The 59342-nt window shown below is 39.5% G+C and overlaps 1 protein-coding gene across 8 annotated transcripts; it reads left to right on the top strand.

Annotated features, from left to right (window-relative positions):
- Nucleotides 1-2333: 2333 nt before the first annotated feature.
- On the top strand, nt 2334-48997 carry SLC35D2 (solute carrier family 35 (UDP-GlcNAc/UDP-glucose transporter), member D2). 8 transcript variants are annotated; one of them, XR_774425.1, is made up of 15 exons: nt 2334-2364; nt 3971-4057; nt 6880-6947; nt 9017-9088; nt 11020-11088; nt 12126-12228; nt 13624-13716; nt 32838-32913; nt 40503-40610; nt 41356-41423; nt 42622-42657; nt 44807-44841; nt 45891-45972; nt 46922-47015; nt 48820-48997. XR_774425.1 is itself a non-coding variant. In XM_010568676.1 (14 exons), the coding sequence occupies exons 1-14, from the start codon at nt 2344-2346 to the stop codon at nt 46949-46951; spliced, it is 948 nt and encodes a 315-aa protein (XP_010566978.1). In that variant the 5' UTR covers nt 2334-2343; the 3' UTR covers nt 46952-47119. The 8 variants fall into 8 exon arrangements, 5 of the variants coding, with proteins under 5 accessions (XP_010566978.1, XP_010566979.1, XP_010566980.1 ...); XR_774424.1 differs by lacking the exon at nt 48820-48997 and adding an exon at nt 47608-48815; XM_010568676.1 differs by lacking the exon at nt 48820-48997 and having other exon boundaries at nt 46922-47119.
- Nucleotides 48998-59342: the final 10345 nt, after the last annotated feature.

Below are 59342 nucleotides of genomic sequence, written 5' to 3'. Positions count from 1 at the left end.
GCCTCGCCTCGCCTCGCCTCCGGCCCAGCCCTCCCGAGGGCCGGCGGCGGTGCGGCTCTCCTCCCGGCGAGGGCAGGCTGTACCCCGCTCCCGAAGCGCCGGCCGGGGAAGCGTTTTCATCACCGTTAGCCTGACCCAGGGGCGTTGGGGCAGCTCGGGTCCCGGGGCACGGGCGCCCTAGCAGCGGAGGTGTTGGGGAACGCGCCGGGGCCCGGGTCGGTTTCTGCCATTTCAGACCCCGTTTATGCCCGGTACGTGCCCCTTCTGCAACACCGCCCGAGCGCTGAGCCGGTGGCAGGCGTGTTTTTGAAGCGTGCCAGTCTTTTCCTCGAAGGCCTTCCGTTATTCCCAGCGCCGAGGCTGGCGTTTTGCAGGTCGTGCCAGCTCGGACCACCCTTCAGGGGAACAAGCAGCGTTTCCCCTCACTGTTCCTGCCGAACGATCTCGTTGCCTTCCTGCAAGCACCTTTGTTTTCTGCAGTGGCCAGAAACGAAAGGTGAACTTTAGAAAATCTCTTAACCATAAAAACACTGAAGAACTACGTCTGTGATTTGATGCGGCATCCCATATGGAATCGTTGTCCTGTAGCTGTGGTCCTCTCACCGTTAATAGTCTTTACTTAAAAGGTTTGCTCTGGTTTTGCTGTGTTTAAGTCATTATGAACTAAAAACAGGAAAGGAAAAAAGCCAACAAAACAAAAGGAAAAAAGTTAAAAACCAAAACTTGCCATTATTTTCTAACGTTGAGTGCTATTTGAACACATAACAGCTGTATATAACGACTCCCAGAAATGGTGCATGAGGCACGTTGAGATTTTGCTTTATAGTGGTTTTCATAATACAATCTGCAGCTCCCTATAAGTCCCTGGCATATGTCTAGCACATCTGTGAAAGATAGTCGAGGACAGCATGTCCTTCAGTGAGCCCAAGTTTTGTATCAAGAGTTTACAGCATTGCTGGGAATGTTTAGGGCTATCTGCAAATCAAAAATGGCTGGAGAAATCTGTGTAGTACAGATGAGTGAAGTCTCCATATTTATATGGTGTAGCTAAAGTACAAACCACAGTTTAGGTGTCACATGATTATAAATGGAAGTCCCATTTCTTTGGGTTTTTTTCCCTTTTTCCCCCTAATACCCCTGTGTCCAGGATTCTCTTTTGCTGCTGGCTGCTCCTAACTCTTTATCTGTGTTATGATTCCAGTGTCCTTATGGCCTTCCTTCTGCAATTCAGGGCACTTCTTTCTTTTGCTAATACTGTGTTCCTGTCCCAGTGGTGCTTATTTGAGATGTATGTTTCTCAGCATACCATGCAGTAGTATAGCGTATATTCCTGGTGGCTTCTGCGATAAAGAGCCGCAACCTCAAGGAGCCTTGATAATGGAAAATTACAAAGCTTGTTGGGAACGTGGACCCTCCTTAGGCGTTCGTTAGTGCAGATGTGCACAGAGAATGAAATCGGGTTTATTTAGATTCCTTGAATGCAGGTTTGTGTGTGACCATCCCTGACGGTGCAGTCCAGCAAAATGCTGCATGACTCCTGGGAAGCAGCAGGAGCTGTCACATTTAGGGAGTTCCTTGACACCTGAGGCTTCTGGGCAAAGAGGCTCCAGACACTGCTGGTTATGGCATAAAGCAGCCATCCATCGTAAATAACTTCTTCACTTGTGTTTCAGTATGCATACAGAGAATTAGCAGTTACTGCCACACCTTTATTGGTTTTACCTTTATGTAGAATTAGGGAAAAAAATGGAGCCACTTAGGGTCTTCAGGTGTCCTGCTAAAGTTTCTGCTTTCTTAACATTCAAGTACCCATGCTTTCAGCTAAAGCTAACTGAAGGGGTGTTGTAGGAATTTAGCTGTTTTAGCAGACAATAGATGTTTCTACAACATTTACCTAGGTACTTTCTTTTCACAAAAACATATTTTTAGTGTGTTTGGGCTGTGGAGATAAGCTTCCAAGTTAGGGCAAGTGCAAGAGGTTTAACTTACTATACCATCTCAGGATGCGTGCTGTCTATGTGAGGCCACTCAAAAAATTACGCATTGTTAGAGTTCTCCAAGTGTGTTACCTTCACTTACAAATATCCCCAAAACAATGAGCAATTTAGAATTGATCAGCTATGCCTATGCTAAATTAGTTGGATGCAGCTTGCATTTTGGTACAGAAGTAAAATACTAGGACTCCAGTAAGTGTAGCAGTTCCTGAGCTCTTCTGAAAGACAGGCCAGTCATCCACATATCCAGTTGTTGACTTTGGTGCTAAAATTAAACTTTTTTTTTTCTTTTTTTTTTTCCCTTCTTAGTATTAAATCTCTGTTTATGCTTTTCAGCTTCCCATCACCAATGTTTCTTGGAATTGGACAGGTATGTTCACAAGTAAATCATACTAAATGTGCTCATTATTTTGTACGTTAAACTAATGTTTGCACAGAGATATATTTTAGGGGGGGAAATCGCTGTTATACTGCACTGCTTGTCTTCTGGATTAGATACACTGTAAGGAAGAGTGATTTGTTTTAGTGAGATCAAGGAAGTTTCAGCTTAAGTCAAAACTATTGCCTGGGAAGGGTAACGTAAAGGACTGGAAATGCCATTTATTTCCCCTTGTAGAGATAGTAGTTAAGAGATCTGGCCTTCAAAACTGTCAAGATTTGTTCTACCAAATGCATAGATCCTATGAGAATTCTGGAGCATTTGTGGATTATATGCAGAGATTATTACCCCTATCTGTAAAAAAACTGTATATTTCCTTATAAATATCTCCCCCCTTTCCCAGCAGTTTTACAGTAGGACTACCACACAATTTTGGTTCTTTGTTGCCTTATTTGCCTGTGGGCAACTTGGACTACTGCAGCAGAAATAGTTTTTTGTTATTTTTTTTGTCAGTAGGCATCATAGTAAAAACAAACCTCAAACGTCTGTGTACATGGTCCATAAAGAAGAATGTGTGACTCTGCAGAGGGATAGCTGGGAAAGATAGAGCCTTGAAGCAAGTGTTGTTTAGGCAAATTTAAAAGAGAGAATATACTTTCTGCCAAGGTTGCAACCTAAGAGTTAGTAAGGAAGAGGTGAAAACAGGGTACTACAAGTCTGACATCTCTGCTGTTTGGTGCTGAAGAGAGTAAAATGTCTTGTAAACTCTTTGCTGTGTGAGAGGGGGAAAAAGAGTTTCACACATCCAGACTGCTCAAGGAACCACACATCATGCTTCAGTGGAAGCCAAAGACTAGAAAATGTGGCAGTAATTCATGTTAAGGGCAATGATATGGCTTTGTTTCTTTGCAGAACTTAAGACTTAATGTCATTTCCATTTTTTGTTGACTGATCCTTCCAAGACTTCCCTGAACACTTTGTAAAGTGCATATAATATGGTATAATGCTTTAGTCTGCAGAACATGACTCCACCCCATTCTCTAGATAGCCAATTATTATATTTTTGTATAAAGGAAATTTTAACTTTTTTTTTCCCTCTCTGGGGCCATCTTTAACTCTTATGATGTGGGATTGCTCAGATATTCTCCTTCATTCTGTCTGTATCTTTATAATTTCTTCCTCATGTTGTCAACAGACTGATCAATGCACAACTCCTGTCTTGCAGTACCAAAAAAGCTGTAGGAATGATTCCGCAAACTAAAGAGCACTCTGAGTGAAAATAACATGATTATTCTGGGATCCTGTCCTGTTTTTTTCTCAGCTTCTTCTCAGCATGCATTGTTTCACAGGTTGCCACTAATTTTCTCAAGCTAGTAAAACATATGTCTATATTGTAGTTTTAAATAAATAGCTGGCAAAATTGATAAGAATAAAGTTATTCCAGTTTATTAATTGCATGCTATGGTGTTCTTTGAAAGAAATATGTAATACCTAGCATTTGTCAAATGCATATAAAGATTTTTCTTTGAAAGGGTTCTTTCATTCATACATTACAGTTTTACTCTTACATGACTTCTTTTTTCTTTTTTTTTTTTAGATGGCAGCCACTATACTTATCTTGTATGTGTCAAAATTAAATAAGATTGTTCACTTCCCTGATTTTGACAAAAGTATACCTGTTAAGGTAAGGATTGTGTAGGTCCTGATATTAATAAGAAAATGTTACCTCTTATAGTGGCATTCTTTCTATGGAGACAAGATATAAAAGAAGAACAGAAAAAATTTTGCATTTGTTTGTGATTGTATCTTTGTTTCATTTAATATTGGATTTGATCATTTTATTTTCACTGCAGTATTCTGGCCTTTTTTTTTGTAGAGAAATCTGGTGCCATTTTGTTACGCAGTAAATGGGAAAGGGTGCTGTGCCTTCATACAGCTGGACTAACTCTTTCAGATTCTTGAAGTATTTTTCTGGATGTATACAGCTCCCCATGGGATCAATGAGACATCTGTATTTAAGAAAGAATTTTGATCACAGCATAAAGGGAGAAAGGCTCCTTGGAAATTTGAGTGGGACCTGCGATAAAACAATAGAAAAAGGATATGCAGTAGACCAAAAACCCGAACAACAGTTGACTCCAAATGTAAGATTTATGTTCCATAGGAAGGGCTAAAGTAGTGCCCACTGAAAACACTGTAGGTAGAGACTAGCTGCATCATACAGACCTTAAGTGTGTATGGTCTAAAGAGGCAGGACAGAGAAAATATGAGAGGATCTTTTATTATCTCAGATTGGGAACTAGGATCTGAAATGACTACAGCAATGATCCGTGTAGATTTTTGCATCCGTATGCAGTGTTGCTGGAGCTTTACTTTGATGCATAAGCCTCTGGATTTATATCTTGTTGCAGGGTATTGATCAGTGTTTGGTCAGAGATGCAGGGAGTGTTAGCTCCCACCTCTGCTACAGCGCTCAGATATAATAGCTTTTCAGGCCAGCATCTTCATTGCAGAATCTTGTCTTACTATCGCTTATGAGGTTTACTATGAACGTCTTGCAGGCATTGGTGAATGCTGTTTATTCTTAATGCATGTTGAAATCATTGGCATTTCTGCATGTGAAAATCTTGTAGGAATATCTATAGCATCGATTATAAAGTGGACAATCCTTGTTTTTTCCAAAATGTGAAAGAAGAAGGTTTCCCAGTAGGTAGTTTTGAGTTCTGCATATAAACAACTTGTTGAGACCTTGAGGAGTTTCTTCCCTCCACCTCCCCCAGTCCCACTACTCTCCCTCTCTGCTGTTGCCTTCACTTTAACATCAGTACAAAGGCATTAAAAAAATATAGCACCCATTTTCTTTGTCCTAATAATATCTATCCCTTGGAAGACTTTCCTGGATATGCTGGGAGCGGTCAGCGCTGCAGCATCCAGGACTTGCATATTGTTTGTAGTGCTGGATTTGACTAGTCACAGTGAATCAGCTGGATTGCTCATTGTCGATTTCTTTACTTTTTAAAGCACCGTTTGACTTAGACTTTATCCTTTTGACAACATTTGCTTTCAATGACACTAATATTGTCATTGCTTTTTACTCCCAGACTGGTTTATGTCCTCGGTGCTTTCAGCTAGAGTCTTAAGTACTTATTTCAGTGACGAAGCTTTGGAGTTCTTGACCCTTTTTAAGTAAATGTTTCATTGATCTCTGGTGTTGTGCTGGATGTTGTAATTTTGTCTTTACAGTAGACAAATTTCAGAGGAAAGAGAAGGTAATGTCAGCTCTGTTTTCATCCTATGAATGAAATAAACCAAATTTTTCTAAGTAAAAATTTGCAGGAGAGATAGTGCATAGCAAATTTTTTGCAAACTTACATTGACAGGCTGAACATTTGTTGTTACTTATACTCCTGTTTACTTTATAGTCCTATTTACTTTTACTGTTACTTTCACTTAAAAGTTAACTTTATTTAACTATCGTTAACTTCTATGACACTTTTCTCCTCTCTCCTCTTTGCTGTAAAAGAAATGCAGAATTTTTAACGTAGATAAAATGCAGCATACTCCTCCGTGTGCTTTTCCAGCACACAGTGCTTTGAGAGGGCATAGCCTCCAACAAACAATGTCTTCCGAAACAAGTATAGGCACAAAAGCAGCAGCTATTACATGTGTTAGGATAGAGGATTTGTTTTGTCTTTCTGCCATTTCAGCTCCAGTTGACTGATAGTGAATGGGACTAGATGTACACGCCACCTTTGTCCCCTTGATTACTTTGGTTGGTTTTAATCTTTTGCAACTTTTCTGTAGTGGGAGAATTAACAGCTTTGAGCTGCAGCTGAATATTGTGTAGGGATCTCTGACTTCTTGTACATTTTCTTAAGGCTCTGAAGTTGTGTTACTGTTTCTCTGTATTGTGTTAGGGCCTGTATGTTTCTGTGTGAGTCAGTCTCATTATACTAGAAGCTGGAAAAGGTAAAGTTTAATTTACCACTAAATACTTACCTTTCCTTTCTAGTGTCTCGCATAGCATAATTTGTTGGGTAGATCTAAAATGGGTTATCTTCCAGGAATACTAATATATGTGGAGTACCTAGAGAAACACAGCATACTTGAAGTTTATTCATTCTTTTATTCCACCTGTTCTGTTGCTTATTTAGCTACTGTTATTAATATTACTTTTATACCTAAAATTCAAATATTAGGATGGGTATTAATCTGAGGGTTACAGTAATTAAAACTGATTAACATTTACTCTAAATGGAGTCTGAGTCTCATTAGAGGTAGATTGCGACTCTTCTAATGAAATCAGTGAAGCTGTAGTGGTGAATGGTCACATGAACAAGAGCTGCAGATCAGTTTGCAGCATAGTTACATTTTTTTCCTTAAAAAAACCCCTCTTTCTTGCTAAAAGTACATCTGATATTACAGGTATCAAATTCTATCAAGTAAAGTTTCTTAACAGTGCTTCAAAACATAATAATCTGAGTTGTGCTTTTAATTTTATCACAGTTGTTTCCTCTGCCTCTGATTTATGTTGGAAACCACATAAGTGGATTATCAAGTACCAGCAAACTCAGGTACAGTAAATGGAAGTTATAAGTAGACTGTTTGGATTTTACCCTTTTCTTTGTGGGGGTAAAATATAAACACTAACGAAGAGCATTGTATAGGGACTGAAATGCATATTAAGTCTGTCTGTCTAATCTCCTGGTATTATTACAAAATTCTTAACCTAACGTTTGATCTGTTTATGAGTTATATGCTTCTTTTAAGCGGAGCTTAGCCAGGCCTGTACTGACAGAAAATCACAATATTCCCCTGTGTCAATGAAAGTGCTTTCACTTTCCTGTCACACCAAAGCATCCAGCTTTTTCTGGGTGTCCTAACCAGAGAGTTTGAAAGCTATAAAAAAGACGGTTTTGAAGGAAGGAGAATAAGGGAAAGATTTGTACCATGATGTCAGTGCAGGTTATTTAGGAATCATGAAGAGATGGAAAAACTACTGTGCAGTGGGGTGGTGGCGGTGGTGTAGCCCTGCTGAGCACCAAAAGCAGGTTTTGGGAGATTGCTGAAGGGTTCCCAGGCACCTGTATGCCCATAAGCGTAGATCCGTGAGAGTTGCTTCCATGCTAGTGCTAAAAAGGTGTAAGTTATGTAGAGGACCTGCTGAAATAGATGGAACAACCACATTTTCTGTGGCAGAGGAGTGCAGAAGCATGATGACTGCACCAGGACTGCAGGATACAGCACTACCATTGTGGTGGTTTCTTGTATGTTATTACAGGCTCCTGAGGATTTGGTAGTAAGGTAAACCAAAACAGTTTTTTGCAGGTTTTCAGCATTTCAAAACTTTAAGACAGATGCTGGGAGAGAAAATGTATTACTTTTAATTTGTTTACATTTCTTTTTATTTATAGAATTAATTTTCTCTGACTAGCAACATTAGACACCTGATTATGCAAATCTTTGTTGTACAAATTCAGAAGTTGTTCCACTGAAGTGACTGTTCAGGCAGATATAAGGACTTTGGCAGTACTGTCCTTAGTAGCACTTCAGCCATTGTGAATATGGAAGTAGTTTCAATTCTGTAAAAGTTTGATTCATGGGTTCATCTTTCCCATTTCCCTAACTGTAACTTTAAAAAGTTTAGTAGGTTATTTTAAACATTAAGTGCACCATGTCCTCCTCCTATGGCTGACATACCTCTTTTACATATACTATTGGTAACTAATTTTTATAACAGAAAAGTAAGAATGGCTGCAGTGTTTCTACAATTAACATTTTGTTACATGGTTTTTTGTTATATTATGTGAGGTTTATATTATGGAATTTTCCACTTTATAGGGGTTGTCTGTAAGGTGTAGATGATCTTATGCATAACTTCAAAATGTCTGTTGTAAAGTGATTAAACTCTGTGTTAGGATTTGTGTAATCCATTAATGCAGTTGCTAATAGTTATCTAAACCGAGGATTAATTGGTCCATATGGCCATACTGTCAGATTTCCAAAGTGTCAGATGCAAATGTTTTCTCAAATCAATAAGGTTTCCAACTGTATTACTTTGTGTAGACCAACAATATGTTTTTCAAAAGTAGCTGTTTGTTTGGTAGTTGCAGCTGGTCCCACCTTTCATTTTTCTTGTACTTTCTCTGATTTTTTCTTACAGATTTATTTTATTTTTTTCAAAGTACAGCTTGTCTACTAAGCATGTTTGCTTTGTATTTTATTTCTGTTATATGTTTTCAGAGACAGGTTTATTGTGTATCCTCTAAGTTTACAATAGAAGTCTTTTTTACTTACCCTGCCCATGAATTCTACAGAAAGGGTTGTTTCATAGGGGCTATGCTAGGTAGAAAATAGCTTCTATATTCCATTTCGCTGATGCAGCAGGACCTTTTAGAAGGTAGCCAATTGCATTGTTTTACAAACTGGCAAATCTTATTATTTTTCAGTGAGTTGATTATCTAATCTGGCCCTAGTGTCAGACTGACATTTTTTAATATATGCTACGTGGCTGGGAATTTGTTTTGATTGCTTACTGTTGGACTAATGGTTTCATCTTCTGGTTAGTAAAATCAGATAAGAATTACAACATAAAAATGCTGTTAATCTGATGCTATGCTTGGATTTTTTTTTTTTTTGACAGTTTGCCGATGTTTACAGTGCTCAGGAAGTTTACCATTCCACTTACTTTACTGCTGGAAATCATCATACTTGGGTGATCCTTTTTTTTTTTTTTTCCATTTAAGATACCTTTATCTTAGATCATATCAAATGATTACTTGTGGCATCTCATCAGAATATTGAATGAGTGATTTTTACTGACAAATAGAGAAAAGCAAAGAAAGTGGTTTTATGTAGGTTTTTTTGAAGACATAGATACATATTAGTGAATACAGGAGGAAAAAAATTCAGCTTGCTCTAATTTACACTGCTTATTCTCTTGACTGTTGCAGAAGAATCAGGTAAGCAGAGCACAGCTCAGACACTTTTAGTGGTTATGGTTTGTGTGTCACCTTGGAGGCCCCTAAGCTGCAAACTGCTTCAAACAGACAGATCCTTATGTCTCAGAACAGTGACGATAGTATGGCAGTCTGCTTATGTAGCTTTCTGGTTCAAGTCTAAAAATGTACCCATTTAATGAAGCAAAGTGGTATCTACCAGTGTGCTGTTAGATCAGAAAACTCCTTAATTATGGATACTTCCTTTATTTTTAATGAGAAATCAAGAAGTGTATGCTATTGCAGCTTGGGATCACTAGTTTCAGTTGTACTGACTTGGAAGAACAGGAATATAAATACATCATACTATGTCACCGTCATAGTTCTGTCTATTAGTTAAGGTGGGGTCACAAGGGGAAAAGCAGCTTGCTGAAGCTGAACCTAGGCAACATGAGAGTGATGGTCAGGGGAAGGGCTTTTCAAAAAGCCCCCAAGTAGACTGTCATCTCCTTTTGGCTGAAGCAGCAGTTGATCAATGTGATTCATATTTGGGGATGCTCTGGGATTCTTTTCTAGTTGTAAGTTCTCACATGGAAAGCAGAACTTGCTGTCTTCTCCTGTTGGCCTGAGGACTCCCGCAGTCGAGGAAAATGTGAGTCGGTGAGGTTGTCATCAGTTCTCAGGTGGAATACAGCAATGTGATGTATAAGTGCAAGCAACATCCTAGCCTAAGGGAAGCTTAAGAGCAGAACACTGTATTCATACAGACTGCCGCAGTGTATTTCCTCAGGGCTGAAAATGAGAGGACTCCAGAGAGTCTATGCTGGCTTAACTCAGGATTTGAAAAGCAGTCAAAGTTTGGGTTGTTACTGTCTAGAGTCATTATGATAAAAGCCTAATATATCTAGAGACTGCATACAGCTTTGTTGTTGGGACAGTGGTCCACAGCTGTGCTTCTTTGACACACAGATTTCTGCAAGAGCATTGTATGTTTTGGTTTGATGGATCTTTTCTCACAGGCCAGCTCAGAGATGGGGCCTGGCCTGAGAGAATGACTAGCAGAACGTCTGTAAGGCACATTGCAGTATGGTGCAAAAATAAGTACTTAAGACATTTATAAATAAAGTAATACAGGTATAAGAAGCAAAATAGTTTTATGGTATGTTTTTCCCTACTCTGTGGCAGTGCTGATGTAGACATAGTGAAGAATATCATAAGCTTCTGTGCTTTCCCCTTCAAGTACAAGGTTTAAGTTTGACTTCAGAGTAAGTATCTATTTGAAAAATAGCTGAGCTAGTGTGCTGTACAGCATCTTCCCCAAGAAAGGTGGGATGAAAAACTCCATGAGATATGTGTAGTGATTTTCCTTTATTGGATTACTGGAAGACACTGAAAGATGTCCATTATGAATATTAATACACAGTAAATTACAGTTTGTTTCAGCACTGTTACTTTAAACCTTTAATCTTTACTTTTAAAATTATCTAGTAGGAGAATGGTCACAATGCTTTTTCAGTCTCTGTTGTCAGGGTCAAGGTCTGACAGTGTGGCACATGGTCAATCACATTGCTTCTGTAAGGTTATCAAGACCTTGCCCTCCTGTTAAATGTTCTGTGATTACTAATCACTTTGAAACTTTTCAGACAGACAGCCATTTAATCTCCTCTTCAAATAATGAAAATGTGAACTGTCTAATTTTTGCCTACAGGAAACGATACCCACTGAGTATTATAGTCAGCGTATTTGCCATCATTCTTGGGGCTTTCATAGCAGCTGGGTAAGGTTTTCATTTGTTATACAAAGTCATGTTATGAGAGGAGGGACCCCAGGAGGACTTTTTCCTTGTTAAGTGCCCAGTAAACCTAAGTTGAGATCAGTTACTCTGGATTAAGTTGATTTGGAAAATCTCTCTAGTGACATCATTGGGAGGTGCAGGAATGCAAAGGGAAAAATTAAACTCCAGCTGGAAGTATTTGGGTGCTTCTTTCCCCCCTCTAGGTTTTCCGTGGTTGCAGGATCATAAATGAAGCAAGTTAAAATTGTGAGGAGTGCTGCTTTTATTTCATAGTAGCAGTGTATTTTAATAATCTTAGAAAAATATATTCTTGTTCTGGATAGAAAGACTGCTTTTTTTGTTGTCAAATATTGTTTTGAGTTAGGCAGTGTGTGTTTTTTAAATCACTTTGAACAAGTTCAAATGTGCAATTAAGTTCACAAAGCACTCATCTGCTAGTCCCCTCTGTTTTCTTTCTGTTTGAATATTCCTTTACTTAACTGGAACTGTAATGTTATTTTTTGTCTCTTGGATTTGCTATGTACAAAGGTAAATAATTTCCATGTGATGTGACTCAGATAGAGCCATGTCCTACTAAATGAATTACCGTATATCCATGAGGTTACTAGTCAAAACAGAAAGGATGACAATATGTCTGGTCTGACTGTAAAAAACAAGTAGTTAGACTTTATTCCATAGTTACTTTTTGTGTTAAAAGAAATAGATAAGTAATGCTCAGTAATAATTGGACAGGTTGTCAGGATTGAGGCAGATGGAATTTTTCAAAGAATGAAAACTGAACATTTCCTGCCACTTCCGCACTAAATACTGGGAACTCTCTGATGACTCATTTATGATGGTCCCGTGACTGGAGAAGTGTAAAGTACTTCGATTTACAAAGAAGGCTTAAAGCAAAACCTGTGACTTGCTGGAATTCTCAGGATTTGTATTTCCTCATTTATGATATTTCTCTAGGTAAACAAGGTAATACAATGCTCGTATACTGTTTGCTTATTTACAATATACTATTTTTTTCCCAGGTCTGATCTGTCTTTTAATCTGGAGGGCTATACCTTCGTATTGCTAAATGATATCTTCACAGCGGCCAATGGAGTTTACACAAAGCAGAAAATCGATCCAAAGGTAACTGGGTTGGTTAGGTTGAATTTAACATTATGACAATATGATAACAGTGGGTTACTTATTGTATGACTTTATGAACATCCAGTTATGAACTAATAGTTTCATTTGCTTTAGTATTTTAGTTGATATATCCATCCTTAATACAGAACAGCTGGGAAAAAACTTGTTACTAATATCTCAGGCCAGGCTTAGATAAACAGTGTTTTTGTTTTCTCCCAAGTCTTTTAGGCAGAGTTTGTAGTGGCTTTAAAACGTTGCTTTTGGCTAATAAAATAAAATCAAGCCAGGCCCAAAGCAAATTGTTTACCTGTAAACTTGAGATATATAGATAGATAGATAGATAGATAGATCTAAGGAAGGTGACTTTTTGACTAGAAACACACGTTAAGTGAGATTTTTATGTTACATGAACTTGTGGGTAGGAACAGACACCTGTCCAGTTTGAGTCAATAACCACAACAACTGATATCTTTTTTGGCTGTCTAAAAGCAAGTCTACACCAAACCCAGGTATGCAAAAGAATTAGGTGATACCTTGATACATTATACTTTATGTAAGCATTGAGCAGGCTGCTCTTCAAATACAGTGCCATGAAAACACACCAAGCTATAACAAAGAGCAGTCTTGGAGATGCTGGATGGAGGTTTTGTCACTGATTTTTGTGGTTTAGTCTGTACAGTGGAAATATATATCTTTTAATAATCTCATGAGTCACATCAAATCCAGACTCTGTATTTTTTTTAATGAGCAGCACTTAACAGCCTCACAGTTTTCTACAAAATACAGGATTTAATTTTAAAGCAAGAGATAAGCTGGAGAGATTTGCTAAGTAACATGGCCAAATCTGGAGGAAGGGAAGGGTCCTTTTTCATTCCCCTAATCTTCTGCTTTTGTGTCAGGCAAGTTAACCAACAGGATATATATCCCTCAAATTGCTTGAAGTTACATCAGTTACCAGTGATTACAGATGCTCCATCTAGGAGTCAGACTTCATTAATTTTCCTGTTATGCTGGCCCCAGGGAGCCACTCTGCCCTGTGCTTTCGTGGTTGATTTGCAGTAGATGGAATGGGTAATCCCTTGGCCAGGCAGAGACTTACGTGGAGTCTAACATAAAGCAGTTCTGAGCCAGTGCCTTGGGAAGTTTCTGACTAGCTGGTGTTGTACAGAAACTGTTCAGGGTATAGCAGAGTAGTAATATTCTGCTGAGCATACAAAGTGACTGAAGTGAAAACTCGGCTCAGTACCCAACTATCACAAGCTTGTATTTTAAGTTGGAATGTATTATGTTTTGTCTGTTCATTGACGATAATGTCAGAAGGATTGCCAGAGTAATATTTAGTATTTTGCTCCCAAATGGCTTGTAATTCCAAACACCATGTTTCATTTTTCACAGGAGTTGGGAAAATACGGTGTCCTTTTCTACAATGCTTGTTTCATGGTGGTTCCAACAGTTATTATTAGCTTTTCTACTGGAGACTTTCAGCAGGTAAGGAGCAATATTATATATCTCAGAGTGATAATGGTATTTTGTTCATTTTTTTCAGTTGGGGGGTGGGTGGGGTTTTTTGTTTGTTTTTTAAAGAGGTAATCCTACCTCCATGTTAGTGACTATTATTTGAAATATGTGACTTGGACTTGCCCTTCACAGGTAAGAACTTGTAATTATTCACTCTAAGGAGAAGCTGAATTTGTGTGATAGCCCTTGTATGAGTCTTTGTTTAAGAACTAATGTATGACTGGGGACTCTCAGCTAGAGCAATTGCTTGGGAATCCAGCTGCACTGTGTGATTGCCACATGCTCTAAAATGAGATTGCAAATACCAGAACCAGACAATTTCCAGTCCTTCTCTCATTCTGATGCACAGAACAGATTCCTGTTTAGTCTCAGTCTAGTTTAGTAACCTACATTTTACATTCTTATAGAACGACAGCATGACTCTCCATAGCTAATCATAATACAGTATAATACTGTAGGCAGTATGTCCTGGCATGTAACGTATCAGACCAGGAGGTTTGTGTTTTTCTGGCTCCCTCATGGACTTGCTGAGTTGCCTTTTTACTACCAGTAAAATGAGTCTAGACATTCGTATTCCTTTTTGGAAATCTTTGAGATTTGCCACTGAAAATTGTTACAGAGCTTGGGGGTGTCATAAATCATTCCAGTGTCCATGATTTTATCATGATGTTCTTAGAAGGCTGCTTTAAGTGGAAAAATTGTCATTCCCTGAAAATGATGGATTTAGGTCTGCTCTGAGTGTGAAATCTCTTCTTGTGACATCAGTCCAGCATGACCTTGTGCCAGTTTAGGAAAATGCAGCTAATGCCCTTCTTGGCAGATGTAGTGGGGACCAAGTTTGTATGGCTGTAAGGTTTCGACTACTTTCCCAGCAGATGGGCCTGGAGGCATTTTGAGAGAACTGGACAGGGAAGTCTACCTTGTTGCTAGGTTTATTCCGTGGGAAAAATAAAGAGTGTGTTGTGCCCACATGTTGAATTGGCACAAACAATTTAATGCTTAATTGCCTGAAAAGAATAAATATCAGAGAAATGCATAGTGCCTATTTTGCATATGCATTGGCTTGATTACTTAATATTAAAAGTCCCATTAAATGTTGTGCATAACTAGTGTCAATGTGATGCACAGAGATTAAATCACAGAAAAATGGGAGAAAATGGAAAAATACTGATGAAAAGTCAACAAATCATTGTAGATAACACCTGTATTTAGCAGATTTTCAGGCAATAGAAGTTGGCTTGCTTTTACCCTAGCAGAGCTTTTTGCCTTGGTCCATCACAGACAGTGCACAGCATGTATCTTTTGCCAGTCAAAATATCGGTGCTGTGTCTATGTGACAGGGAGATTGCTTCTGCTCCTCTAGCTACTTCTGGAATGGTAGTTCCCACATCTTGTAGAGGCTGCAGTTTGGGAGTGTCCCAGTTATTCACTTGTCCTTCACCAGCTGGCTGACTAGGAGGACAGGAAAGCACGATACAATGGAAGAGAAAGGAAGCCCCAGAATGTCTCTCAGTAATACTTTGCAGTTTGTTGTTGCACACCAGCGCAATTCTAGCAGGCCAGAGCTGCCCAAGATCCCTCTAATCTGTTACCTCAGGTGGTGGAGGCTCAGCTAGCCACAGCTCAGCATGGAGCAACAGCCTTTATCCTATTTCTCAGGGATGTGTTCAGCCTTTGCTGAGTTTTGTGCTGATAAGGGTGACTTTAAACTAACCAGATTAAAATGAGGCATATCCTGGAGTTACTAAGAATGGAAAAGAACCTGTGACATGTTTTCTTAGTGACTGTTGTGTTGCACTTGTTTGTTTGTTTGCTGCATGTCACTAAGGAGCAGACTTCAAAGTGATGATTTAGCCTTTTCATTGACCTTCATTGATGAGAGACTTCCGTAATGCTTATAGAATATACTTTTGAGCTTAAAAATGCAGGCTTAGACCTTGAAAGCTGTTAATGAATGAATATATGGTATGAAATAGATTTCAAGGAGATTACTTATTTGCTTTTTCTCTCTGTCTCAAATCAACACTGTTTATTATATAATATTAATCACAGTGTTTGTATCTGTATCAGTAAATATAAAACCACAAATTCTCTGTATTGTATTTATATTTATGGCTTGCAGTGTGCGTTTTTTTATCTGCACTGCTATACATGTTACAAGAATGTGTCTAGGTATCGTGGGTGCTGTCATCCTGTTGTCTCTGAAGTTAAATGCATCAAAATGTTTCTAGTAGTAATATAAAAGTTTCATAATTACAATGTGAATCAAGTGTATTTTGTGATTTTGCACATTTTCATATTACCTACATTTATATGTGTTTACAGTTGATGATATAGCACATAATTCTTGCTCTCTCTTTTTTTTTTGTGTTTTAATAGGCAACACATTTCCAGCACTGGACAAATTTTTTATTTGTCTTTCAATTTGTTCTTTCCTGCTTGTTGGGGTAAGGACACAGGGCAATCAAGTAAGGTGTTTTAATGACAGTGTTTCAAATTGCAAATCTCAAATGTAGGACTCACTAATAAGTTATGTTAAACTTCTAAGAAAATATATTTTCCCTCCAGGCTTCTGTCTTGTCTTTTTATTATTTCTAATAGTGTAAATAACTGTTTTAGTACTATCTGTGTTGTTGACCTCACAGGACAGTGGTCAACAACATGACATTTAGCTTTTTACTTACTGTACTCAGTGTCTCTCTGCTGGCCACCTCTTCTGATTATCTGACTTCTTCTTTGCAGTTAAAAGAACCTAAGCCCTTTAGTATAGGAACTGTTTCAGTTGTTTGTTCTTTAAAGTACCTGGAAAAGTGTGGGAGACTCAAAAGTAATGAAACAATGCTTTGTTCCTGTTGGAACTGCAGTCAAGGGAAGAACAGAAAAATGTGTTGGATCCTGTTCTGCTCTTTCACATGTCACCACCCAAGGGGTCAAAGTAACTTCAAATACTGACATTTAAGAAGCACTGCTTCTTAATGACTGACTCTGCTAGTTGGCTCTGCCAGAGCTCAAGCAGCACATTTGAACGTGTATTTTGAGTACTCTGTATATGTATATCATTAACTTAAAATACAGATCCACAGAATCTTATTTTAGCGTTTGGAAAAGGTGGGATTGAACATCCCAGCAAAATACTGATCCAGAAAATGTTGAAGTTTTCAAACTGTTCGTAAACTTCTGAGCTTCCTGGGAGGAATTCATAAAATTTTCTCCTTTACTTTATCTAGGTTTCTCTTGATGTATTCTACTGTCCTGTGCAGTCATTACAATTCTGCGCTCACGACGACAGTAGTTGGTGCCATCAAGGTGAGTTATGGAGCAGAAGACGGAGATGAGAACGCTCAAATAGGTAGGGAAGAGGATTGACTCAGCAGTGATCCTGATAGTGCTTTGAGCTGGAAACTCAAAATGAGGGCTAATATTGAGACAATGCTTGTGCCACTGCTTCTTTGATTGAAGCTCAGGTATTTCCTACAAGAGAATCTTGAACCACTTTAATTAAAAGATGTACATTTAACCACATTTCATCAGGTACTGTCACCTGCTTCAGTTCTTTATCAGGTTACTGTGAGTTAGTCAAGGTGGCCTGGTGCAAATCCACTGCAAACTGATACAGACTAACCCACTTTCGCTTTGGGCTGAACTAATTTCCATTGCAGCTAATACATAGGGCATTCATAGATAGAGAGTAATGGCTAAGCTGTAGTAAGGAGTGTGTTGCTTGGTTAACTGCTTCAGCCTCTGTGTCAGAATTTGTGTTCTAGCTGAATGGACTATTTAATCTTGGTTTGTATAAATTCTGGTCAATTTGATCAACACCAAAACATGCATGTCTTAAAAACTGAACTTCATGTCCTTACAGTCTGTTTTCTCTAACCCAGTTTAATTTAAAACCAGTGCAACTTCCTCTGTGTTGATGAGGCCAGTATGTATGAGCTGGGAACATCACTGACTGCCCAAGCACCTTTTTGTAGGCCAGTTTGCAGGGAAGCACAGAGCTGTACGTTGGAAGAGTTTTAGCAAAAGATTAAACATGTGCAGTTGTGGGCCAAACGACTGTTTGAATCTGTGCTAGCTTAGGCACAGGAATAACAGTCCTCAGGGTGCTCCCTTGCATGGGTGACTAAGGAAAACAATACCACTACCATAGCAAAATCCACAAAAGGAAGACGGTACTTCTCTTTCTACAGTTGTTACAGTTGGTTTTTTTTTTTTTTTGAAAGCTAGCAAGATTAATCTAGTATTTTTCATTCTGTGGCCCTGAAAGTGTTCTTTTAAATTTTATGTGTCTGCGTTGAATCATTAAGATAGAGCAATAGTATTTCTATTTTCTGGGCAATAATAGTCTTTGAGACATTTTGAACAGCTTCAAAAATTGAGAAGCGCTTTATGATGCAGTAGTCCCCAGTAAAAACAGGTAGAAATTATGTCACTGTCCAGGCTAGCTGCTAAAACATTTGAAACCAACAAAGTGTTGGTAAAATGGTCACACAGTTCTATAGCTTTAATTCTGTCTATAGGGGACAATTTTCCCAAAAATTGATGGGAGCGGGGTGAGAGGTAGCATTTTTAACTTTAAACTGTGCCTGCCTTGAACTTGAACCAAGTGTTTTCAATGCACATTTAGTTGGCAAAGGAAAGAGGTAACCCTTTTAAAGCAATAATTTTATTGTAACTTTAAAGCATACTTTTTATGCTTGACAACCCAAACCCTGCTTTTAAGAAATGGGATTTGAAAGGAACCTTCTAAAGATTAAAAAGAAGTACATTTTCAGAAGGTAGCCATAGCTCCATTTTGTCTAATATCAAATCGCTGATTTTCTTTTTTTTATTTTCTTTCTTTTTTTTCCCCCAGAAAGTCACTCTCAGTGCATTGCATGCATTTAGAAAACATACTGATTTTATTATTTTATTTCGCTGTTACATTACCCGTAAGGCTGACATCCTGTGAAACTAATTTAAATGCTGATTTTAGAGTGGCCAGCAACAGAGTATAGCTATTTCCTTAGAAAAGTAAACTAATTAATATTGGTTTTATTCTTGGAGATGAAAACTGACTTCAATAAACGCCTGGCTTTTGTTTCCTTTCAGAATATATCCATCGCTTACATTGGGATGTTGATTGGTGGAGATTACATATTCTCTATATTAAACTTTATAGGGCTAAATATTTGGTGAGTGGAACTTGAATAGCCTTTATTTGTTACAGCTGAAAATTTCTCAGTGAGATATAGTTTTATGTTTTGTTTGATTTGGCCTACTTGGGTGATGCAGTTTTGCAACTACTGGCCTGAGGAAGCACTGCCTCAGGATGTAAAGTTCATTACAATTAGTTATGTCTTTTCATGTCTGTTTTCAGATATTGAATCTTACTGTGGTAGGATCTTAACTATGGAAACATACCTGCAGTTTTACTGTGTGGGACTGAGTTCATTCTTTTTTTATGAGCAGCGGTTCTGAGCTGTGAGGCTTTCAAGTAAAAGCCAAGTGGTGTGGGAAGTGAGTACACTGACTGAATGAGTTGTGCCCATTGAATATGAGTTATAACTTGTGAGTTGTTACTCTTTGTGTTCGGATGAACTGTTACATCTGTTTGTATGAATCTGTTGGAGCGACTGATAATTGATCTTTGTCTCCTTGGGTCCACTTTCTCAGACAGCTTACATGCTCTGAGGCACTCCTGATTTATGCAGCTGGCATTCTTTGATCCTTTGGAAGGAAGGGTACATACCTGTAAAATGGTATGTACAACATCAGGTATCTCTGACGCCTCTGTGTGTTCTCTTTTCTTTAGTATGGTGGGAGGACTGAGATACTCGTTTTTAACCTTAAGAGGAAACAGCAAGCCTACGCAATCTGGGGATGAAGAGAATGCACTTCCTGAGTCAAAGTGTTAGCCAAAATGCCTGCCTTGAAAGACACTGAAGATTCAAGTTTGTTTAGCATTGCTGAGAACTTACATGCTGGAACATATTTGGAACAAGAAAAAAAAATCTACCTCAATTGCCACAGATGTGCACATAATTCATTGGTTCAGAAATATTCTTGTACACCATGTTTTTTACATGTGGACAAGTTTAATTTTAGCTTTTTTTAACACCACAAGCTAATTTATAGGAAGGAATGCCATGAGCAAATCTCAAGTTCTAAATTTCTTCATTTACCTGTACTTTGGTGCTATCTGTACTCAAAAAGATCTGCGAGTTCTGTTTCAGTGTCTGCCAGTACTCTGAGGCAAAACTCCCTGTAAAGATCACGAGGGTTGATTCACCATTGCCTTATACCATATGCAATCTTTGATATCAGTGAAGAGATGAAAGATGCTAGTGATTCAGAATGATTTCACATATGCATTTGTTCATGTGTAAGTCATGTAGAACATATGGGGCAAAGAGGAGATGTGGCCGCAGATTGTTCCCTGTGTAAGTGTTGACTAAAGAATTCAGGATATGGCCTAGTGTGTTCAGTATACATGGAGTAGACGTTCTCTCTCAATCTTTTCCTCATTCTCAATAATATCACAGTGTTCTGCTGCAGTTGTCACTGTTGTTATAAATGAACCCTCATAACTTTGCTGCAGGATCAAGGAGAGAAGGAAATTGAGAGAGGATTTTTTAATATTTACAAAGATTTTTTTGTGTGTGAGCCAGTACCAAACAGGTGATTAGGAGGGATAACAAAGGTAAATCTATTTTTGTTTAGGTACGTTCATCTTTTTATATCACAGTCCTCTTGTCTGATGTTTTGTCTATAACTACCTTTTAATGCTGCAGAGAAGTGATGCTACAGTGTACAAACTACAAGAGAGGAAACTGAATGGTATATGGAAGGCTAACTTGTGTTTAAATGAGGAGAAAGGATCAGTGTCCTGTTGTGTCTTCAATATACAGTGAAAGCTTATCTGGTACTAGTTTATGCTTAAAATTCAGAGCAAGGAATCATAAAAAGCCCAGGGGGTTGCTACAGTGGGCAGGGCTGGTCCAGTGGTTAAAAAAAAAGGTCCAGAATGTGGCGATCTGGGTTGTCATCTAGGACAATGATGGCACAGCTCTGTATCTCTATTTCCTTCTCTGAAAATACAGTTGATAATGCTTACCTGTGTCTCTGAGGTTGTAGCATTAATCTTTGAAAACATGGTAGAAGCATTGCAGCGCTGGAAGACAGCAGAGTAATTAATCTTGTTGAAGTTCTCAATTCCCTGCAAGCGTGAGCCAAGATTTTTTAAAATAATCAAATCAAAAAGATTTTGGAAGACCTTGACGTGTAACGAGGGTGGTCTAATGACTTGTTTGATCCCCGCTTGAATTAAAATACAGCTAAATCTGAAAAGCGTTACTCTGTGTGTAACAAGTGAACGACCAGACTGGGTTAGATCTAAGAAACATGTGAGCAGCTCACAGCAGAAGCTTCAGGAAATGGCTGGGCTGCCCACTGCCTGCATGGTTTTGAATGGCAAGAGGAGCAGTGACTGCAGATACTAGAAGTGGAATATAAGGGCACAGTCAAAGCGGAAACAGAAGTCTGAGTTATCCCATTTCTCACAGCTGGCTAAGAGATGTGACTTTCATTTTCTACCTGTTAAAGAGCCAGAGAGGGAAAGGGTTGCTGCAGATATTTTAGAGAGATCTTCTGCTTTTAAAGATTTCCTTTATACTTAAAAAGCCTTCAATATTTTTTAGTCTATTCTTTTGTAGGACTCCTCTTTCTCCAGATCATCTCTACCTCCAGAATCCTAAATATTGAACCTCAACTCTCTGCAGTGGGACAAGGCATTGGAAGGTTTTCATTAATTATGAAATTATTATGAGAGCCATTTGATTGCAATAGTGATGGACACACAATGGCACCTGCTAAATAAGACGTAGTTCCCACAGAGGAACAGCTGCTGTATGCATTTAATTCATTAATATTTTGCTGTACCTTTTATAAATAAAGAAATACAGATTACAGTTTTAACGAGTTTTTCAGTTTTTGTGTGGATGGACACGTACGTAAAATGCTTTCAAGCACGCATGCATAGGATGAATATTTGCCTTCTATGCAATCAACTGATATAGTATACTTGAAGTAGTTTCATTAGTTCATTCTGTACTATAGTGGAAGTTATTTAATTCATTGTTAATGTCATGTTTTTAAAGTGCTTCAAACTTAGACTTCTCACCTAAAATACAGGCCTGATTCTCACAGTCTTTGTGATAGTATTACTCAGAATAATTTAAAAAATAAATTTAGGAATAATGAAGAGTGGGTACTATCTAGAAGAACTTGCAAGTGATTGCATCCTTTCACAAAGCAACTCAGCTTCAGTCACTTACTGTTTCCTTCTGTATCTGCGGAGATAATGTTGATTCCAGTAAATTTGCTGGTTGAAACTCTGGGAATATGGGCTCAACCAGGCACAACTGTCATGTTGGAATTTAGGCAATTACAGAAATGGCTATTTTATTCAGAAACTCAGTAATTGTGTCTTTTCAATAAGGTAGTAACTTAAAACTCATTTCTCTTAGGATACATCTGTAGACAGTCCTTACTTTTCTACGGATTTCATATTAGCTTAATGAAATATTAAAACAGTTGTAAAACTAGATGACTTATGCTGTGTGAAGCTTCATTTTCTTCTTTTGGAAAAATAGTAAAAACGGTTAGAGAAGACATTAGTCTTCAGAATACATATTTTAAAGGATCAGTAAGTGAGTTAGTTTTAAGAAATACTGGATTGATTTCTGAAAGTCACATTCCCTCACAGAAGTGTCTTGTGGTTACATGTTGCTAGCTACAAAACTTGATTTTCAGAAGTCAGTCCAATATTTTTAAAACTTTTAAGTTCTACAGGTGGCAAGGTGTAGTAACAAGGGAACATACAAAGAAACTTAAAAATGGTAACTGGACTGGAAAGGAATATTGTACTGTGCATTGATCTGTTCATACTCTTAATTTTGTAGGGATTGCTTAGCAGTGGGTTAGCTGTAATGGAGTGAGATTAAGAGAGAAAAAGTACAGTGGTCACCCAAAGAAGCTTTCTACCGATGCAATGTGTAAAGTTCTTGCAGCAATTCCTGTAAAAGTCAGAGAAGCAATAGCTCAGGAAAAAAAACTTAGACTGGACTGGATGAACAATGCTTCACATTCATATTTTACCTCTCAGTATCTTGGCCTGATTTACAAATACTAGGCCCATCAAGTACTGTAGGCATATCTCAGACTTGTTACCAGCCTCTGGAAAAAAAAATGGCAAGGGAGCATGGGCAGAGATGCAAGTGCAAAAAAGAAGACTGGCAGCTATGGAAGTTTGTGTTTTGACTCCATCACCAAATAGAAGTGATTTTTTTTTTTTTTCCCATTTAAAGGAGGTATTCAGCATCAGTATTGCATATGAAAAACACATTGCAACTTGTTAAAATTTAAAGTATTCCTTGAATAGTGAGTGATTCTTTGGGGAATTTGTGATTGCTTGTACATATTTTTGGAAATGTAATATTCAGACCTTTTTTGATTTGACTGGCTTTACTTATGGGGTAAAACAGTGAAATTTGAAGAGACCTTATGCGTGAGGAAACTGGGTTGTTGTTAAGCTAAGATGGTAATGATTTTTATATCTTCTTGTTACAGATAAGTTAGTGTTACATTTCTTGTGATTTCAGACGTCATCTTTCTCTGTAATGCATCTGCATATTTAGGGGTGACTTGTGTTAAAAGTGGCAGAATATCATTAAAGTATATAGACAAATTTTATTTTACCTTATCCTAAGTGCGTGTGTAAGCATCAGTGTTTCTCTCCTCCAGTTTAAACTGATCTTTGAAAAACGGATAATGTTTCAAATTGCCAGTGCAAAGAAGAGTAAAGGTTGTTTCTGTGATTTCCCTGAGAAATTCTATATGTTAACTTTAAAAAATCTTTTTAATCACTTGAAATCTGAATTTCATTGATTTCATCTCTGTCTTGCAGTGAGATACTGTTCTTGTAAGTATTTTTTCCCCTTAAGGTTTTGATACATGTCCTCAACTTTAATAGTAGTTTTTGTTCAGAAAAGCTGAAAGTCCTATTCCCTTGTTAATAGACTACTGTACTGCTGTAGTTGCACCATTTGTAAAATGGGTGCAATATACTAACCTTTTTTCAGAAACCTCTGAAAAGTTATATATAATATTGCTTTCTCTGTCTAGAATGAATTGGTGACTTTAGTAACCTTTTATTATTTTGTCTTCAAATTGGTAAATAAATCTGTTTTTCTGGTTTCAGTGCGAACTTGCCCTGGAAACGTCTGGGCTAGAGTTTAACTCTTCTCCATATGAGGTAGTGCTGATATGTGTTATCCCCAAGCTTTGGATTATTCTTATCCAGGGTTTTGGTTTAGACCCATCTTTAGTCTCTATCAATCCTAAACAATGACAATAATAATTTTTTTTTTCTTTTTGTTCTTGGGTAATTTCCAGAAGCAGAGTGAAACCTTTCCTCTAAAGCACGCACTAGAAATCATTATTTAGTTTGGATTTTTTCAGCAGTTTACAAATCTGGGGGTCTAATCTAAACCCTGGACATTCCTTGGAAAAAGAAAACCACGTGATGTGATTAGACTTCTCACTTCTCTGCCAGTTCACAGAGACTAGCAGTGTGCTGGAAAGAGGCATTTCCCAGCGTGAGAGCGACTGATTTGTACTAGCTCACTGCCTTCATTCACCATGGAAGTGTTCCAGCATCAGCTACTCACTCTTATTGGCGGTGTTATCTGTTTCTGTACTCTGGTAAAATGCATCAGATTTATGAAATATATTTTCCCACATATCTGGAGTGCTTTGCCTCAGACTTTCTTTCGATCGCTGGGAGAATGGGCAGGTAAAGGAAACTTACCTTCTTCTTGTAACTGAGTGGTGGATTGTTATGTTACAAATCAGGAATGTTTTTTCTTGCATTTTCTTACACTGTCCCTTCAGAACAAAACACAGTTTCCTCTAGGTGTGGTTTGCTTAATTTCTTTTTGTTTTCTCCTACTAACTTCAGGTTTATGAGCCTGAAGGTTTTGTGTACTTGGAGAGAATGGAAAAATAGACAAACTGGTAACAGTTCACACACCTGGTGTGTAGATGTGAATTCTCTCCCCTTTCCTACTTTGATGTTTGTTCTCTGCTGCAAATGCATTAGTTTTAATAGCACTGCCTATATCCTCAGTTTTCTGATATGTGAAGCAACTAGTTTATGTCTAGCACATGGTCTCTACTTTTCAAAGGAACTTTTCTTTGTTCCCAGTGATGTTGCTGCAGTGTGTTTTTTCTGAATGGGTCGCCTATCCTTGACTGTATCATTAACAAGCCAAATCTACTCTAGCCTAAAAACTTCAAAGGCTGCGACTTGGCAGTACTTTAAAAAAAAAAAAATTACACATTCTTAGAAAATAACAGAAATGTTTAATAAACTCTTCTTCCTAGTGATCATTGATGTTTTTCTTAAGCTTGTTAGGTTATCAGTAGGAAGCAAGAATGAGCAGGTACTACAGTTTCTGAGTTCCTGGGCTACAGATGTCACTGACAGTGGCATCTTGTTAATAAGTGACCCAGTATGCCTGTGCTTTGTTCCTTTCCCCCGCATTAGAGACTTGATGTGACTGGATTGGATAGATGTTTAAGAAGTACATCTCACAGTGGATTAATAAGGAATAAAATCCACCCCTGCACAGAAGACCTGCCTGAATACCAGCTGCTTCTGAAGCAATACGTAGGTCTCGATTTAAGTGAGGCAAGGACCTCCATTCTGTGCATGAGGTGAGGAGCAGCGTGTGGAACTTTCTGTGTAAAATCCTTGTTTCCACTGAAGGCTGGGAGACTTATTTCCTTTAGTGGACATTTTATGCTCTGTCCTTTTTATAAACATGAAGTCTCCTGGGCCCAGTAAAATTCGTAAGACTTGGATGATTTGCTGTATCACGTGGCAAATGAGATCCTGAAAATCATGAAAATTAAAGTTGGCAGGTGGAAGCTTGTTTCCCAACAGACTCTTGCTTTTCATCTGCAGGTCTGCTAGAAGGCTAAAGATCCACTGCTGCTTCACTGAGGGGTCTCTTTTCTCTGTGAAATGAGAGAGTAATTACCCTTCTGTTGGCAAAACCCTAACCATTAAAAATCACCTTGTTTCCCCAGTGTTTCTTGCAGTTTAGAAGTCCTTAATCCACTTTTTTTTTTTTTTATATTGACTAATTTTCCATTTGCTCTGAAAATTAGCAGGTTTACCTTGGAATTGCTTTAGTGCTTTCCCACTTCATTTATTTCTTCTTCATTTCTAAGGTGATAAGGATTTTATTTCTGTAGTTCCTTTTTGGTATTTGTTTGTGTAACACTTAAGGTTCAGGGTGCTTTACAAATGCCAAAGCTTGTTTACTTTCCCAGTAATACTAAATCCAAAGGTAAACTAAGTAGGACAGCTCTGAAGCAAGAGTGTTTTATAGATGATGGTAAGTTTGCTGTGATGTTTCCTTACAGACAGATTTCACGTGTGAGAAAGTGTTATATCAGCTTTGGTGATCAGTTAGTCCTTATCTCTGACCATTCTTCCACCATCATATAAGTGAAAAACATGCAATGCAGAACTTGTAAAATATGTATATAGAAGAAAATTCTGCCACCTCTTAGGCAATTGACTTGTTGCTTGTTGTTGACTCCAATGAAAATGAGAGTAAAGAGTACCTACTGCATCAGATAGGTTACTGTGGGGAGGGATTTTCTTTGAAGACAAAAAGTGCTAAATGAAGTAACAAAAAGATGAAAAGGTTACAAGGAAAAAAATTTTTAAAAAGATTGATTCTGTGCTTCAGTAGAAACATTTAGGTTGCAGTGTTCAAGAAACGCAGACGGTGAAGATTAAAGAGTTCAAGAAAGAACAAGCTAAAGAGCTCTAAATGTGATCCTTGTTCTTTTTACTTTCTCCAGTGGTCACAGGAGCAGGAGATGGGCTTGGAAAAGCGTATTCCTTTGAGGTAAGACAGATTACTTACCCTTAAGTTTATGTTAACAAAATGGCAATTGCTACCCCTTCATCAGTCTCTGCAAGTTAGTAAAATTATTCTAGGATTCAAAGCCACTGTGACAAACATGATGCTAATCCTTTGCCCCTGTATGTGCAGAATAGCATTAATCAAGTTCTGAAAGGAAACTGGTGCTGGATTTCAGAGGAAAGTCATTCATGGCTCAATGGTCTTATCAGACCAAGGAAGTAAAATGAGTAATCCAAAAGATTTCACATTGTCTGTCCAGGGTAGGAAATCTCCTAAATTGTCCTTTTTTCCCCACTTTTGCAGCTAATCTGCTTTTTTACTTTCAGTGGGGTGATCCAGCATTAACATACAAAATGTAGTTTTCTAGCCTTTATACTTTCAAACACATTTTGAAAGATGTATCTGAAACAACAAATAAAGGAGAAATCTGTATAAATTAATATAAACTACAAGTTATGGAAATTATCAGGAAACCTAATGGTTTAATTAAGAATCGGTAGCTCTAGGAGGCTGCAGGAGGAGAGAGGAGCTCTGTGCTGTCCCTGTAGCTGCTACTGTGCAGTCCCTTTCTATTCACCTGTGCTAATCAACACTGAAGGCAGGGTGGCCTTGTACTGCCTTGCACCAGCCTTGCTATTAGTGATAGTGACTGAATGGTAGATTTTCTCTTTGGTGCCTTCATCCAAAACTGGCACCCTTTCTAGAAGCTGAACAGCAATGAAATATGAGTTGTTGCTGTCAGAGCTCAGGTGATCACGGGAAAACTAGCAGCCTGTAATGTGCAAGAGTTTAGATGTGATGCCTTCTGCTCATAAATTATAAAATCTGTCTCACAGGAAAGGAAAATGAGTTGGCTTTTGAATTAATTTACAGGATTTTTAAACTAGTCTTTTCAAGTGTATGCATTGTTTAAGCACTTACCGCATGATTTTCAGTACTGGGAATGGCAATACAGTAATTACTTTTGGAAGTGCATTGAATGTAGGAAGCACAAAGATGAATACCAGGTATTACAGTTTAACATTCGGCATTGTTCTGATAAAGATCACAAGCTCTCCCACGGGAGACAAGGGAAAATGTTGCCTTCTGTCTGCTCACTGAGTTGCTGCAGTGATGAGCAAACGGGAAGGGTCTGATGAATACATAGGTCAGGGGAGAATGGGATGGCGTCTAGACAGGGAGAGGAATCATCAGAAATTAAACATTTATTTAACACCACGCCTGTGGGTGTAGTCACCTGTACACACAGCTTGCTGAATTAACTTTGTGTGTGAGCATCTGGTGGTATTTTATCCATACGAAGGCTGCAGGAACCTGTGAATATCTAGATCAGAGCCTTTGTCATTGTTCTGCTTCCTTTGTGCTATCTGGGTTATGCAAGAGTAAAGCCCATTTAAAAGACCAGCTATAGCATGTGAATGGTTGCTTTATACCATGAGAAAAAATAAAACTACTGTATTTTTTTAAAAAAAACTTCGCTGAAACTGGCTAGATTTTGTGGAACATTTGTTCATTATTTTTGGCTTTTGTGGGATGACTGAGAGCCATCTTTATCCACGCTGAGATGTACCTTCCTCCTCAGGTGGTCCCTTTGATTGAAGCTGTGCTCAGCTACTGCTCTGTGGGGCAGATCCCAAGGCCACACCACATGAGCTCAAAGCTTGGCACATTATCTCTCTGGCTGAGGTCAAAACACACACTTGTGTGTGGCTTGTGGATAAATAAATCTGACCCTGCTGTTTTAATATCTGTGTGCCTTTGGAGTTTCTGGCTCAGCACTGCTGTCTTGCTGGTCTGGTGTCAGGATACGAAATTCTCTGATGTTCTTCTGGCATAGGTTGCTCTGGTGTTATGGGCTGATGTGAAGGCAAGCCTTGTTTGATGGCCACAGCATCTGTTCTTCTAGAGTTTGAGCTCTGACACCAAGTGATGAACTTCTTTCTGACATCCTGAGCTCAGGCATGGGCTGATAATGATTCGCAACTAATGTAAAGGCTTTGCATTTGTTGATAGTATATGGTACAGGGGACTAAGGAGAGCAGTTCTTGTGTTTTGGAAGGCTAGTGTGATGTGCCTTTCTCTGTTTGGTGTTTTATGTGGAAATCCCAGTAGGTGGTTCATTCGGTCAAACCCAGCAGACTGAGGTCCAGGCAAAGATTATAATTACTGGTTCAGTACCCTTATTGCCAAGGCTTATGGCTAGATACAGGTCTCCGCAAAGTCTGTAATCTCAAGAGCTTGCTGGGGCTGCATAAAGAGCCCAGCAGCTGTGAGGTTTCAGAACACTACTTTAATGATGCCAGGACACAGACTTTTCAGAGCAAATTATTGTCCCTACAGTTTCCTGAGCTTGTATTAAGAGGCAAGCACACACAGAACTTGAGCTTATTCTCTTCTGCATGGAAGTCCAGGCTTCCACGAAGGCTCTGTCTCTATTTCTAGCACGTCAGGGTGATTTTGAAGGACTGGCATTCTTGAGCATAAAGACCCCAACCTTTTAAATGACTGCTGTGGTGTCAGACTACTGGCATTTTGGATCGTGTTTTCTATACTTATTCCAAAAGCCAGCTTTCTGTTAGATCTTGTCCATTAGGTCTTGGGCTTGGGTTTAGACTCACCAGACTTGTAACAAGGAGCAAAACCAAGTCAACTGCGATGGTGCTGCTAGGCTGTCACATCTCTGCTCAACTGTTAGCGTTTCAGGTGCTGGTGCAGTCTTGTTTGTTCTGTTTTCTGATGTAATAACTACAGATGTGCTTTGACATCTGTTACTGACTTAGCACCTCAGACATACTGGGTTTGTGGACGAGGTCATGCTGTACTCAGAGATTTGTGGTTTAGCATCTGCACACTTCTCATCTGATATCAGGGCACAAGGAGGATGTTGGTGGCTTATATGGTCACCATTTTTGTTAGTAGTTTATGACCTTCTTACAAGTCAGGCCAGTGCTTGTGTTTAATCAATGTTTTAGCAGACCATTTTGAGGCAGGCACTGCAGTCATTTGTTAATACAACAGTTTCTCAAATCTTAAACCTTTGTTTCATTTCCTGAAATCGTGCATAGTATTACCAGCAGTATAATATAAGCTAAATATGATCTGAGTTTTCCTGCTCCAGTTGCAAACCTATTCTAATTTCTCCACTTGTTCTTGGATTTATTCCTGGAAATACTGCTCTTCTACTTGCATTACACAGGTGCAAAGCTAGCAGAAAGATTGCAGAATCCTTCTGCCCTGTCATCTCAGTCCTGGTCTGCTGCACCAAAAAGGGTTGAAAGATTTGAATCATAGAGACCCTACTGGTCTGAACACCAGGCAAGGAAAGAAAAGGGCTGAACCACTGAGGCCATATCAGCACAATCCTGGAGAAGAGAGAAAAATCTGTTTTGTAATACGTAGAAATATACAGTAGGCAGCTACAGATTCCATAAAGCATTATTAGGGATTTTAAATTATTACATCTGATGATCCATGTAGAGTATAACCAATTTGTCAGGGTAACTGTAGTAGCTACATGCATGGTTTGAATCTAAAACCTGTGTTTTGCCTTTCGTGAAGCTTTATTGTTTAAAAACTCACCCCAGACTGAGCTGCAAAAACAGGCTAGAAAATGCAGAGTGACTTTGTACTAATTTAATGTAGGTTTAAACTTTTTAACGATGAGTTTGCAAGATTCCAGAGTGCAGATCCTGCTTGATCTTTCTTCATTATTAGCCCCATTTCTAAATGCTAAATTGTCATAATTCGTTATGACAGGAGTCGGTAATCTTACATTTTGGCAGACTGAGGTTCAGGAGCAATTTAGTCCTTTGCCACTGGGAGTCAGGATTTCCTAACCCAAGCAGGTTCACGTTACACAGTGCTCGCAGCCAGTGCTTATTCTTAACTGTGAGGGGAAATACCATCCTCTAACGTCAAAGCCTTTGCATGTTCAGAAAATGCTTTGTGCTAAAGTCGTATACCCTAAAAGTTACCTTTATCTGAAATGTGGTAGTGTTAAACCTGATTTAACCTTTCCTGTGCATAGCTAGGAAATTCTTTTCTAAATGCGGTTCTTGTTGTTTGAGAGTGCATTTAAATCTCACCGTAGTTGCAGTGTCCTACAGAACCTATTTCTGAAAAGGATGCACATTTTCTATGTGGGTGAGGAAGCAAAAGAAGTGCTTAGGTGTGTAGCCTCTTTTGCCTTGAGAAATAGCTGCTGCAGCCTTATGCTTCTGATTAGTCTCGTGTACAGCAGCAAGGGAGAGTCCTCTCACCCAATGGTTAATCATTTTATTAGGTTGCCACAAAGATGTGCTTTTAGCTGAAATCCAATGCAATCTTAGCAACATGAATAATTTTTTACTTGGGTCTTATGAGGGATTTTTTACCAAATGAAATACAGAGACATAGCTGAGATGATATTGAGAAGCCCAGTGAAGCAGAACTTTGTTTTTATCTTGTATGTGACATGGCTGATATTTGGTCTTGGGTCTGAAGGCACAAAAGTTAAAATAATTCCCATCCAAACACCCCCAAATGGCAGAAAGGAGCATGTGACCATGGAAACAGAGACCATGTCTCCGACTGGAAACAGCTTGAGTCAAGCTCATTGTGGACAAAGGGAAATCTGCCAGTATGTATGCAATTAGAGTTCTCTTCCTGAGAACTTCAAATGGAGCCTTTAAAACAAGCTTTCACAACTCCTGAGCATCTAAGTCTGTGCAGCTGTTTTTGGAGCACCGGTCAATTACATTAGACGGTCTCCAAAAGCACAAAATTGTGAGCATGGTCTTTGTGCTGAAAATGCAAGTGGTTGCAGCTGATGCATTTAATAGGTGGTCTGCCCCTCATACTCTTGATGTAGCAAATTTTTGAACAAAGGTCCTTATTCCTTAACATTCTGTGCATTGTTTCAGAAGAGCCCAACAGGACAAAGTGTTTCCCTTAGATAGGTTTAAGGAGAAAGCATTGCAAGGAGTCAGCTATGGAAATGAATGGGTCTTTGGTGTGTGGCCTTTGCTGGTTAGCTTCTTCTTCTAAGCAAACCTGGTACTTTCAGGTGACATCAGCTTCATCTTTTGTGCTGACTAGTTTAGCTCCCTTTCTCCTTGCTCTCACGGGCATTTTTCTAGTTTCAGCTTTATCTTTCTTTATGCACACAACTCTGTTCGGCTTCCACTTGTTAATAACTTAGTTTCAAAAGCTGGAGCCATGTTTTCCTCTCAGGCTTTGCCTAAAACTCTTTAACTGATGGGAATGGGAGGCCTCAGGAAAACAGGAGAAAACCATTCTCTGTTTGTTCTGCATTTGTTCTGCATATGGTAATACCAAACTGACTATAAATGGAGTGTTGTGTTAAATAGTGTTCGCAGCTATAAACTTCAACTATTGCCAGCATCTTTGTGAATGTACATTTCTGTATATTCTGTATGTACATACTGTATACATACATACTGTATTTTGAGTTTTGATGCATGGACTTCACTTTTTTTCCTTGGTTTCTTTTTTTTTTCCTTGCTTTTTTTTGTTTTAGTTTGCATCTAATGGAAAAAAGTTAAAGTTTATACATCTGACCTGTGTCAGATTTTATTTCTATTTAAAAAATATGAATAAAGTCCAAAGTCCAAATCCTTTCAAACTCTTGAGCCTTCAGTTCAATATGCTTAATCTACTTCCTCTGGATAAAAAATGTGAGGGTGGATGGTGATGTTGTAAAATGGCTGGGAAGTCATCAACATATTCAGCCTCCAAAATCCAAGTAGAAATAAAAATGTGTTTCTGGGAACTTTCATGTTGCTTTCACTCCCTGCAGACTTTCATTCATTTCAAATTGGCTCAGATTATTTATTTTTCTTCATATTATTGGGATTTGATTGTTGTCCAGCATATTTTTCTTGTAAGGGTCCAAGATTATACAGTGAAGTAGATGTTTTGGAAGACTGTTAGAAGACTGATTATTGTTTGGCCTAGTTTTAATATCTGTTGTTTACCCATTAGGCAGGTGACAGGTGAACAAAAGCAACTTAAAAAATCCATGATTGCTTTTATTACAAAACTGGAAAAAATTGAAAGATTCTTGTCACCTTACTCTTTCCTAACAACTTTTATATTCCTTTCCTGTAGCTGGCAAAACGTGGATTAAATATAGTTATGATAAGCAGAACTCTTGAAAAACTGCAGAGAGTAGCCTCTGAAGTTGGTAAGTGTTTGCCTCAAATTTATCCTCCTGTTTAGCAGGCTGGCTTTACATGGATCTGATGGTCTCTTCCCTTGGTACAGTACCTAGTACAGTAGGCCTCCAGATATTGCTACAGATATAGCCCTAGGTATTGCTCCAATTTTTGCTATTACTGTGTTGCTTGAACCCTTCTAGTTATCGATTGCTTTAAAAATATAAGCTATCATTCAAAAAGCATAATGGATTTAATAAAAAAAAAGTGAATGTGGGTACTTTACTCTCTTCATCTGCCCTTAAAATCTGTAAATACAGGCAAAGAAGATGTAATACTAGAGTTGTTGGAGGGATCTATGAAACAGTTTATGCTTGGAAAAATAAGGTTACCTTTAGGCTAGTTGTTGGAACATGGCAAAGGAGGAGTAAAAATGATATCAAGGTACCTGGTTTGGATTTGGTTTGTTTGTTTGTTTAAGGTTTTCAAGTTACATTTGGCTTTTGGTAAAACAGTTAAAAATAATGTGTCTTTAGAATCAATGTTGCCTTTCTTTTCTCTAAAGGAAATTAGCCATTTACTCTGAGGAATGGCTTGTTGCAATACATTAAGGTCAATGGTTAGGATTTATTTAGGAGTCAGATTAGTTTATACCCTCCGTTAACTTTAAAGATTGATGTAATCAAGGGTATTCTTCCCACTGTCTCTTTTTCTATACATGGCTTCTATCCACCAGATTCCTTGATTCACAGATTCTTGTGTTAAGCATGTGTCACTCCAAGAGTACACCTGTGTCAGAAAGACTTGCCTTTAAGCAGGCTTAGCACCTGACTCCAACAGAGTATCAGGTCCAGGATACTTACCTGCAGAGAGAGCAGTGCATCTCTCTGCAGATATGTGGCAGACTTGAAATAGGTGAAAAAGTCTGTAACTTCTGAACCTGCAGCCACCAAAATCAAAGATTGGACCCTGAAATTTTCTGTCCAATTTCCTTCCCTTTTTTTCCAGGGATAGATTTATTTTCCCTTGGGAAGCAAGGGGTATCAGAGGAGGAAAGCACCAACTCCCTAAATAGTCCCTATAAGCAGTCGTATCTATGAGACCAATGTGACTGTGGACCACACTAGCCTCTCAAGTAAACAGCCATAAAAAAATTATTTCTGTGGGACTTAGGTCAGCTCTGGTGTCTTTGTTGCATTTCTTTGCAGCTAAATGTTAAAGAATTACAATAATAGAAACCTGAAGAAAAAAAGGCTAAAGAGTTTTTATAGTTTCTTTGCATTGTAAGTTATAATCAGAAGGAAAGAATGAAAACAGTAAGATTCCTGAAACTAACATAGCTAAGTAGAAAAAAAGTGGTGGAGGGCTGGAAAGATGACATACTGTCAATTCCTCTGCACTGTAATTTATTATAAGGCCATCCACTGGCCACCTTCCTAATTGAGGCCATACTGTGCTGAACTGCACAGCAGCATGTAATGAAGGACTTCCACGTCCTGAAAGGTACTGCTGAGATAGCCTACCTTGCAAACACTCCTACACCTTGTGCAAAAGTGACCCGTGACTTTTTTTGCATGTGAGGAAGCTTCCCTGACTGCAGCAGTGTTATCTATGTGATCCAAGGTGCTGAGAGGTGGATGGTGTGACCCCAGGAGCAAAGGCTACACTGATCAGGTTCAGCTGGGTTGTGGGCATAGAGTCATCCCTAAAGTTTTCTGAAACTGGTGGCAAATCCCAGTGAGATCTTTCCATTGTTTTCAGTGGGTTTTGGCTGAAGCCCAGAGTGACTTTTCTGTTATCTATTGTGTCAGGTTGGAAATGAGTACATAACAACAAGTAGATGGCACAAACAAAAGTAAGGAGAGGAAGACACAGTGATGAAGAGCATAGAGTATCTGGCCTGGAGGCCACTGGAATCAGCAGCGAGCTCTGGATGTGGGCTTACCTTAAAGCTTTAGAAATGTTCCACTGATTCCAATTTTCAGACTCAGGCTTTACTGTAATTAAGCTAAGCAGTCATTGGGAAGGAAGAAAAGTTAAACTTACTGTGCTGTTATGTGAGTAAATAAACAACAGAAACCAAAAATGAAGCAGAAACTTAACCTAAATGATTGCACTGTTTTCTAAATTTTCTAACCCTCACTGACTTTTCTTTCTAAACTGCTTAAACAAGCAGTATCTCGCTCCGAGCAGCTATCATTACTGTGAATTAACAGGCGAGGAGATTAAGGCATAGAGAGGGAGAGAAAAAAAGTTTCTTGTAGGCTTTGTAAATTTGTTGCAGGACTGGACACATTACTCTTGTTTCCTTTTTCTTAAGAGCTACACCATGTATCTTTTTGCAGTTACTTGGACACCATAATTAAAAGACTTGCCTCCCTTTTCAAACTGATGATATTGTTTGCCTAATCATACTGTGACATTCAGTTTGGGTACCGAAAAAAAATAGAAATTAAAAGAGTCTAAGCTGTAGGTAATTTCAGAGACCTCAGTGTTTAGCTTTCCAAGTCCTGTGGGGCACAGGTGTGCGTGAGAACAGCTTTCAGAGCTGGAGCAGGCAGAAATCCACAGTAAGGAAAACATTTCTCTAAAGCAGCACTGGAATTGAAAACCAGATTTCCATCCACTCAGACTGCAAAGCTCTTTTAGAATGAGATAAAAGATAACAAAGTAAGTCCTGTGGAGGGCAGACAGAGAGGATCATTCATCCTGGTTTCGGCTGGGATAGAGTTACTTTTCTTCTGAGTAGCTGGTACAGTGTGTTTTGGATTTAGTGTGAGAATAATGTTGGTAATTTGCTGATGTTTTAGTTGTTGCTAAGTAACGCTTATCCTAAGTTAAGGATTTTTCAGTTTCCCATGCTCTGCCAGCAAGCAGGTGCACAAGAAGTTGGGAGGGGACACAGCCAGGGCAGCTGACCCAAAGTGGCCAAAGGGATATTCCATACCATAGAATGTCATGGCCAGTATGTAAACTGGGGGGAGTTGGCTGGAAGCGGTGGATCGCTGCTTGGGAACTGACTGGGCATTGGTTAGTGAGTGGTGAGCAATTGTGTTGTGCATCACTTGTTTTGTATATTCCAATCCTTTTATTATTGTTGTTGTTGTTATTATTGTTATTATCATTATTACTTTCTTCCTTTCTGTCCTATTAAACTGTCTGTATCTCAACCTACAAGTTTTACTTTTTTTTCCTCGATTCTCTCCCTCATCCCACTGGGTGGGGGGGAAATGAGTGAATGGCTGTGTCCCCTCCTAACTTTTTGTGCCCTTCCAGCCTTCTTGCTGGCTGGGTATGAGAAGCTGAAAAATCCTTGACTTTGTATAAACACTGTTTAGCAACAACTGAAAACATCAGTGTATTATCAACATTATTCTCATACTGAGCCCAAAACATAGTACTATACCAGCTACTAGAACGAAAATTAACTCGATCCCAGCCAAAACCAGGACAATTATATTTTATTATTATTATTGTTAGGATGACATTTTATTTTACTTTAGTTATTAAATTGTTCTTATCTCAACCCATGACTTTTACTTTTTTTTTTTTCTGATTGTCCTCCCCATGCCACTGTGAGCAAACGTCTCTGTGATGCCTAGTTGCTGGCTGGGCTTACACCATTACACCATCTGTACTGCTCATTTAACACATTTAGTACTGTGGTTGTGAAACATTGATCAAACCATAATACCGGGAGATTAGAAATGATGGAATGTTATTAAATGCACTTCTTTTTTATTTATTTTGCCTACATTTCCTGACAAGCTGTACAGGCATAGCTATGTCCTAATTGAAAAGTTATACCTTAGAATCTACTTATATGACTAGGGTCTGTACTGTTTGGCTGTTAATGTGAAACAAACAAAGCCACTTCTGTAAGACATAAAAATTATTCACAACACGGGTGGTTGGGTTTTTTAGGGTTTGGTTGGTTCGGGGGGGAGGCTTTAGTGTTGGATTTGGGGGTTGGTTTTTTGGTGGTGGTGTTTGGTTTTGGTTTTTTATTGTTGGGGTTTTTTGTGGGTTTTTTTTCCTATTGAGAAGAAAAAAATTTGTATTTTGGGAAAGACAAGGTGTGTGATCCTCAGAAAGCAGTAGAAAATACAGCTTTACCAGTTAAACTAGCTGAGCATGCTAATGAGTTTGGGTTAGGTGATGCAGGAAGTAGCTTATCCACCTCTCCCTCCTGAAATTACGCCTGTTAACATGAAACAAAGCAGTGAATAAAAAAATCATCCCACACGGTTGAGAACAAATTGTACTTTGCTCCCACTAAGACCTGTGAAGGTGCTAATTCATTTAGCTGTCCCACCTGCTAGAGGTTCAGTTTCCAATCTGCTCTACTGGGCGCTATATCTCTTGCCTTTCCTGCTCCAAGAGCAAAGCAGATAACAAGCTGAGATCACTGACTAGCATAAAACAACCCACTTGGCACATCCTTCCTTCATTCTCAAGGCTGTTAAAAATGCCTGTTGTGTCTTGCTGATCCCCTGAGGTAAAGCATTATTGCTCAGGGCTGTTTTCCCAATATGCACTACTACATAACAGAGCACTTGAGGGCCTTGACCAATTTTATGAGTGCTCTAGTAACTACTAGCAATTCCCATGGGGTTTTTTTTGGTTTGGTTTGGTTTTGTTTCACTGAGTTTATGTTCTCTGGTATCTTCTGTCATCTTTTGCAGTTCTGCTTTTACCCTCATTCTTTTTGTTTCTTCTCTATTTTCCTGTTATTTCTGAAACTGAGTTATCTTGTATTTCTGAGGAGATACATTTCTCCAAGAGACTTTCAAAATGTAGCCAGAACTTGTGTTTTATAATCTAACAGAACTTTTTCCATTTCTCCCCAGACTTAAATCTTTTTTTTTTATGTTTTTCTGTTGTTAAAATAACTTCTCATTTGGCTTTCCTCTCTACAAATTTCCGCTGAATATGAATGCCATCTTAGCCTGAGCGCTTCTCTCTTCATAATCAAATTTTGATGTAGTACTTCAGAAGGGTAACCTCTTTCCACAAAGATCAGTTCTTGTGTCATCAGGCATTCAGTTTGCTACCTCAGGTTTTCAGAATATATTCATAACTCTCTAAATAGAAAAGGAGAGTTTCTGGCAGACTGCATGTCCTAACGAACTTCATGCTTCATCCTGATTTATTCTCTTCTTGGTAAATTTCAAAAGGCAGCACATTATCCTATCTGACACGTGGGATTCCCAAGTGGTCTGAGCTCAGAAGGAGTTAGGTATATCATTCTTAATGATGTATTTTATAACACATCAGTTTAAACAACTCAGTTTGAGTTTTTAATTTTCCTTAAATTATTTTTCTCTCCATTTTTAAAAAAGACAATAACATGTCCTGGTGTTTGAAAACGTAGGCTTTTTGCTTCTGGCACACTTAGGACTTTTTAAAAGAGTTGGAATAGCTTGTGTCTTCAAAGACTCTCATAAATCTTTGTCACAGAGAGGGAGAGACATAAGAAACATTGAAAATTATTTTTTGGCTCTCTCCTTTCCAGAATTGTTATAATTTTATGAAGAGCTATCCCTGGATAATTCATTTATCAGCATGATAGTTTTATTGTTTTTTAATACAGTGTTTATCAAATGAGAGAGGAAAGCCACCTGGAGTACTTGTTTGTTGGCTGACAGTGCTGGTTGCAGCAGTACAGTTCTGTACAGTCAAGGGGTTGCGGAGAAAGACCAAATGGTTTGTTTGATCCCCATTTTTATATTGCTCTAGTTTTGGTTGCCCTTCTGACTGCCCGCAAGAAAGATGGCTATGACATCACTACAATTTTTAAGACCGTCTCCTTTTGTTTGTAGAGCTCTTCAGTCAGAAGGTCACTGTAGGTGTCTGCTCCAGCTGTTGCTCTGTTCTTTCGCACTCACTGCATTTATACTCACAATGTCCTTTTCTTTATAGTTGTACCATTCCCCCAGCCTGGGACCACGAGGGGGTCATTTGCCACTAGAGTTGCTTTTATAGGTTGAAGGTTCAAAGGGTGTTTTATCCCCTTCATACACACAAACGCAGCTTGGAAAGAGGGCAAGAAAAAGGGCACCCCTTCCTCCTTTCTTCTGTCATGGAGACAGATGTCCTTTAAAATTGCACATAAGACACAGCCTGCATTTCAGATCTGGAGTCAGAGTGTTTGCTGTTTCCTCAGACTGCTTGCATTACTGGAATGGCGTAAGGTGGTTGAGACTTGCAGTGTATCGAGGGACAAGGAGGAACAACAGGGAGGGAAAAACTTTCTCTCATCCTCCAACTCAGGCACTGTTCTGTTGGAAACTGGCCTGCTGGACCCAAAGCCAGCTTTCTGCTAGCCTTGCTCTCCTGTGAGAGCTGGTGCAAGGCTTCTTCCTAAGCTCTGATGCACACCAAGGGATGAGGCAAGATTTCTGGGTAGAAATCAGTGAGTCTGATTCCTATTCAAGGCAATGCTCTCTGTCGCCTGTATGATAAAATCAGGCTCCGAACAAGCAGAGATGGTTTCCCAAACAGGACCCAAAGCAGGGTTTCTGCCATCCGCATGCATCTAAATTCCTGCCACTTGCAGTGAGTCTGCAACTCAATTGTCTACTGACATTTCCAAGCTTCACCTATCACTTTTCCAGCAAACTTCATCTGGATTTCAGGTTGCCCATAAAACTTGAAAGCAGGTTTAGTAGCAAGAATTTACAATGTGAACATCTAGTTAGAAGAGATTTTACTGGGCCCCTTTAATGGAGAATCTTGCTTTTAAAAATGAGTAAATAAGAGCCTTTACCTCTTTTCCTCATGAAAGTTCATTGAAAATATGAACAGCAATAAATCAACTGCTGAGGAAAATGGTAATGTACAGCTGGGCTCCACTCCTGCATAGCAATGAGACTGGAAAAATCACACACATTTCCTTTTCCCTTCTGCGTAAATTGACCTTGTAAAATTTAAGCTATAACCACCCCCCCCCAAAAAAAAAAAAAGCCTTTTAGTCCTGCAAAATCCTGGGGAAGGTTCAGTCTATGGGAGTGCAAGTGTCAAAACAGGAGAGGAATTATTTGAAAATAATACAGAAAATACTTCATCACATCCAGCCTTGTTTTCCACTCCTCCTGTGTAAAAAGAAAAGTTCTGCTTATTAAAATGGTCACCTTATACATGAAAACACTTTTAAACCATTCTGCAAAACTGTGCTTATGTAGAGGATCTGGCACCCACATTCACTTGTCTAATGTATGCTGACAGTGTTCATTTATAAATATTATGATAACCAGGGAAGAAGTCCTGTGTTATTTATTTCTGTTTGTTTGTTTGGGGGTGTGTGTTGGGGGGGGGGGGGAAGGTTCTTACTGAAAGACCAAATGGTGTTTAGATTTTGTGAGGGAACTTCATTTGATTTCAGGGCATAAATTCATCCTATATTTGCGAGGTCATTTCCCTGAAAACAACTGGGTACAGTGAGCATGTTTTGCTTATGTTGTAATATTTCTTAAAGTAAGAAAGTTGAAACAATTGCTTACTGTACAGCCAGCATTACTAAATGAGACATCTGATTGTTTCTCTCATTACTTAATTACAGCTCCTCCTCTCTCTGGGTAGATGCAAAGGGGTTTTCTAATTTTTTTCTTAATTACAGAGCAGGCCACAGGTCAAAAGGTGAAGGTTATCCAAGCTGATTTCACTAAAAATTCAGTATATGAGAATATTGAAAAAAGTCTGCAAGGCTTGGATATTGGTGTTCTGGGTGAGTCATTAAGGTCTGTTAATTGAAGAGTATTTTATGGCTGCAGTGTATTAAACAGAGAATTGTACAAATGATGTGTTGTAACAACTTGTTAGCCAACAGTTAAAATCAAGCATATAGCTGCATAATGCATTTGAGCATTACTTATCATGAACAAGTTTTAAAAGTGAATTAGGATTCTCCAAAAGCTTCCTGTTTCTCTGTACAGTGGCTTCTGTACTGTGAAACCTCTTCTGCCACTTTATAAGCAGCATCCAGCTTGTGGGGTGACTTCTTCCCTATTTGGCCTCAAGGAATTAATTTTCACTATTGTTTTCTTTACAGCTATGTGCAATTCTTACATTCAGTCTGAAAAGAGCCTGTGGCTAACACTAATTGGCACAGTCCATGCAGCAACAATGAAAACATGGGGGTTTTGGAAGTTTTGTACGTTTGGTTGGTTGGTTTTTTTTGGGGGGGGGTGAAGAAAATCATCCTTTTAATAGTGAAACAAAGGAAACAACAACAAAGCACAAATAAACAAACAAAACTCTGAACTGTAGCAACAGGCTATTTTTCTGTTCCCTGAAGTCAGCACTGATCAGTGTCAGTGACTTCAGTGAGAACAAGACTCGATGCTAAACAGCATTTCTCTTCAAATACAACTCAAAAGCTCCTGGTTCTCAAGGAGAAGCCATTTGTTTAACTGGTTGAACTATGTACTTTGTCTAGATTTGGTTCTTATCATTATATTTCCTTTGATTAGTTAACAATGTTGGAATGCTTCATAATCCTCTTCCGTGCCGTTTCCTTAATGGACCAGACATAGATGAGGTAGGATTACTCTGTGGGTTTCTACTTCCAATACAACAATGAGGAATTGTAATTCCATTTAACAAGGGACAGATTCTGCCTCTGCTACAGTCAGTGTGTATTTAACTATTCAGTTGAGTGGGGAAAAAACTGGGCCTGAAGAAGTGTATTTTGATTTGTTTTTAATGCTCAGAGGAGCTTGCAAGAGAAAAAGAATGGTAGATTTCAGCCCAGTGGCAGCAAACACCCAGCGATAGAGGGGAGAGCGCAGCTGGCCTGGTTGTACCAGGGATCAGCAGCCACTCTGGCTCACCACTCACCTGTAATGTAATGGGGTCCAGCCTGGTCACAGCCACAGCTGAAGTGCTGGGTTCTTGTTAGTATTATTAAAACTTACTTCCTTTGGAACACGATTGCTTAACTGGGGGGGGGGGGGGGAAAAAAAAAAAAAAAAAACACCTTATTTAAACACAGCTTATTTGGGGGGGAGGGGAGGGTTAATTTATACATGTATAATAATTTGACAGGATGGAGGATGTGATCACGTTTTTCACTGCCTTGTTGTTATTCACCTCTATAGTATTAGCCATGAAAAAAACCCCCAGAATTTCTAAATGAGAGTTTCCTGCAAAATTTCTCAGGACCCATTCAGTCTATATTTCATCACCTATCACAAATCAGAGATCCCTAAGCAGGCTGCTCGCTTGAGAGCTGCCGCCGTATGATGGCATCTCTGCTGCCGCTGCTACCACTTGTGTTTGGTTGCTGGTGTTGGGAGCCTATCTCTGCATGGCAGTGCTTCCACTGCACGGAGGGGCTACCTCTGTCACTGAGAGCCACTCAGTCTCTGCCTGGCACCTCTGTACTCTGTCGTCTGTGTGCAGCCAGCTTGGTTTGCTGGTGCCATCACTGCCTGGACGCCTTCCAGAGCTTCCAGCTCTCCCCGCATGCAACGACGCGGCTGGGCAAAACGGAGGGCACAGAATCAAAGGGATGCAATGCAGATTTGAACAGCGTGTTTAAAATAAAATTCATTGGGACTTACTTGCCTTTGAGTGCCCCACATCGTAGGCACAGTCAGTGACAACTCGGGGCAACCTAAGCAGCTCTAAAAGCAAGAAAGCTTTCCAGTTGGAATTGCTAGCTTTGTTTCCTAGATAAGCTGCAAACTCTCTTGAGTGTGTCAACAGTGAACTTACTGTTTTCTTGGTTCCTGCAGAACCTCATCAACTGCAACATTATTTCTACTACAAAGGTATGTGACACACTCGCATCTATGTTACATCTGCAATGTACTTTACTGGAAAAAAAATTAGTCCCTCACGAGAGTGACCGGCTAGCTTTCCTGTGTATTTTCATTTAATTTATCAGCAGATAGTAATTTTCAGCAGGATTGTCAGCATTATTTTAAGGACCCCATCTGTTTCTACTGCCTATGAAATATTTTTATTAGAGCTGACTGAAAACATTTTAACACAGTTGCTTGGTTGAGACACATTGTTACACTGCAGCTGAAACATTTTGCAAAAACACATTAGTTTTGGTAAATGGGGATTTGTTTCAGAATTAAAATCTTCAAGACAGGAAGATCTGCAGTTTGACTTTTTGCACTGCACTTGCATTTTTTTGTCACAGTTCTGTTCTGCAAAAATATTTTTGTACCAGGGCAGGACAGAAACTGAAGGAGCTGACTCTTAATTCTGTATTGTTACCTCTCAGTGCTGGTTGGCTACTTCCCTTACAAGAACAGTTATGTTCATGGTTTCCACCTCTGATTAAGATTTGTATTGCTCTGCTGTTTGCAAGCAGCATGGTAACATGAATAAGAGCAGAACAAGAGCTTTGTAGATCATCTCAACCTTGGCTAATATCTTTCTAAACATGACATGAAAATTATCAACACATGTTCATCTTTCTTTGGCTAGCAAACTTCACATCCAAAATTTGTCCTTGCTGCTTAATGACTTCAGGTAGTAAATCATGTAATATCAGTCACTTGAAACAAATTCTTCCATAGTTTGGTGAACTTCCCACTCCTAGGTTTTGTTCTATTTATACATCAAAAGAACAGAAATACCTGCAATATCTGAATGCTACATATATATGCATCACAAAAAAACAGGCGAACATTTTGTACCCTCTCAGTCTGGATACAAAAGGTTTCTCCCTTTATCATTTCCCAGCTTACGCATACCTGAGAATCAACCTCTTCTGCTTCACCAGGGCATGGGGATTCCTATCCCCCACTGCTGCAGCCATGTCCTTTTCAGTCTTTCACGAACATTCATTCACCTTCCTCCAAAATACAAAGAATAAATCATGCTCCTAACCAGCATTCCTCATGGTTAGGTCCAAATCATCTTTATATCTGTTTGGGTATTTTTTCTCCCCTCTCTGCCTTGATTTCTGTAGGATCCTGCTCACCACTTCTTGCAGTGGGATGCCCGAGCTCCAGGTATTCCCGGCTACACAGACGTTAGCAGGATTTTCAGCACTGCAAAAGCAGGACCTTTTCCCATGCTTTCCACTTTATTTGGAAATTCCCCTTCACCCAAGCTGATGTGACCTACCTGCATTGTTAATCTTTCTGAAAATGAAGCTTGTGAACCCCACCCTGCTCCTACTATGCTGTTGTGCACAATGACACTACTGAAAATATAGGGAATTATCAAGGATTGAATTAAGCTGCATCATTCATTTGCACTATTTTTCATTACTGCCCTTTACAAGTTAGGTCACACTCTTATCCTGAGAAGATTCATACATTATGTGTGTTTTTATAAAGAGTCAATAGTATGAGTATGAATTCCCTAGGGACTTGGGCTAACTATCAATAATACTCTTCAAATACAACAAAGAGAAGCAGATTTCTTACCTAAAAATGGATTTAATTTAACTTTAAAAATCATAATTGTGATTAAGTCTATTGCTAAAATAAAAATAGATGATTAAACAATGAGCATCAAAAAGATCCTAAAGCTCTTTTTGGTTGCAGAAAAAAACATTGTCTTTTCATGATTTTCTGCTATTTCTGGTCCAGGTAGAGCCAGCAGTGAAAATACAAAAATGCTGTGAAGTTGAATTTCCCTTACAGTTATGATTCAGTATTGAAGAATGATGAAATTCAGATGCTGTTGAAAATCTTTGGATAAGCATAAGACTTTCACTGCTTAGAAGACTAACCTTTGGAATTTTTTGAAAATTCAGATGATTTGCAGGCTGTTAGAATTTCAAAAATGTTTTCCAAAACTTTGAATGTGCCACATTTTAGCTATTTGAACATATGTATACAAGTGTCTGGGGCTTAAGCAAGTGGAAAATCTTGTGAATAAAACAAGATCAGTTGAAAAATGCAATCAGAAAGAGGGACAATAGATATAATTCTTAATATACTTGTCTTACAGATGACAAAAATCATTTTGAAACAAATGGAGACAAGGTAAAAATAATTTTTTCTAGAACTTTCAATAGCTTTTAGCTACTAAGGCCAGTTTATTTGGTGGTAGCTATGCTTTTTCATGATTAACTTCTGCATTTTACACTATGTCAATCAGTAAGGTTTCTTCTGTTGCTGTTAGTGCTGTGTGAATGAATGGTGGGAACTACCACAAATTGTCAGTCAACTGTAGAACAAGACAGAAAATATAAAATATACATCTGTGCGCAGTAAAAAACATGCAGGTGTTGCAGAAATAAAATAGCATCTGATGGGTCTAATTAGGCAAGAAACAGCATTTGAATATACTGTCATATTCTTCTAAGAGTGGTAGCTATGCTTGGAATAATACTTTTCAAGCTCTGGAAATACCTGTACTACACCAGACAGTTTAATTCAGCTATGCAATTAAGGATCCTTTTTCTCCTTTTAATACAATGTGTATTTTAGACATGGGGGTCCTCAAACCAGAAGTTAAGGTCTTCAGATGGATTTTCTAGAAAACTTTGTTAACTACTGCATTTTAGAGGCCAGTGCATGCTTTTTGTTTTGGCAACAAAATAAGCTCTTACTCTTTAATTGTTTTGTGGTTGTTTTTTTTTTTTTTTTCCTGGTTGTTGCTAAATGAATTGTTTTTAGTGATTTGTACAGGCAGTTGTGAATAGGGAAGCTAAAATAACAGATGCATGGAGCAGGAAAAAGAATGTGCTGGCTAATGAGGAAAGGGGACCTACCAATTACTTAGAAGCATAAAATCTTTCCTCTGATGGCATTTTTTTCTCTGTTAGATGTACAATAGCATGTGCAATGTTCCCATGGTTCTGATTGCACTAGACATTTAAATTTCACTTATGACATTATTCCTAGCTGGTTTAGACTTAGTTGCACCTAACTAAACTGTAAAAATTGGATCCTTTGAAAGTGTAGTCTACAGTATAATAGGAGAGGTATGCCTTCAGCGGGGAGGGGGGAAGTTGGTTTCCACTTGTGAAGGCTTTAACTATAATACTGTCAAATGTAAACTGAATGTAACTGTTCAAATTAAATTTCAGACAGAAGGGTCTTATTCTGAATCTGTCCTCTGGTCTGGGTATTTTCCCTTGCCCATTATACACAATGTACTCAGCTTCTAAGGTAAGTCTTTCGCATTGCTTTATAAAGAAATCCCCATCAAATGTTTACCAAAGTGTTTGTATCAGCAATACAGGTCCAGGTTTTCAGGACATAAATCAGTGTTGCTCCACTGAAATAATGAAGTAATGTAAATTAGCACTAGCCGAGAACTAAGAATCAGTGAAGCTATGTAAATGAAATCTGGCTGAAGGTATATCTGATGATTGGAACATTTTTGCCTTTAATTAAATAGTATTATACCAGTGCTCACAACCTATCCTCATTCTGGGAAATGATGACTTTTACCAGGCTAGCTTAGCTAGTTTACTCAAAACTGTAGGTGCACAAAAGTGCTAGATTTTGCTTATGGAACCAAGAATAAAATTCCTGGTAGGTGGGTGGTGAGTTGCCTGACTTCATAGCTTTCACTTTGAAATTTTGCTCTGGATTAAAACCCCAGAGCTTATAAAAATGAGGAGTGAATGATTTTTACTGAAATTCCAGAAGCAATTTGCTCAGCTCAGGTTTGCTTCCGATGAAAAATTCTAACAATATTTGCCTGAACATGGCTAAAGTTCAGCTTGGTAAGAAAAACCTAGTTATTCTTGGTAAGAAAGTCTAGTTTTCCATTTCCTTCTCTTTTTAACATAAGTTTCTCATTACTCAGAACTTGAACTACATTCAAATCAGACAATTTTAGCTCCTTTAAAAAAGTTTAGGCAATGTTTTTTCAAAGTGATATGGTACATTTGTTGGACTTCTTTCATTCTTGGCTATTTTTTACCTTTGTTTCTTTTTAATGGACTTTTTTTGCAATGCCCTGAAAGGAAACTATTTTACATGTCAGCAGATAGATGTTTCATGCAATATCACAACACTATTGGTATTTAAATTGTAACATGTGTCAAGTGATGGCTTCAAAACTGTCATTTTTTTCTCCTTAGTAGGAGTTTTATATTTCTAATTACAGAGGAATGATCCAAAGTTGTCAAGTTTCTGAATATTTCTCAAAGTTCTAACTGCTAAAACCAGTCTTAGAAGAAACTCAACTTTTACACAAAGAAGTTAGTATATGCATACTGTTCATGGTGTGGAGAAAAACTTAGAAAGATAAACCTTAAAGGTTGAAGCTACAACCCCCCTCCAAATTCCCAAATACCTGACTTTGAAAATCATATTTGTAGGCTATGCTAATAGGTGTACAGTGAAGGCAAGAGTTGTATTTTGCTTTTCTTTTTATTGCAAGAGAAACAGCAGTGTAAGTGTTGAACTGGGAGGGTAGGTGTCAGCCAGAGATGAAAGCCACATGAAACAATAGCTAAAATAAATGGGACTCAGGTATTTATATCTCTGCATTTTCATAAGCGTGACAAAGCTTTCAGTCCAGTCTGCAGTAGTACTTGTTTTATGTCTGGCTTGGGCCAGTGCCAGGCTCCATCTTTTCTGGTGCAGATAAAGAATCAATCTTGCCATTGCTCATGTGCACCAGCAGAAAATGTGTCTTGAAAAGTTCATTTCTATGTTTTTCACCACTGCACTGTGCCTTAGGTTGTGTGATGGCCATTTTTATTAAGGGCCTGCTTACACATATTTGTGAGCATATGTGAAAGTACATAGTTTCCTATGCTAATGTTATTTTGTTTTATCTTATCCTAGGCTTTTATAAGCACTTTCTCCAAAGCACTACAAGCAGAGTATAAGGCAAAGGGAATTATCATACAGGTGATGGTATATCTTGATGTATTTGCCTTCATTTTAACAAATTCTTCAAGAATATCTGAGATGCCTAAATCTGTATAGTGTAGACAACCTTGGGGAAGTGCTGGGTGACACTGTCAAAGCTCTGTCTCCTCCCTGTATGCAGCTTTTTTCCTTAGTCTACCATAGTACCATTACTTATCCCACATAGTGCCTTAATCCATTGCAAAGATCTGTTATAATTTGTCAGATGCTGTGGGATTCTGCAGAATGAATGGCCTTATGTAAAAGTTAGATGACATTACACCATTATTATGATTTCTTATTTTAGGTAGTGGCTCCTTACAGTGTTTCTACTCCGATGACAATGTACCAAAAACCCGGGCTTATTACAAAGACAGCAGAAAAGTTTGTTAGTGAATCACTGGATTATGTCACCTTTGGAGATGAGATTTTTGGATGTTTAGCTCATGAAATGCTGGTAATTGAATTTGATACTGTGTAAATGGGTCCCAAAGGCTAAACCAAGGCTGTCTGGGCTCAGCAGCTGCTTTTTACTGATTTCAGAGACCTTAAGGTTGGACATCAAATAAGAAACAGTGGCTAGGTTGTTAAGGCTAATATGGCACCAGTAAACTATGAAGGGAGGAATACACAAGTAAAGCATAGTGGTATCAGCACAGTGTGGCTTTCTCCGCTTTTGTGTCTTGAGCTAAGCTCAGTTTGATATCTGGTTAGTCTTTATCGTTTCTCTAGCTGCCTGCTTTCACGACCCTATTAGGAGCATTTCTGAGACCCCTACTCCTTTATAAAAATGGGCCAGCAGATTCAAAAGTTATTAGTGGGGAAGGGGAAGGACATAAAACCAGACTGTGCTATCACATAAGCATCATTTCCTTAGGATATCAAGCTAACAAAATAGAATAAATATTTATACATGGCAGCTGTTAATGATGAACATTAAATGGAAGTATAGGGAAGAGAACAGATTTGCTGAAAACTGAGAGGAATTAACATTTCCCTCTAAGAGAAATGCATATACTGAAAGTATAAAGTAAAAGTTTTTGCATTTGCTGTTTTCTATGACCTTTCTGAATACTCAGTTAATTTCTCTCAAGACGTTTCTATAACCCTTTGCCTTTGTATTGTTTTTGCTTGATTATTCCAAAGGCGTGCGTCCTGCAGTTCGTCCCTTTATGGGTGTTCCACAGTGACAGAATTCAAGAAGCAGTCCTGCATGTATTTACCAGTTATCTGAAGAAGAGGTGGAGGAACCCCTAACAGAGTCATTTTTTTTTCAGAAGACATGCAATGTGAAACCCCAGCAGGATGCATTTTACTATGTCTTTGTGTGTATGAATGTGGAAGGAATCAAATGAGTTTGAGCCATAGCTCCATCCAAATCACCTATCAAGTGATAAATGATTTGATCCAATGAATCTATTAAGTAAATTCCTTTCTGTCCCTTTCCAAAGACCATAAAATTTGCTAGAGCTGTTCCAGTAACTTCTGTAGGCTTCAGATAGGTTCTAGGAGATTTACGTTACTATTTTAACATAAGCTTGGAGGCCACAAATATTTACGCTTATTTGATGTTCACAAATAAAATAATTTGCTTTAATTCCAAACTTGTTCACAGTGTATTTTGATGCTTTCAGTGAGTGTTTTGTGTCTTTGGTTTCTTCTGAAAAGGCAAGGAAACTTGCAAGAAGAAAAAAAGAAAGCTTTCAGAGTCTAAAGTACACATGGGACCTTTGGAATACTGCAACCTTAAAAAACGTATTTCTGTCCAGAGCCTGTGAATGACTTCATCCTCTGAAATATCTGATATGGGCTGGAGGAGGCAGGAGCACAGGCAAATATATGCAGTAATTCTACCTTTCTGGATGAATCCAGAAGGCAAAACTTTCATTGTAGATACCTGTGAAGATCATACTGGGTGCTATTAAAAAGCATTTCAAGTCCAATGCAATCATCATGCACGGTCAACATGGGTTCACAAAGGGAAAGTCCTGTTTAACTAATTTGATATCCTTCTATGATAAGGCCATTCACCTAGTGGATGAAGGGGAGGCTGTGGATGTAGTTTTTTCTTGATTTTAGTAAGGCTTTTGATATTGTCCCTCACAGCATCCTTCTGGACAACTGTGAGATGAGCAGGTACATGGTGTGTTGGGTGAAGGGCAGAGCTCAAAGGGTTGTCGTGAATGGGGCTGGTGACTGGTCACCAGTGGTGTTCCTCAAGGGTCAATTCTTGGGCCAGTTCTGTTCAACATGTTTATCAATGATCTGGATGCAGGAGTTGACTGCACCATTAGCAAGCTTGCTGACGACACCAAACTGGGAGGTGCTGTTGAGTCTCTTGAGGGACAAGAAGCCTTGCAGAAGGATCTAGATAGGTTGGAGCGTTGGACAGTCATCAGTGGGATGAAATTTAACAAGTCCAAATGCCAGATTCTGCACGTGGGATTCAGTAATACCAGACACAAGTATAAACTGGGGGAGGAGTGCCTGGAGAGCAGCCCTGCGGAAAGGGATCTGGGTCTGCTGGTGGACAGCAGGCTCGATGTGAGTCAGCAGTGTGCCCTGGCAGCCAGGAGGGCAAACCGCATCCTGGGGTGCATCAAACACAGTTTAGCCAGCTGGTCAAAAGAGGTGATTATCCTGCTGTATTTAGTGATGGTGCAGCCTCACCTGGAGTACTGTGTGCAGTTCTGGGCCCCACAATTTAAGAAGGATGTTAACGTCCTTGATTGCATCCAGAGGAATGTGATGGTTTTTTTCACCACAAAGCTGGTGAAAGGGCTGGAATGTTCTATGAGGAACAGCTGAGGGCTCTGGGTTTGTCTAATTTGGAGAGAAGGTGGCTGAGGGGTGACCTCATTGCTCTCTGCAGCTTCCTGAGAAGGGGAAGTTGAGAGGGAGCTGCTGAGCTCTTCTCCCTGGGATCCAGCGATACCATCCATGGGAATGGCTCAAAGCTGCGCTAGGGGAGGCTTAGACTGGACATTAGGAAACACTTCTTTACTGAGAGGGTGGCCAAACTCTGGAACAGGCTTCCTAGAGAGGTGGTCGATGCCCCATGCCTGTCAGTGCCTTAAAAAGAGGCATTGGGATAATGCCCTTAATACCAGGCTTTAACTTTTCATCAGCTCTGAAGTGGTCAGGCAATTGGACTAGGTGATGGTTGCAGGTCCCTTCCATCTGAACCACTCCTATTCTATTCTATTCTATTCTATTCTATTTAATCAGATGTAATTCTGTTTGTTAAAAATCAGGAATTTAAATGCATCTTCTCATTTTGCAGGTTTATTTTACTTCTGCATTTCAAAAAGCTTTTTTTAAAGCTGCATTAAGATAGCAAAGACCTTATTAACAGACATAAGTATATGTTGGTGGTTTTTGGTCAAAAGTGAGGAAGAGTCTCTGTAATCTTTGCTACACAGGATGGAGAGGAATCACAAAATGTATCCTACTGGCTCCAGAGATTCCTGTCTGCTGCATTCGAGCTAGTGACATATATGGGCAGCAACACATAGACTTATAATACAGCACCATGGGGGTCCAGCTTTCCGCACATGCCTCCTATCTTGTTGCTGTAATTCTGAAAAAGAACAACTAAGGATTGCACTGAGATGTCTGAACTGAAATAATGAAAATTGTGATACATAAAATGAAATGTATCTTTCCTGCACTAAAATCAGATCTGATCTAGGTCTGCACTCATAAAAAAATAACCTTATTCACATGGGTTCCTAGGTCCTGCCATTTAATTCAGTGAAGCTGCTGATACACTTACATTCTTTCATACCAGAATTGGAGATGGAGAAGTAGCTCACTTAGAGATCAGTATTGCTAAACCCTAGTGTTAAAAAAGGCTTGGCTCACACCTAAAATGCTGATATTTTAATATACTGTAAGTATTCTGTATTTCTGGTTTGGATTTTTTTTGAACCTTTGAAATTCACATGTTCAATGCTTTTTCTGTGCCCCCCCTCCAAAAAAACCCTCAAACCCCACAAACATTTATTTTATATATAATTGGATAAGCTCCAATTCATACCTAATGGCATGATTCTAGAATCTGGTGCTTTAAGGAAAACACAAGCAAACATGGATCTTAATAAAATTATGTCAGTGACAACATTATCATATCTCTCTGGAGATGGGATTTTAAATGAGTCTTTTGACTGTGCTGAAAATGAAATCCTGTCTTTGAATAAAAATAGTATCTGAGCCGTACTCCTGAAGGACAGTAGAAAGTGTTGAGGTGTGGAAGCGCTGCAAAGTTGCAGCAGCAGTGTTTCCATGGGAGGTTGTCCCTGTGTGGAACCTTTCTCCAGAATTCCCTGAGACAAAATAGCTGCAGTTACATCTGTGGGGGATAAAGTTTAATAAATATCACCTCCGGCCCCCAGAAGAAATTATGCCGACTAGTTTTAATGGTCTGTAAGTGGAAGTTTTAACTTCCACTTTGTGCATGTGGAAGTGTATATTTCAAGATAGGTTTGCTGGTTTTTAAGGATGGAGCAAGGCAGACATTTCTTTTTCGTGCTCTTAATCATCATTAGAAATAAAAGCAGTGGAGAAATTTTTTTTTTAAATCAATTCTGTGATTCAGGAGCAAAAGTATCACTGATTCTTAGAGTATGAAATCAGTTCAGTCTTTTCAAAATGTTTTCTAATTAATTCCTCTTAGGTTGTGTCTCATCATCGAATGATGACTTTCTGTTCTCTGGAACAGGTAACCATTTCTTTCTATAACTGTAGAAATTTTTCAAAAACTCCTCTTGTACTATATGCCCATCACATCTCATAGCCTTTTTAATTAAAGGGCTTGTATATTTCTCTATGGCCTCTTGTATTTCATGCCTTAATATAAAATAATTCTTCAAATAAAACTACTACTGAATATTACCTCCCAATGTAGAAAACATCTTGAAGTGAAGAATGAGGCATCTGTGCTGGCTTTGCTGGCTTTGAAAAGCAAGAAATAGGAATGGTTCATCATCACTCCATAAAGACTATGTTTTCAAGTGATTAAACTATGTTCTTCTAAGCGTGATACTTGTGCAGCTGTGCAGAAAATGAGTATGGAATATCATATATGATACATATTACATGTAGGCCAAAAGCTGAAGTCCCTGGGGGAAATATGCATTCAATAGGAGGCCTGAGTGGGGAATGCAGAGTTTGTGTTTGTCATTGGTATAAGTGCTCATTTCTCCATGGATGTGTATTTTCAAGCAATATGTTCTCATATACAGCTGCCCACAGGCAGCTGTTAGCATTTGATTTACACGTGTGAGTAGTCCCAGCAGGGTGAGGCAACTCCTACAGAGCAGTGGCTGCTCCTGCTCTGCTCAAGTCAGTGAGGGTCACTTAGGGAATTCAGTGGCAGCAGCAGCAAACCTGAGAACTCCCTTGCCTGCAGCTTGTTGTGATACCACAAAACGTAGCTACAGATTCCCTTGTTTTTGTTCTGATTTTCACATGAGTTACCTAACTGATGCTAAAGAACCTGCTTTCACTCTCCCCACAATGACAAAAGATCTCTGTGTTTGCCGCTGGAGACAACATACCAGCTTATCTGACATACAGGGACCCCAGTAACACTGAAGTAGCATTGGCACATGCAGAGGTTAGTGAGCAATGGAGACTTGGTTTCCAAGGTTTACAAGTCCTGTAATCTATGACAAGTGACATTTCCATATTTCTTGTCTCACGTTTGTTTATGGTTGTGCATGCTACATGAGTCTTGCAGGCTGTTACTGAAGTTGAGCAATCAGCTCAACAGAGATTTGTTTCTCTTGAGGAACAGGAGGATCTTGTTACTCACTGCTCTTGGCTGGTCACTCTGTTAAAGTAGCCATGTTTTGATCTTTTGGCTCATAATTTGCACAATATTAGGCTGGGATCTTGCTGACTTGCAATCTTCAGTATGCTGTCTTTGACAGCACATTAATGTAAGGCTGCAGAGAGTGGGTTCTCCTCCTTCGGCCCTTCAGAGAAGTAGGTGGGTGGATCAGCCATCAGCGTGTAAGCCTGGAGGAGAAGAGGTCATGCCTTCCCCTTCATTTTGTAGGCCACGTTACTCCTCTGAGTGCTGAACAAACAGCTCAAATGTTGTATCATCTGCTCTTGCTGCTAAACTTGGACCTGGCTGATGGGGAAACAGAAACAGAGGGGGGAAATGGCAAAGTTTTTCCCAGCACTCTCTGTCTGGGGAGGAGTTGGAGGAGCAGACCAGCAGGTCGGGCCTTCTGCTTCCCCCCAGCACCCATCGCATGGGATTTCCTGTTTTGCGATAAAACATTGCTAATAACAATAAAAACACTTACACACCTACACTTCATGGACTTTGCAGAAGGACTCAGCATTACCCGTTTATGGACTGGGAAGGAGAGGTGCAGAGAGGTGAAGCACCTGCCCCAAGTCACCAAGGGAAAGGAGGCAAACACTGTCCACCTCTCCTCAGCCCCAGCTGCATGCCTGGCCCTCCAGGGACACCCAGGGCTGGGAAAGTTGAATATCATTGAATTAATTAACAAAAATAATGGCTAACCACCTAGACCCAAACCCTGCTGTGCTTATGTGCTTATACCCTGATTCCAGCTGGGAGTTTGAGAAAAAACTGCTCTCTGGGCCTTAAATACAGAGTTATGCCTACTTTCCCCAGCGTCACAGAATCACAGAATCACAGCGTGGTTTGGGTTGGAAGGGACCTTCAGAGATCATCTAGTTCCAACTCCCCCCTGCCATGGGCAGCGACACCTTCCACTAGACCAGGTTGCTCAAAGCCCCATCCAACCTGACCTTGAACACTTCCAGGGATGGGGCATCCACAACTTCTTTGGGCAACCTGTCACAGTGCCTCACCACCCTCATAGTGAAAAACTTCTTCCTTATGGCTAGTGTGAATCCACCCTCTTTTAGTTCAACACCTTGTCCTGTCACTACAAGCCCTGGGAAAAAGTCTTTTTCTGTCTTTCTTATAAGGCCCCTTTATATATTGAAAGGTTGTGGTAAGGTCTCCTCAGAGCCTTCTCTTATCCAGGCTAAACAACCCCAACTCTCTCCGCCTTTCTTCATAGGAGAGGTGTTCCAGGCTTCTGATAATTTTTGTGGCCCTCCTCTAGACCTGCTCTAACAGTTCCTTCTCTTTCTTGTACTGGGGACACCAGAACTGGATGCAGTACTCCAGGTGAGGTCTCATGAGAGCAGAATAGAGAGGGAGGATCACCTCCCTTGACCTGCTGGCCACATTTCTTTTGATGCAGCCCAGGATGGAATTGGTTTTCTGGGCTGCAAGCTCATGTTGCCAGCTCATATGTGATTTTTTTCATCTACTAGTATCCCCAAGTCCTTCTCTGCAGGACTGCTCTCAATCTATTCATGCCCCAATCTATGCTGATACTGGAAATTGCCCTGACCCAAGTGTGGGACCTTGCACTTGGCCTTGTTGAACCTTGTGAAGTTCAAATTGGCCCACCCCTCAATGCTGTCAAGATCCCTCTGGATGGCATCCCTTCCCTCAAGCGTATCAACTGGAGCACTCGCCTTGGTGTCATCCGCAAACGTGCTGAGGCTGCACGTAATCCCACTGTCTAAATTGTTGATGAAAATACCGAACAGTACTGATCCCAAGTGACAGGACACCTCAACGTTTCACCGTCCCTTCAGCTGGAAGAAGAGCTCCATCTAGTGAGGGCCGTGCTCCCTGAGGCTGCCTTAGGAGCTGTCTATCCACCCTTTGCCAATTTTGGCCCCAACCAGGGTCCTGGAGTGGGAAAAAACCCTCAAATCTGCCTGCAGACCCCCTTGCCATGGGGACAGGCAGCAGGGAAGGCCACCATTGGTTCCAGGTCCCCTCAGCTCTGGCACCTCCATGGCACAAGAGCCTTGGCCATGGCCACCTTCCTCATGGGCTGGGTGCCAGGCAGGTTGAGGAGCCCTCATTTTGTTTGGGGACCTGAGAAAAATCACCCAAATGATGGTGGTGCAGAAGCATTAAGCGAAGGGCAGGGCATGGCAGGCCCTTCAGGAGTGTGTTGCACCCACAGTTTTTCCCCAAAAGGGCTTATTTGGGGATTTTACTGCAGGGAACTGAACATCCCCTGTTTTTCTGAGCAATCAGTGAGCAGAAGGGAGTTAGAAAGAAAAGCGCTGGACCTATGGAAAGAAGCAAATGGGATCTGAAAGTACAGTGTAGCACACAAAGTAAAACATTTTAAGAATCTCATTTTCTTTCTTTCATATGCTCACACTGATTACATTCCCCTGCTTTGCCCCTGTGTGTGTGCATGTGCATGGTGACCCAGGTGTAATGCAAATGTTATTAGCGACTTGGGTTCACTTGAATTTGGGTTCAATAAGGGCCCCAGTTTGCATAAAATCAGATCTTTTTGAACTTCAGGCTCCTTTTAGGTATCACAGTGCAAGTGTTCACTAAGGGTTTTGAAAGTGTAGGCCAGTATACAGTTGTGGGTTATTTTTTTAAATTTTGAATCTTTCTTCTTTTTTTCCCCCCCAAATCACTGCTTGTTCAGTAAAGAGGTTCCAAGCTAAAACAATTTACAGTTGTGGAATGCAGACACCAAATCTTTGACTCACACAGATTTCAGTTATTGAGCTAGTCCCATGTTCGGGCAAAGGAGACAATCACTCAAGAAAAATATCTAGTTAGTCAGCAAAACTACTAGAATAAAGAAAATGGGAACTATGCAGTGCAAGATTGCTTTTAACAATATGATGTACTCAATCAGTGGATTACATCAGTAATTGAGTCAAAGCCTTACTTTCACAAAGATTGGCGCTCCAAATCTGTCTAGACAAGCAATTTACAGTGAAGGGGGGGAAATCTAAACCATTGAATCCTAATGTTGTAAACAGTCTGTTATCAAGACTGGTAATACAGACAGGGCCCTACTGTTCTCAAGGACCACCCGCAAGAGAAAGAATTTGATATGGCAGCTTTCCTGAAAGATTTATTTGCGATATACTAGTATGTGGTAACAGCATGAAAGAGCTGTAGGAGTGAGGAGTGCTTTGCTGAGGGAGCAGCTGATGGGATTCGCCTTGACGGTGACTGCAGTATGCGCTTCAGAAAATGTCAGTCCTTCTAAAACACGGCTGAAAGACAGAGAGGCTGCAAATGGTCTTCTTGACTATTCTGCTGTGTCCTCTCATCTTCACATCATAATGGCATTTCAAGAATCATGAATTAATCATATCCTGTATGTAAAGGGCCAATTGTCCTTTTTTTTTTTTCCCCCTTTTTCAAGAGCTTTCTTGGTTAAGAGCATACTTGCAGACTCCATGCATGTTCTTTAAGCAATGGTAGCATTATCTTGGTACATTTGGGTTTCTGGAGGTGAAGGCAGAGTTCAACATTACAACTAAGAGTTTTCCAAAGTGAGACCTACTATCAGTCACTGTCTGTGGCTGCAGCAGAAGTATGGCAGACATCTGGTATAAACTGCCCCTTGACATCGCCCTGCATCTCCTGGGACAGCCATGAGACAATGAGAGCTTTCTAAACCACACTTTCAGTCTTGGATATTAAAGCTAGGTACCTACATCCACACTTACACACTTAGGTCCCAATTTTAGAACAGTATGTGTGGTTTGCATTCAAATTGCTGGCCAGCTTACTCAGCAAGTTGAGAGAGTGATAGCAAAATACACTTCTAACCAAAGTCTTCTACATTGATTTTGGTGTATCTTAACCTTTCGGAAATGATTACAAACAAGAGTAACTGAAATGTTTCTATAAAGCATGTTTCAAACTGGCCTTCTCCTATGGTTCAAATCTAAGTGAATCTGGGCATATGTCATGAAAAACTGTAGCAAATGCACCAAAAAATAAACAACCTGTAAAACGGTTCTGCCTCTCCAAAACTTTTGGGTTTTTTTGTGTTTGTTTGGGGTTTTTTGTTTGCTTGTTTGTTTGTTTGTTTTAAATTTTATTCTTTATTTTTACTGCCGAGAAAGAAAGCTGAATGAAAAAAGTCTGGCTAGCATTACGGGCTACTTGCTCAGTGAAGAAAAACACAGGAAAGGCAGCTGGCCCAAGAGAGCTATTACATTCCTCTCTCCCGTTCTCTTCCCTCCGCCACTCTGCAGACTTCAGAGCTGAATGGTGCAGAGAGAAGGAGTGGGGAGCAAGGTCAAACACAGCTTTACACGCCAGAGTCCCAACTTGATACCTTTGCTAGCACAAGGGGAGAGTGTAAAATCTGCTGGGGGTAGACCTACTGCAGTTTGTACCTCCCTGAAGTATTGAGGCAACTAGGGTTGTTACTCCCTGTGAAGAGATTAATAATCTATTGGGCTTTCCCAGGGAACCGCTTGGAAATGTCAAGGATGGCAAAATTATGTGTGGCCAAATAATTGTGCTTGCTACTGTTCAAGATGATAAAGGCCTATTTCAGTACAAAGAGCGACTTTGCTGAATTGCTGTGACCTAGAAGATGTCCTCCTTTTGCAAGACCTGGCTCCATTGTGAGCACAGTGTGAGTTTGTGCTAGGGAAATATCTTCAGTAAATATCTCAATGAAAATCAGTTAAGTGGAAGTCAAAGTTCTGCTCACTCTCTTCCAACAGACAGGTGATCTAGGATTTACAATATACATAACTAGTGGAAAGAAATAATGGTAGAAACATCTTCGTACAAAAATACTTGGCAAAGGAAAGGAAGAAGTTAAAGGCAGTTTTGCTTTGACATAGACTAAAGCACACCTGGGGGTGGGGGGAGAGGGAGGGAGAAAAAGAGGGGGGGTGACTTAGGTACCTAAGCTGGAGCAATAGAAGGGAGGTGGCCTAGGCTGAGGACTGATGCTAGTACAGACTCAGCATGTGGTCAGAGGTGATCACTAAGGTCTTTGGGGCCAAGTGTCCCTCCACGGAGACAAGAACATTTCTCGCACATCAGAGATACTAAGATGTGAAGCCATTTTCTTGGAAGACTTATTAACACGAATGTAGGGATGGCTGGTTAGCATTACTGCTGTTTAATGTCTTAGAATATGTTAGCACTGCAAGTGCTGGAGAATTTAATTCTTTCCCTAAAGAATGTACAGCCTAAAATAACTTCTTGAAGAAAAAAGATGCAGCCTGTAGTAGTATTGTAGTTGCTTGAATTCCCCTGAGCGGGCCAGGCCAACTTCTACAAGTGTCCTTTAGAAAGTACTGATCTATTGGCATAGAAAGCAAGGCAGGAGAAATTTCTGGTGACCTCAGTGGGCTTTGGCTCAATCCCTAGTGAGACAGAATGACTTTTTGCATAAAAACAGACATCTTCTGCTGAGAATGGGTACTGTATTTCAAGCAAAAGTATAGAGTTGTAGTCCAGCTTGCTCAGATACTCAGTGCTAGTAGGGTATTTGAGGTAGCATGAATTCCTTGCAGGGGAGTGACCGGTGGTGTTAACCAGGCCGACTGACTATTGAGCTGCTGCTCCTGAAGCGAAAAGAGCAGAAGGCCGGGTCTTAAACGCTAAGGTGGGCCAGGACCAGGACCCACTTTCGGGGAAGGAGGTGTAGGCTGGCCGCGCTCCTGGGACTGACCCAGGCACGGCCGGGACGCCCTCCGCGGGGGACGCTGAGCAGGGTGGGTGCCGCTGGCTCGAGGCATCTTCCTCCTCCCCCTCCTCCCCCTCCTCGTCTCGTACCGAACCGCCGTGACACCGCCCC

This window comes from Haliaeetus leucocephalus, unplaced genomic scaffold, assembly GCF_000737465.1.
Source record: "Haliaeetus leucocephalus isolate CR32 unplaced genomic scaffold, Haliaeetus_leucocephalus-4.0 Scaffold251, whole genome shotgun sequence".
NCBI lineage: Eukaryota > Metazoa > Chordata > Aves > Accipitriformes > Accipitridae > Haliaeetus > Haliaeetus leucocephalus.
Note: the sequence above shows the minus strand (reverse complement) of the source record. Positions and strands in the feature narration are given on the sequence as shown.

Bases quoted from the DNA above. Each gene is read 5' to 3' on its own strand.
- SLC35D2 (XM_010568676.1), top strand. From the start codon at position 2,344: ATGTTTCTTGGAATTGGACAG. The intron at 2,365-3,970 runs GTATGTTCACAA...TTTTTTTTTTAG, and splicing joins TGTTTCTTGGAATTGGACAG to ATGGCAGCCACTATACTTAT. The intron at 4,058-6,879 runs GTAAGGATTGTG...ATTTTATCACAG, and splicing joins ACAAAAGTATACCTGTTAAG to TTGTTTCCTCTGCCTCTGAT.